General features: G+C 37.7%; 1 protein-coding gene across 2 annotated transcripts; it reads left to right on the forward strand.

Moving 5' to 3' along the window:
* Positions 1 to 22,689: 22,689 nt before the first annotated feature.
* LOC132631035 (uncharacterized) lies at positions 22,690 to 37,502 on the forward strand. Of its 2 annotated transcripts, XM_060346633.1 has the most exons (9): positions 22,690 to 22,940; positions 23,051 to 23,113; positions 23,627 to 23,682; positions 29,534 to 29,627; positions 29,785 to 29,845; positions 31,565 to 31,646; positions 33,723 to 33,778; positions 36,851 to 36,914; positions 37,177 to 37,502. In XM_060346633.1, exons 1-9 carry the CDS (start codon positions 22,812 to 22,814, stop codon positions 37,238 to 37,240), a joined length of 669 nt encoding a protein of 222 aa, XP_060202616.1. In that variant the 5' UTR covers positions 22,690 to 22,811; the 3' UTR covers positions 37,241 to 37,502. The 2 variants fall into 2 exon arrangements, with proteins under 2 accessions (XP_060202616.1, XP_060202617.1); XM_060346634.1 differs by lacking the exon at positions 36,851 to 36,914.
* The last annotated feature ends 34,587 nt before the right edge of the window (positions 37,503 to 72,089 follow it).

The following is a 72,089-nucleotide window of genomic DNA, read 5'->3' on the forward strand; positions in this document are numbered from 1 at the left end:
AATTGGAAATCTTGAAAATAATTAAGACTTGTATGTTATAAGGCAATATTTTGATTTTAGTTAATATGTTGATGTCATTTATGGAAGTGTTGGTGCAAAGACGTCGGGGAAGTCCAAGGGCAAAATTTGGAATTTCGGAAATTAGTTTCGGGAATTACAAAATGAGATTTTAACGAATTGGGCCAAGAAAAAATTTAATAAGAATTGAGGCCCAAGACCAAGGGGTGGCCGGCCAAGAGGCCTAGGCCCAAGCCCCATTTAATGGTCATGTGATTTCCATGTGCTCACTTAATCAAGTGTATATATGTATGCTTATCCATAGAGTGTTCAAGAAACACAAAACAAAACAAAAAAAAATAAGAAAGCACCTCAAAGAGCTCTCGGCCGAACCCTATAGGAAAGGAAAAAAAAATTTTAGTCTTTGCTTTGATCATAAAATCGTGTCCTTCTTGTAGTTGTAGCAAGTGCAAGACGCTCTTCAACGTGATACAATTAGTTTGGCGAAAGAATCACGTTTGCGGCAAGTCGGAATTTCAAGAAAAAGGTGAGAATTCTATGTTTTTATGTTATGAAATGGGAGTATATGTTATAGTGATTAATGTTGCATGAAGATTTGAAATGGTGTTGTGTTTGTGAGAGGTCGTATGTGTGTGTGGAGTGGTGAGTGGCCGTGTGATGTAACATAGAGTAAGGGAAGTGAATTTGATTTTGTTTAGTTGTTAATTGCGTCATTGTGGCATTTATGGCGTAAATGAATGTTTAACGAGTTGAATTGGCATTGGAAGATGGTTGCGGGTTCTTATGGGAATTTATATGATTGTTGTATATTCTTATATAATTGTGAAAGTAAGACTTTAAATGTTGATTATGGTTGTTGTTAATGAATTTGGAATGAAACAATGCGAGTTAGTACGTTCGTCGTAGTTGTTGACGTTTCGGATGGAATATGGAAAGTGACGAATCATTCGAACTTGTGTATATTGCTCGGAATATTATTGGGATGTGTTTGAATAACCTTGAATGAGTAAATTAATACATTAATGTGGACATTAGTTTGGTATTGTGAAGTTTGAATGAAAGTTGTCGATTTATGTAGAAAGAAAGAATATTGACGTTAGACTTATTTTGTTACGACTTATGATGTTTGTGATATTGTGGGTTGTTGTGTTGATGTATATTGAGCCGAGCTAAGTCTCGGGGATGTTATATATATAGGGGAAATGCTGCCGAAATTTCGGTAGACAAAAATGAAGTTAAGTGAATTCTTAAGCCTTACAATCCTTAATTGGTAACTTTGACCATTTGCAGATTCTGAGCAAAACGGGAACTGAGTTTTGGGCGAGCGTAAGACGCCTATAAGGTATGTAAGGCTACCCACTCCTTCTTTTGGCATGTCTTAGGTATGCTAGGTCAATATCGGAACCCCGGGAGCAATTTTGTTCCTCGAAATCCGAATTAGAAAATGTCTACTATTCATTCAATCGAATTGAATCTTAAAGACCTTATCTTGGCTGGAAAGTAACCAAACGTCTGAAACTTATGCAAACGTAGTCGGATCACTTCGAAACCTTTCTGTATGGTTCCATAGACCCCCAAATGTCTGTGATTTATGTCAGCCACCTCGACTTGACCCGAGGTGGGTCCGCTAACCCCGAGATGCCTTCGTTTGCTCTATTAGGCTCTTTTTTTGTAAAATTGTGATAAGGAACTTTTGTTATGAAATTTCCTATTGTAAAATAATGTTTCGATTAACACAAAATGCTAAACTATATTTTGGGGCTATAAATACCATTTCGGGAACACTTTTGTGAAATGAACTCCGTACTAGTTAATTGTTCGACTACTTTGACTAATGAATTGACGTATGACCTTATCAAGTTTCAAATAATATTTTGATCTACAAATTGCATTATTTGCTCACGACTCCACTCGTGCCCTTATTATGACTTCGTTCACCGGTTCCCGGGCCGGTTATGATTCGTGCGCACTATGATAAATTCGGCCGTATGCTGTGTTACGGTTCCCGAGACCTCGCCATAGGGCCGGGTTCCGTTTGGTGTTGTGCTGTGATATGGCTGGTGATATGTTATGATGATATGTGTGCTCGGGGATGTACGGAGATTTGAACCTTCTGGTGTTATGCTGTGTGTGGCACCAGTGTCGGAGTGGTGACCACGTTCCTGAGCTTTGCATGATTTTGTTTGCATTATGTATATATGATTTTGATATAGATTCTGATATACTGTTCAGTATTCCCCCTTTTGTATCCTGTTTATTTTCAGTTGTGGCTCATATTTCTGTACTCTATGCTTTACATACTCAGTACATCTTTCGTACTGACTCCCTTTCTTCGGGGGCTGCGTTTCATGCCCGCAGGTACAGACACAGGTGATCCACCACTGTAGGCTCCACTTTCTGCTATTTCGGAGTACTCCCTTTTGATCCGGAGTCCACTTTTGGTACATACATCTTTTGTTATGTATATATATTTCTGTATATCTGACTATTTGGGTACGGCGGGGCCCTGTCCCGTCATATGATTCTGTCGGTCTGTTTAGAGGTCTGTGGACATGTTTGTGGGTTGGGTCTTTCTGTTCGGATGTGTGTATATGATGTGTTTGGGGCGATCCCATTCGTCGCGGCGGCCGGTCCGCATATGTTTACATGTTGCCTTGTTGGCCGGTGTGGCCTTTGTTGGTATTTTCTGTGCGCAGGGTTATTTTGGATAGTCTGTAAAACAAAGGAAACTCTGCCGAAATTTTTCTGGAAATTATCTAAATTTGGAATATAGCCTCGTCGGCTTCTGCTATATACTTGAATGCATTTGATAGATGGGTTTGGGTGCCCAGATCGGGCACTAGTCACGGCCTACTGGGTTGGGTCGTGACATCCATAGACACCAAAATTGCCCAAATCCAAGCTCGCAAACTTGTGAGAAAAAAGTGCCTAAATTTCGGAACAAAGTGAAGAACGCAACAGTTGTCCAGGCCAGAATCAGATGCTAAATAATCACTAGCTTTACTTTGACAAGCCCAACATGATCCTTGCGAAATTTCACCCAAAATAGCATTTTGAATCACCCAATTTAGCCTTAAAATGAGAGAGATATGATGTTTTCAAGTTTTGAAGGAATGCAAAAATTTAAGGGCGAACTTAGGAGCAAAATCTCACCAGAAAATCAGCCAAGCAAAATTTAGAAAAAATGCCATTCTCACTCATACGATGGCGAAATGCAACGATTCTTGTTGGTATAGTTCCAAAATTACGATACGGATCTAACGGTTCAATTGAAACACAAAAGAAAGGTCGTTTGCTCAATATGGTACCCTTTTTTCTCAAAATGACGTCGAAACCAAAATTAAACACCATACAACCCAAACACATCCGAAACTTATCGAAATCTAAGCAAAATTTGTGGACAAGTTCAAAATCAACATACGAACCTGCTCGAGCTCTCAAAACATTCAAACAGGACCGTCTTGACCCAATTTTGACCGTGGTAAACTCCAAATCATCTCAAAAGCTAGTATCTCAACCAACCAACTAAATCCCACACGAACCTCTGGGAAACCGAACCAATGACAAGGACGCAGAAGGAATTTACCTTTCAGATCTAAGTCATAAATTACCTTCTAGACCTAATCTAGTCAATGAAACTTCAAAAATGACGAAAACACCCCTGATGTTAACTTTGGTCAAACTTCTTCATTTCTTAACTTAAGGTTTCCCAAATATCTTTTTCCTTACTCAAAACTCATCCGAAAGGCTCGAGAATTACGCAACCCATCCCCGCAAGTCATAAACATCAATATGAAGCTAATAAAACCAACAAGCTTCCAATCCAGGTTGTATTTCTTTCCGTGACCATATTTCCACCATAATTAGGCATATTAAATACTAAAACCGACTTAATTATCAAAAACCAGCCAAACGAACTCTAAAATTAGTTTCGTAAATTCCTACAGGTCATAAATAATATTTCAAATCTATCGGAATCTTCATATCACCAATCAAAGCACGTTTTCCCAAAATAAACAATTTATCCAAATAATTGAATACCGGGATTTCCAAAATGAAACCTTCTCCCAAAAGTGAACCAAATGACATCCGTTTGATTTCAATTTTTGCAAGTAGGTCAAAATAATTATGATGGAGCTTCTGGAATAGACGATATACAAAATAGAGCATCGGTTCTCAAAACAACCAAAAGGGTCGTTACATTTGTGGAGACCATCTAAGTATGTTTCCATTAGTTTAAGCCTAAATTTATTTATGAGAGCTGATCCTAAACCATCACAACATTGTTTTCCCCTATCTCTAAATATGTGTTTAAAAAGAGAACATGATGGATTCTATCTTGAATTCTGAATATACTGAGCACGTTAATCACTGATTTTGTCTAAACTTGATAATAGAAAAAGTCTGTTAGCTCATTCAAAAATAAGTATTCTGACCATAGGTTGCATCAGCTGACTCTTTAAATTTGTTGAGTTTGAGTATGTGTGCACATCTAATCCCTTGAGCATGATACGTTTGTACAGTCATTTTGCCTACCTTCTTTGCTTTATCGACATAGTTTCCCTTACTAAGATGTGATGAGTCCTTTGAAGTTTGGAAAAGTGTAGACAGTTCATCATAAAGCATAATTTTGTTGTCTGGGGGCATGTGTGTTGTTTCTTCTTTAAGTTTGAAGATATCTGAAAAAACATGTTTGTTAGTAACTAGTTTTGTGTGTAGTTTTAAGCCACCTTTAAGCTATTTTGATTTGTTAAGGAATATGATTCACATGTGCTATGTCCATGCATCTCTATATACTTCTTTTTCCTTGATCTGTTCGATATGTGACCCTGTATAATTTGGATATGCCACTAAGTACACAAGGGTGTATATGGATTGTATGCCTTGAGTATACACCATGTATATCCATTGTATATCATGGTGTATTCAAAGTATATGAGACTGATTGCATATATTTGATGTATACCTTTGTCCAAATTCTGCTTATTCTCTTCCTTGGGTTGATATGTTGTGATATATCACCAGATATACAAGAGTATACACCCACAGATATGCTCTGATATACAGGGGTGTATATCACGTATATCCATGGTATATCATAACATATTCGGCTGTGACATTGAACTAGTTGCGCTGGAGTGTTTCTCTTCTGTTGTTTCTTCTGTCTAATGATATTTGGGTTTGTTTTAGATCTATGATATTCCTATCTTGTATATCCATGTATTTTTTGCGTATATCCATGTATATCTTGAAGTTTGCGCTTAACTGTGTAAGGTGATATGCGTATTAGAATTTCTTGTTAAATAGTTATTAAGTGTAGATGCTCTCTAACCGCCAATTTCCTTTTCCCCTTCGCATAAACCTCGCATAGGCCCAATTGGGCTCAAAATCTGCATAACCGCCGCTTCCGTTGGGCTAGAGGCATAACACCTATTAGATCTAGTCAAGTGCAGAATTGAGGCTCAGCAATGGGTGAAAATTGGATCATTTAGGCTGATGGGCCTAGTAAACCCATCAGCACATTTCTGTTTTTGTTTTCTTTTACATATACTTGTATTTGTAAAAATACTTGTGTTTGTCACGACCCAATTTGTGAATCGTGATGGCACCTACACTGTCCTCCTAGGTAGGCGAACCATTCCCAAATCATTTTAGTCATTTATAAGAATTATGAGGAATGAGGAAATAAACAATGATTTAGCTAACATATTCAAATTATATAAACGATAAGTGTGGAAGTAATAATAACCCCAAAATTTGGTCTGGACTAGTACAAGAGCCACTATTATATAGATACAAGTCTGATAAGAAGTACAAATCTCAAGTGTCAATACTGTCTCAAGAATAAAAAGTAGATAGTTAAATATAAGAAGAGTCTCCGAGTGAGGATCTAGCCCAAAGCTCACCCTGGAATCGTTGTCACGTAGACTCGGATCACTCTCGATGACGGGAACTGGATCTAGTAACAGACTCTGCACTCAAAAGATGAGTACAACAAGAATAGAATCAGTACAAACAACACGTACTGAGTAAGCATCCTAGGCCGACTAAGATAAGTTCTATCATATAAGCATAAAATCAACAAGATAAGCAGATAGGCACATAATACCCAAACCAAGGTCACTGAATATCCCAAAATCGAATCACAACCTAAGATGAAGCTTCTAAACCACAAGTCTGTTGAGTGTCAATAATCTCAACCGATAATCACAAATCCAAGTTCTTAACCTAGGAAGAGTCACTACTCCGCAATCTGACCCATTCCATAATCCGATCTATGCCACCACAATGATACGAATAGACCATACCAAATCAGACGTGAAGAGCCATATGATGATACAGAATAAAATGTAATGATGTGCAATGCAATGCAATGAACTGGCCAAATACCTCAAACTTGTACACACATGCTAAAGGCATTGTTCGCACAATAGTCATGACCCATGGGGGACCCGCGAAGTCCATATGCCCCTCGCTCCGGAACATACCTCGGATCACGAGTCCACTCGCTCTAAAACAGACCTTGGATCACGACTTCACAAATAGGCTACATCCTCACCCCCTGTCAAATGTGTCTTTTATACATATATATATATATATATATAGGCCACATCCTCACCCCCTGTCAGATGTGCCTTTTGTACATATATTGTATGCAAGATGCGTATTCAAAATATGGTTCAAGTCTAGAACCCCAAGACGAAACATCAACTCAAAAGTAAGCATAATAAATCAATGAAATCAAATGCCAAAGAAAGTGCAGGTCATAATGTCGTAAGCCATATCAGGACTTAGATAAATCAGTTCAACCATGGAATGAATCATACAAACAATCTCAATCAACATAAAGAGTCTATGACACCCTTTACTTCCAAATGTAGCAAGTATACCTCACAACTAAGTCTTATGTCCCAAAGTGCTCCATTTTCTCTTTTATCATTATCAGTACCAAGTCATAGTTCGATATCAATATACATGTGAAATGAGAATGTATGTCATGCATGATATTATCATCAACAATAAATCATAATCAAGGTTTCAACCGTGAATTATCATAATTATACAACATGATTCAGGCTTAATCTCTTTATTTTTCCTTTCTCCGATAATAAATGACACAATGAGAGAGAAGTGAGTACAACACATATCACAACACAACAATTAAGGCAGCAATCCTAATCACAATAACAGGGCAACAAGACACAATCAACCAACCTAATAGAATACCATCCCAAATCACCACAGTATGAATACAAATACACTATCACAATGCGTAAATAACGGCAATAATCCCACATAATCAGAAGTCATACCAACCTAAGTAATATCCAACCAGACATCATGTCCAAATACCTAATCGTGCTTTCTCCTATCAATCCTACAAAATATATACGTTTCGCTAATCAAAGTCTAATTAAGGTAAGCCGTAACTTACCTGGTAGCCGAGCAGGAGCCACGAACAATCAAACTTTTGCCTTGCCCTTTCGTTGCGCCTCCAAATACTCAAAGTCTAATCATATTCGAATTCTAAATCAAAAATAAGGAAGAAAAACACCCATATTGCTATACTTATCTTTCAAATCAAATTCAACCATAGAGAAAGGAGGAAACAGGCCCACAAGGGTAAACCAACCATTTCGAAAGTGAAAATGGTAACTCAACACTATAGATGATCAAACCCATTATTCAATTGCTAAATTATCTCAAGATTAGACCAATTTCATTATATAAGTCAAAACCCCAAATCGGGTATGAACCCTAACTTTCCCAATTCCAATTTCTCACAATAATGGACGATTCAAGCTTATGATAACTATTTCATCCAATTCCATACTTTAAGAAGTTGAATCTACCAACCAAACCCACTTTGAAAGACAGAGATTCAATTAAGAACTCATCCAAACCCACATTCCTCCTTAGATTTCTAGCATGGATTAAGGATTAAGAAAGGTAAATGAAAGATAATTAACGAAGTCTAATGGTTAGGGAACTTACCCACAAGAAGAACTTGCCAAGAACACCTTAATTCACCTCCAAAGTTGCTTAGAATAATGAATGAAGTGATAAAATGAAAAGGATTTTTAACTATGCATTAAATAAGTATTCTATCCCGTCACCTGCTGCAGCCGGCCCGCTACAGCGGTTCCCCATCCGCTATCACGCATCCACCACAGCGGATCCCAGTCTGTTGTGGCGGCTAACCACAACTCTTAATCAACCGCTGCGGCAGCTAGTCCTACGTCGTAGCGGGACCGCCACCGCGAGTCTGGTGTCGCTACAGCGGACACCAGACACTAGAAAATCCTGGTTTTTCACAATTTCAACCCCGACTTCCGACAATCTCCCGAGATATCCCAGATACAAAACAAACATGCAAACATACATAAAAAAGTGTTACGGACTAACTCGTGGTCTGGGAATTCCCAACGGAGGTCTAATTGGCCGGGTCAACACCCAACGGCCAGTGACCAACTTTTCAACCAACAACCTAAAATGCGCCCGACTACCTTGGGGACCGCACCACCTATCCCCGCAGGTTAAAATATTACTAACAGAGCTCGGGGAAGGGTCAACGAGGGTAAATAGGTCAAAATTGCAATAACAACCAAACGAGTCGTTACAGTGTTATTATTGGAACCCTTTAGGACCTAGTTGACACTCCGTATAGGCAAACGATGTTAAGATCGTTAGAAATGGTAGAAGATCCTTTTTCGCGACCTAATCTAACTTTTCAAAACAAACTAGTTTTCCAAAGTTGAATGATTTTTGGGATCTAATAATGAAGGATTTGAGTTTTTTTTAGAAACTTATCTATACATATTTGAGGTCAAAATCGAAGGATTTTTCAAAGGGTAAAAATGGCTCCTTTTCATTTTTAAACAGTTAAAATTTCGGGCTTTTCCACAAGGAAATTTCAAGTACAAAAATTACTCTTCAAATGATAGACGCACAAAAACCAAAGTTAAGATTTGTGACAAGAGAAGATATTGGTTAAGGTTCCTATTTGCAAAACCATGGCCTTTTAAACAAACGAGATACATTAAAGTATTTTCTTCGAATTAATCCACGAAAAATAAGCAACTTACATTACCTTTGGATCAAATTATGGTAGAACTCTACTTGAAGGAAACTTCGAGTGTGTTTTGGGTCGGAAAGGTGACGTAAGTTATCTGGCTCTTTTGGATAAAGTTCAAATCCCATTTTATTTATATCAAATGGATTCTTCACAAGTCTCTTTCAAAACATGTCATAATTAAAAAAATAAGGGCAAGACCTTACTAAATTTCTCATTTTTATACATATCCCTTTAAACACATTTTAAAGCAAATATATACTTTTCAGCCTCAAAATTTAAACCTGTAGGTCAACCGCATTTTACGGATTTCTTCCAAGGTGCCTAACACCTTCCTCAGAGAATCACCAGAATCCTTACCCGAACTCTGATACTCTTTTAAAAGGTTTTCATAAAACAAATGTTAAACAAATGGTTTCCTAATTCCCATAATTAATTAGGTGGCGACTCTATTAAAGTAACATAGAAGTCAAGTTATGAAATAGATTTTACGCCTGCATAAAAATAAACTGTAACAGTGACTGTGGTTGTGGTTAAGCTCCAAAGCTTCTTGACGTGTTGTTTATATAGGAGCGGATTCAAGTATTAGTTTCATAATTTGTCCCAAAACCAATCCTTATTTGACATGGATTTCCTTCTTTTCTTGTTTGAGCGTATAACTTCTCATTCTCCTACTTCAGTGTTAATTTCATGTGTTCCCCTTATGGTAATATTTTCATAACTTGAAATCCAAATTTTCATAGAATAGGAATGAGTCAATAATTCAAATTCTCCCAGTCTGCACGAAATAACTTTCCTTCAACAATCTCCAGTGTTCCTTTTAAGGACCAGTTCCTTTGAGTAGTTCCTCTTCTGTTGCGACTACTTCATTGATTTCTTTGAAGATCTGTTTGGACTTCTGGTTCTTCAATGTCTTCCTTCAATCTTCTTTGTACTTGATTGTCTCTGGATACATAGTTTGTCAATCATAAAAACTTCAATTTCAAGCTTAGCACTATTAGCGAGACAACAACATCTCAACAGAAATATCTTAATTCTACATCAGTTGTACTTTGAGGTCATTCATATCTTTACCATTAGAAAATTTTATCAAATTATCTCATATTTTTCATTGACTTTAACATAGTTCCAAGATGGACTAAGTGAATTCCCATATCAAATACTTTATGGAAAAGGTTTATATTTGTCTTCTATTTTCTGATGATAGTTTAAGATTATCAATTGTTTGGAGCTCCTTAGGGTTAATATCAAGTGTGAAATTATTTGTTAATTACAAGGATATGAATGAATGTTTAAATTAGCATATTTTTTGTAGGAGAGACACTATGTAGATTTAAGGAGATTCAATTGAATCCCTTATCTCAAAGAATTATATTGTATCCTCTTTAGATTATTCTATAATAGTGTGGATGTGTTAAATGAATATTAATATTACATTTTAGCCATATGAAGTCCTATCGGGATGAGTTTGGGTGGAAATAGTTGTTTTAAGATCAAGACGACTAGTAAGGTGCCTAAGATTCGATAGAATCGACTAAGTTTACGATGGGTCTGACTTTCATCCGGTTTACATGAAAATCCATTGGGAATTTGAGAAACTTAAAACAAGAAAGTTGTATCTTTGATATACCTTTCCAACCATATATGACCCAGCTCGAACGGAGCTCTGTGCTAGGAGTTATGCCCGTTCTACTGAACGTTGTCTACAGATGCAAGGGTTGCGCGAGTTTTTCACCTCTCTGAATAATTCTTTTCTTTGTGCACCCCCTCTACGATGCAATGGAGGTATCTTGTGATGGCCTTGTGACTCAAGGGTGGCGCGATGCCCCGGTTTTCTTGTTTCGAACTATATAAGCTCCTAACTTCGTGAAAACCCTTCCCCACTTCGTTTTTAGCCGACTTTTTGAGAGAAAACAACCCTAAGGCTTTCCCCAAAACATCTAAAGTAAGTTATTGATATTTATATCATTACTACATCAATATAACATCAAATAACACTAGTTGATCCTTCAAAACCATAGATTCTTGAAAAGCAAAGAAAGAGAAATTGAAGGAAACTTTGGGAAATCTCTTGAAGGTGTGATATTAGATCTTTATTGATTTTATTTAAAGGAATTAGACTAGTGTGGGGTATTAGAACCTATGAGAATCCATGGGTGATTCATTGGGGGGGTGATTTTCAAAAACACATTTTTGGGCACGAAAAAGCCCTAGTTTTTCGATAAGGATAGGAACTCTTAGAATTTTGTCAAAGTTTTGAAATTTATCATTAATAATCATTGTAGAACAATATTTTGAACTTGGCTGAATACGTTTGAGCGGGTATTGAGGTACGTCTATGTTTTCGAAATCTTCTTTTGAAGTATGTCTACATTTTTTAAAACATTTTCATATACATGTACTTTAAAAACATTGTTTGAACCATGTCTACTTTTAAGAATGTTTGTAAGCAGGTTTTGTTATGGGAATTCTCTCTTTCTTGTTTGTACACGTTGAACCCCAGTTTTGTGGTTGAGCTATGTTGAACTTATTTTTGAATTAAGGGTGATATTTGAACAAGGTCATGCACGTATAGGATCAAGCCTGCATCGAACCTTTTACGGAATATACTAATTCTTTGAATTTGTTTTGCCCCATCATGGGATGATTGAACTTATTTTCTAAAGATTAAAGCTTTAAGCGTGTTTTGCCTTTGAATGGATTTTCTTGAACTTGAAATTGAACAAGTGATTTGAATAAGGTTTTTAAATTGATTATGACTAGATATACCTCTATTGTGAGAAGATGACTTAAGAAGTGAATTCAGTTATAAGCCATAATTGATGATTCGTTTAATATGCCATAACATGTATTTGTTTTTGTTTGGGCCTGTATGGAAAAGTTGTGCTAGTCCAGAGGACTATTAGTCATTATGGATCCTAGCGTATCGCTTTTGAGCATTGTTGTGTCAGTCCAGAGGACGATTGACCTCCGTGGCGAGTATCCTGGTGTATCTATTGTTGTGTTAGTCTAGAGGAAGATTGACCTTTGTGGCAGGTAGCTTGGTGTATCTATTGTTATGTCAGTCTAGAGGATGATTGACCTCTGAGGAGTATAGTCCCGTGCATCTGTTGTTGTGCTAGTCCAAAAGACGATTAACCTTCGTGGGTTAATAGCCCCGGTGTATCAAATGATTGTGTGTCTGTGACTTGGCAGGTGTTTATCTTTTGGTTGCATTTGAGTGGCTGTGGTGATCTTGAGTTTGTAAGTGAAAGATTTAATAAGATGAACAGTATAATAAGTTAAAATTGATATATTCCTGTGGCTTGGCTTTTACTGATGATTTTGCTAAGCTTACTGACTTACTCTATCTATGGATTTCGAACTGTTTTTCATTGACATTGTTTTACTGATGTTCCTATATTATTTTGACAAGTTAACTGTTGCCCCTTAAACACTCATTGAGTACCCAGTACTTAGGCATACCATTGTTGTTTTTGAAGATATGTTAGGTAACGAAGAAGAGCAAGTTCGTGACGCGCGTACGGAATGGGTGATTTGCTTCTTTTCGGACTTATTGGTGAGCCCACATACTTGTTCATGGGACACTTCTCTACTTTAATTTATTGCTTTGAGCTACTAGACTGCGTCCCGAAGTTAGACTATTCATTTATTCTTCTTAGAAGCTCCATAGATAGATGTTATTACTGTGGGTAGTTATGAAGTCATTGTCTGACTCGTTGGATGTTTTGCCATGTTTCATGATTACTGGTTTATATAAGACTTCCGCTGATTATTATTATTGATATTGTTGTCATGCTTACGACCAGGTCCTTCTAGTCTTGATTAGTTAATGAATAATGAAGCATTAAATGATATTATTGGTTGTTTAACTTTAATAAGGTACTTCTTATGTGGTTCGTTAACATCGGATGCCTGCTACGCCAGGGTGGGTTTCAAGGCGTGACAAAAATGGGGAAAAATAATTTATTATTATTAGATATACATTGTTGAATTGCATTATCATAAGAAATATTTAGTGTTGTGAACACGTGATTCCCCAAATTATTCGAAGTCAAAAGTTCGTATTCCAAGTATGCATTTTAGTATTTCTCAAAATTTCCTCATATAAATTTCTGACTTTGCCACTAATTTTATATTGTAGTTTTAACTCTTTTCCAAGAATAAGAAGTGTGTAGAGTTGAGGGGTTTTATTATATCTTGATTAGTTTTTTTGTTTGAATTACTAAGTCAAAACACAAAATCGTCATAGCACTGAAATTTAGAAAGAAAAAGACTAATAGATCTAAAATAGTCCCTTAAACATATTCTCTAGCAATTTGGTCCCTTAAATTTGTCAAAAGTGAATATTTTAGGTTTTCACCTAATATTTAACAAACTCTTATCGTTAGATTTAATGGAAACTCACATTTGAAGGTGTAATTTCAGCAGTTTCTGCCATTTGGTCTTTTTTTTAGTGCTTGTTGCAGTTTTTATTATATTTGATTCATTTTTGACATAGTTGTTGATGTTATAATTTTTAAGTTTTGAGGGGACTTTCTTGGGCCAATTAATTAAGGGTGACAAAAAAGTCTCAAAATTGAGTTGGGTAACTTTAGTTTGTTTTTATTGAGTAGGGGCGAGAAACTTTGGATTAGTGATTAGGGAGTTTTAAACTTGCCCCAAAATTATATTTTTAACACTTTCACCCCAAGCTTTGTTTTTTAAACTTTGCTCCCAAGTTTTGTTTTTAACACTTTGACCCAACCTATATAAACCCTACAATACCCAAATTGAAAGAAAGAAAAAAACGCGCCAAATTGCTTTTTGCTTGCGCCGTTTTCACCATTTTTGCCTCTTTTTTTTTTTGCTTCTTTTCTTCTTCTTCTTCTTCTTCTTGCTTCATGTTCTTACTTCTTCTTATTCTGCTGCTTTCTTCTTCTTCGTCTGCCATTGTTGCTCAAGAAAGAAAACAACAAGACCACCTGATTTTCCAAATTTTTTATTGGATTTCGTTCGTGTAGCAATGAGAATTACTTCATAAGTGTTTTCCTCTCATTCCATTGTTCTGCTTTCTTCTTCTTCTTCGTCCGCCATTGTTACTCAAGAAAGAAAAAAGCGATACCACCCAATTTTGCATTTTTTTGACTGGATTTTTTTCGTGTAGCACTGGGAATTACTTCATAAGTGTTTTCCGCTCATTTGGTAAGTAAAACAATGTTGTTTTATTTCAATTTTTCATCTGGGCATTAATCTACTTATTTTCCAACAACTTACAGTAGTTGTTGTAGTTGTTGCAACAGATAATGTGATTGTTGGAACTTCTACAACAGATTATGTGTTGTTGTAATTGTTGCAACCATTGCTAAATACGTTATTGAATAAATAACCTGCAACAACTGATTGAAGCTGCTTCCAACAGATTATTGACTTAGTGCAACAAGTGGAATACTTGTTGCAACAGGTAATTCACTTATTGCAATAACTCACTAATCTGTTGGACATCTTCAACAGTTTGAAACAGAACCCAAAAAACTGAAGTTGCTTCCAACAGATTATTGACTTGTTGGAACAAGTGGACTATTTGTTGCAACAGGTAATACACCTGTTGCAACAACTCACTAATCTTTTGGACATCTTCAATAGAACCCAAAACAGTAGCTGCTTCCAACAGATTATTGACTTGTTGGAACAAGTGGACTACTTGTTGCAACATGCAATACACTTGTTGCAACAACTTACTAATTTGTTGGACATCTTCAACAGTATCCCAAAAAACTGAAGCTGACTCCAACAGATTAGTAACTTGTTGCAACAGGTGGATTACTTGTTGCAACAAGTAGTCCACTTGTTCCAACAAGTCAATAATCTGTTGGAACAACTACCGCAACTATTTTATTTTGTTATAGTTTGGTATGTACTCTCATGACCATTTTTTTGTTAAATAAAATATCTTCAGGTACCTCGAACACCACTAATGGGGGACTCAATAACAATAGGGGTTGATTTCCATGGTGAATGGATCGAGAAGAACAATCAATATATTTGGCGATGGAAGGGTAGTGTCATATTAGAGATGATAGCGATAACTGTCCAAAGATATGTTGGGTTTTATGATTTTGTGAACCTAATCATCACCTATTGCGAATTAACTTGTGAACCAAAAGATCCTGCCATCACCGACATGCACAGCTCTTTTGAAAATCAGAAGGTCTTGCGCTTTAAGATAACTGAACAGGTTCGTTTGCGTGCTTATTTGAATGATGTAGCTAGGCCCATTTTAAAGGTATACGTTGTTGGAAGCCCGGTAGAGAACCACAATTTATCTCAAGACCAACAAGATGTGTTAAATAATGAATTGGATGAGGTGGATGTGGATATCCCAGATAATGGAAGTGGGGCCGACCAGATTCCTATACCCGAAGTTGCGAGCAATACAGTTGGCACTACACAATTAACACAGACTAGCCATGTTCAAGATGATGAAATAGGTTTCTTATAAAGGAATGTCATTCAAGAACAAGGAAGCACTAGCAACTTCGTTGAAACTTGCTTGCTTGAAGAAAGATTTTAGAATCAAGAAGGTAATTAATTCACGTACTATATATTGCTTCAGATGTGAACATCTGGAGTGCAAGTAGTGGCTGAGGGCTGTGAAGCTTTTAAGTTCTGATAGATTTTGTATCAAAACCTACATAAAGCATCACACATGTGGTTCTGAGCACATTACGAGCCATAATCCACACTCTACAGTGAAAGTCATTGGTGAATACTTCAAAGATAGGTTGTAAGGAAAGTTATTGGAAGGTCTGTAAAGGCATGGAGATTGCAAAGGCTTTGACAAGGGGGACATATGAGCACAGGTATGCGGTGTTTGATGCATACCGTTATATGTTTCGTTCTGCAAATCCAGCAAGTAAGACAGCATTGAAGGTTGATGGAAATGGGAAGTTCAAGTACTTTTTTTTAGCCTATAAGGCTTGGATGCTTGGTTTTGCACAAATGAAAAAATTCATAGCTATCGATGGGACATTCTTGAGGAGCAAGTATGAAGAAGTGTTGTTGTCAGTAGTCGCACAAGATGCGGAGAATCATATTTCTTCAATGGCATTTTGTGCAGTGGACAAGGAGTGTGATGCTTCGTATAAATATTTTTTTTGAAAAAATGAGAAGTTATATAGGGGATACCCCTGAGTTGTGCATAATTTTCGATAGATATCCAGGTATCAAAAAGGCAGTTTCAATTGTCTTCCCTACATGTCATTATGGTTTTTGCATGAGGCACCTTGGGGAAAATCTGAGAACCACCATTCACAATGGGGAGGTCGTATCTCCATTTTATAAAGCAGCAAGAGCGTACAATATTGATGTCTTCAATGACCATTTCAATCAAATCAGAGATTTGGTTCCTGGGGCCATCGAACAACTTGAATGTGCTGGATTCCACAGATGGAGCAGGGCGTTTTGCCCCGGAAATAGGTATTCTATTTCCAACAAGTAACACATCTGCTGCAACTAATAGGCTACTTGTTGCAACAGATATTCTACTTATTGTGATTTTTCCAACAGCTGAGCCACCTGTTCCAACACTAATATGTTTGTTTTCTCAGGTATAATTTTATGAACAAACGCTGCTGAGTTGGTGAACTCAATGTTCAATGTTGAAAGAGAATTTTCCATTACTGCTCTATTTGATTCCATAAACAGGAGATTTGCTGAGAAATTTCATGAGAGGCATATGGAGTTTATCGACTCAAAAACCATCTTTGTTCCCTCAATGGAAAAAAAAATCAAAATTTGTCAACTTGGGGAATAATTTATTGGCCCATCAAATTACCAACTACAAGTTCAGCGTTATCAGTCACGGTTCAGTTGCAACAGTCGATCTGCAAAGAAGATCTTGTACTTGTAGAGTTTTTGACCTAGACAAAATACCTTGTCCACATGCTATGGCAGCGCTTCAAGTCCAATATGGTCAAGACTTTGGAAGGCGTATTTATGACTACTTATCTCCATATTATAGGGTGGAGAATTACATAATTGCATACTATGAGAAAATGAATCCCGTGCCTTGGGAAGAATCTTGAGAAGTTCCTATGGAGATTTTAGAGAGAGAAATGCCTCCTCCACACGTTGATCCTAGCAAGCCCGGAAGAAGACGGACAAAGAGAAGGCGTGGAATCGGGAAATCATTTGCAACGAGGAAAAACAAATGCTCCATATGCAAAAGAGCTGGCCATAAAAAAACTACACGCCCAAACCGAATTGGTCCATAGTTGTTAATCTTGCAATGTCTTATAATAATAATTACTATTGTTGGTGTTTGTGGAATTGGATTTTATGACATTTTTATGTTATTCTTTCTTATAATGGAAAATTATGTTGTTTGTGTTTGTGAACTTGGTTTATGTGATATGTTGATCTTGCTCAAATCACCAATGTATGTTCTGTGGTTTTGCAGTTTCTGAACAGTTTCGAACAAGTAATAATTCTGTTGCAACAGCTCTGTAACTTGTTGGGATTTTCCCAACCAGCAATGGGACTTGTTGAAGCAACTAAGTTACTTAACTTGGTTTTCCAACAAGTGACATGACTTGTTACAGCAAGTTATTTGGTGTTTTGAGTTTTTACAACAAATGGAATGTGTTGTTGCAGAAACTCCATAACTTGTAGTGTTTTATCAAACAAGTGATATGACTTGTTTAACAGCTATGTTACCTACTACAACATATTATGCAATTGCTGCAACAGATACTTCAATTGCTGCAACAGATACTTCAATTGTTGCAACAGATACTGCAATTGCTGCAACAGCTATGATATGAGTCACATATATTTAGTGATCAAAAAAGAGAATCGGTGATATTTAGTGTTTAAAAAAAAGATTCAATGATATTAAGTGATCAATATATTTATCTACTAACATCCTTAATGGATTAAACTGTAATTTCATTGATTAGATGGGTAATTCTAAGTGTATGCTTTCCAAATCGAGCGATCGTTGGAGTAATTTGATGAGAACTATTTGATTCACCCATATTTAGATCTAAACAAAGAAAACCAATGATATTTATTGTTCAGTATATGTACCTAACCAATTTGATGGTATTCTGAGTCAGGACATATGATCAACTAAGTGTATTCTTCCCAAATTGAGCGATCGTTGGAGTAATTTGATGAAAACTACGTGATTCACCCATATTTAGATCTAAACAAAGAAAACCAATTATATTTATTGTTCAGTATATGTACCTAACCAATTTGATGCTATTCTTAGTCAGGACATATGATCAACTAAGTGTATTCTTCTCAAATCGAGCGATCGTTGGAGTGATTTGATGAGAACTACTTGATTCACCCATATTTAGATCTAAACAAAGAAAACCGATGATATTTATTGTTTAGTATATGTACCTAACCAATTTGATGGTATTTTGAGTCAGGACATATGATCAACGAAGTGTATTCTTCCCAAATCGAGCGATCGTTGGAGTAATTTGATGAGAACTACTTGATTCACCCATATTTAGATCTAAACAAAGAAAACCAATGATATTTACCGTTCAGTATATATACCTAACCAATTTGATGGTATTCTGAGTCAGGACATATGATCAACCACTTGTTGCAACAAATTATCAACTTGTTGCAATAGCTGACCCATCTGTTGCAACAGATTATCAACTTGTTGCAACAGATAATCAACTTGTTGCAACTTCTTCAACAACTGTTAGATTTGTTGCAACAACTGACCCATCTGTTGCAACAGATCATCAACTTGTTGCAACTTCTTCAACAGCTGTTAGATTTGTTGCAACAACTGACGCAGCTGTTGCAACAGATTATCAACTTGTTGCAACTTCTTCAACAGCTGTTAGAGTTGTTGCAACAGATTAGAAACTTGTTGCAACAGATTATCAACTTGTTGAAACTTATTCAACAGCTATGAGATTTATTGCAACAACTGATGCATCTGTTGCAACAGATTAGCAACTTATTGCAACAGATTATCAACTTGTTGCAACAACTGGCGCATCTGTTGCAACAGATTAGCAACTTGTTGCAACAAATTATCAACTTGTTGCAACTTCTTCAATAGCTGTTAGATTTTATGACTTGTTGCAGCAGGTCTCTCATCTGTTGGACATTTTCCAACAGATGGGTAGCTTGTTGCAGCAGATTATTGTACTTGTTGTAAAAACTTACTGTAACATATTCAGAAGTTATCAGATTAGCAAATAAAGTGATCTGTTGCAACAACTGTGGTACTTGTTGGACATCTTTCAACAGATGAGTAACTCGTTGCAACAGGTTACTTATCTGTTGTAAAAACTAGTTGCATGTTATAACAGATTCATCTGTTGGGTAACTTATTGCAACAGGTTACTCATCTGTTGGACATTGTCCAACAAATTCATAACTTGTTGCAACAGATGCATGTTTTGTTGCAGCAAATTACAAAAGTTGTTGCAACAACTAGTTATCTGTTGTAAATTATTTAAGCTTATAGAAGTTAAGTTTATTCTATATGAATGTGTTCTAATGCTTACAGCTTCCTTAGGGGGGTTGAAAAGGTCAACACTCAATTTTGTGTTGTTCCTGGCAGTCAGCCATCTAAGAATTCTTGGAAAGGTAACTTCTTCAGAGTATCCCTTGACTTGATGCCGGAGGTGAGGAATGGCTTCAAATGCCCAAGCCTAGAAAAAAAGATGTCATCAAAAATCAAAATAGTGATTGAAATACAAAAAAAAAAAATTAAAAAAAAAAAAAAGATAAAACATTGAAGAAAGTTTACCATAAAAGCCCAAGGGAAGCCATATATGTTGAGTGTCTTCCCTGTTGGCTTCAATTCTCTCAACAAATATTCAACAGTCAACCTAAAGCAATCAAGACCCCAGGAATAGTTGTTGAAGGCATCATAGTCCTCCGCAAGTTTAATCAATCCAAGCGGTATGTTGTTGTTATGTCTCTTGCCCAAAGAACACTGTGCACAAACCAAACTAAGCACAGTGCCTCCTTGTGATTTTTCAAGAAAGTTTTGGACTTCAAATCTTCCAACAATTTCTTCTGAATGTAGCTCTTTCCCACTAAGTCTACCAAAGAGACATCATTCTTAGCTTTGGAACCCTTTGATTTCTTGGCTACCTTAGCTGCCTTCGGAGTCCGGGCTGGCTTGGTTAATACAACAGTAGGAAGAGACTCACAAGGATGACATCTCAATCCGGTAACTATAGCAAACTCCTTCATGCCAAAGCAAACCGGCATGCCACAATAATTAATTCAAACCTCATCCTTTCTATCATAAATAATCCTATGCTTCAAAAGCCCAGACACCATTGTCATTTGAAACCGCGCACCGATTTCTTCAGGCAAATCTAAATAAAGCCTAAAGCAGCTAGCCCTAAAGAAATTCTCCAACCCATGCTGCCAAAGAATGCCCCTAAATTTGTCAAAGCCCTTGCCCATGCTTGATTTGACCACAATATCACCGGACAAATCATTATTTTCATTCAGCGGCATCCTCACTCCGTACTTTTCAATGCTAAAACTCTTGACGACCTCGTCAATAGAAGGTGTATTGGGATCTGTGGCAATACTAGAAGACTCAAGAATATTGGCATCCACATTATGTTTCCTTTTTTTTCTTAACTCGACCAAGGTCATTGACATGTGATCTGTAGATTCTTCTTCTTCTTCATTACCCTTTTCAGTTTCTTCATCTTCTTCACCTTCTTCATCCCTTTCATCTCATTCTTCTTCATCTCCTTCATCATTTTCTTCATCTCCTTCAGCAGATTTTTCATTATCTTCTTCAGTTTCTTCTCTAGTTTCTTCATCTTTGTCTACTTCATCATCTCCTTCATCTTCTTTATCTTCTTGTTGTTCTTCACTTTGTTCATTTTTATCTCTTTCTTCTTCATGCCCAACAGAAACTTTTACTTGAGAGGATTCGTGGGTTTCCTCTCTTTTGAAGCCTCAGTTTCACTACTCTTTCCTCTAGATTTGTTGATTGACAAATAACACTCACAAGTTCATCTAATGGTGTTTGCACCTTGGCTCTTTTACTTTCTCTCTCAATTGGTTTCTCTCATTTTCTTTTAACTGGACCCATTTTATCTACACACAGGAGATAAAAAAATAGTTTTAATTGATTAGTGCAACATTCAAAGTAAAAAGGGAAAAGGAATATGTTGCAACAAGTAATCAGTTGTTGCAACAGATTAAGAATTTGTTGCAACAAAATATCAAGTTATTGCAACAACTTATTACTTGTTGCAGCAGATTCTTAAGCTGTTGGAAATAAAAAAAACAGTAGCAACACCTTAGCAACTGTTTTGATTTTTTACAATAGCTTGTTAATATGCTGCAACAGCTGCTTTAGTTGCTGCAAAAACCTCAACAATTGTTTTGATTTTATCCAACAGCTGTTGGATAAAATCAAAACTTTTCCTAAACCATACCATGACAGCAAAAACATCTAATTTTAATTACAAAATATCTATATTTCACTACAAACACACAACCATCACAAATCTCACTCACAACTTAAACAAAATACACCAAATATGAGTTTTTTAACCATGCAACCTCAGCAGATGTTTGCAACTATCAAACAAGTGCTGAATTTGCTGCAACAGGTAGCCTCAGTTGTTGGAAAACATCAACAAATAAAGAGAACAACAACAAAAAAAAAGCACCAAAAATCATAATTTCACAACCACAACCACTATTTACAAACTCACAAACCCCAACAAGTGCAACAATTACCCCAAACTACAACAAAACAAACAACATTCAAGACAAACCCATGTTCTTCTTCATCTTCTCTAACCAAAATCATCATTTTCACACTTTGATTTTAAAACTCTAACATTTGAACCAAGTGAAAGAAAAACTTTACCTGAGAATGAATAGACAAGCAACAACAATGGAGAGAGAGAGAAACGAGCAGCAACAGCGACGAGGAAGAACAAATTGCTTGATTTTGAAGAGGAAAAATGAGATGAAGGCAGTGACGATGGTGGGGGTGGTCGCCGGTTTACTTTGCCGCCTAGAGGGATTGTTTTTTTTTTTTTTTGTTGAAATAATGAAGTTAGGGTCGTGGGGGTGGGGGTGGGTTGGAAGATTTTGTATAATGTGTGTGGGCTTTTGTGTATTTTGTAAAAGATTAATAAGTTTTAAAAATTATAATTCAGTCTCATTTTAACTTAATCACATTTTTAAGACAAGTTTAACCTTGGCTGGTCAAACTTGTCACCATTTCTAATTAGTGAACTTTTTTGTCACCTTTAGTTTATTTTTCCGACTTTCTTGATATTTATGATTTAACTTTTTTCTTCTTATAATTTTTGTTAAATTTGATACTCCTTCAGTTCCAATTTAAATGTCTTACTTTTCTTTTTAGTATGTCCAAAAAGACTGATTCTTTCTATATTTTGTAAGTTTTTCAATTTCAACATTCTACATGGAAAATTTAACACCATAAGATTTAAAGTACACCACATTTTTAATTTAAGACCACAAAATTAAGTATTTTTTTATTTTTTAAATTTCGTGCTCAGTCAAATTAAAACGAGTATATTTGAGTGGATTATTTTATATTTAAAACCTTGGGACCAGTTCAGTCATTTTGTCGAAACTTAGAACAGTTGCGGACTGGGGTAAATCGCTCTTCTGAATTTCAGCAATCCTTCTCAGAATCATATACAAGAAAATTGGGTCCTCCAGGAAACTCATCAAGATGGGGATTGACCATGGAGTTGACTCCCTTCTTATTGTTGTATTTTTGCTGATGATTTCAACCAATTGTGTAATTGCCTACCGCCCAGGTGACATCGTTCCCATGAGTAAAATGGGTCAATACCACTCTGTACGTACCCCCCCCCCCCCCTAACTCTCTTTATATATCTATGTTATATGTACAAAGAAACGGTCTTTAGTGTTTAATTTGCCATGTTTATGTGGTTGATTCACTTGCAGTCGAGGACTGTTTGGCATGATATGATTGGAAAACACTGCCCCATTTTTGGGGTTAATCGCGAGGTAATTTTGCCTTTTCTCCTCACATGTGTGATTTTTGGGGTTGTAAGTTCTCGGGGATAATAGCATTTTTGGTCCCTAAATTATAGGTTATTCTGATTTTGGTCCTTGTGAATTGTGATATCTGCACGAAGAACATTTAACTTTTGACTATAATCGAAATGTGTGTTTTTAGTCCTTTTATGTAAGAAGTATGTTATACTTTTAAACTACCTTTAGAACTATATTGCTGTTAAATATGGAGTAACAGTACAAGCTTTACATAATAAATGGGTAATTAAGTGGCAGAGTGACTAATATTATGGTAAATTTGTGAATATTCACAATCAAAGGGATCAAAAGTGCATATTTCTATTAATTGAAGGTTATATGTGCTTAGTCAAATATTAGAAGGATCAAAGTTAGAATTTATCAATAATTGAGGGACCAAAAGTGCTATTAATCCTTAACTTTTTGGGATTTTGCCGCTGATTTCTTTAGTTTGTGCTTATGGGGTTTTTGAATTTGTCGGTGTAGGTGTTGATACCGATTCCAAAACCAACTGGTTACACTGGAGCTGATCCTTACAAGATGTGAGCTTCATGAATAGACAAAACTTTATGCTTTTTCTTATTTTCTTGTATATTCAATGTATTATGTCATGCCATAGATTTATTATGGTGAAATGCAACTTGCACATTCATGTTAACAGGGGTGGATCCACCGTTTTTTTTTATCAAGTAAAGAATCTCTTAATAATAACAAGGCTGAGATGGCCATATACAAGAGATCTACCCAAAAACGGAGAAACCTATAAACTATGGTTCTTTCCAAAAGACACCCAATCCCTATACAACTAGAAACTACAAGGGTGCACCAAAAGAAAATAAGGAAATGAAGGCTACTCCTCAGTTGAGCAAAGCTCATTTCTGTCCCTTCAAAAGCCCTCCTACTTCTCTCTCTCCAAATGACCCACATTAAAGAAAGAGGAGTAACAGTCCAAGCCTTTTGCCTTCTTCTCCTAGCTCCAGTCATCCAACTGAACATCAACTCAATTCACGGATCTTGGCATCACCCATGAAATGCCGAACCATCTAAAGATATCCCATCATAACCTTGTTTCTAGATTGTAATGCAACAAAATGTGATTTATGTCCTCACCTACCTCTTTACAAAAGAAACACCAACTAATGCAGACAACCTTCCGTTTATTAAGATTCTATGTCGTCAAAATGACCCCTCTAGTAGCTAACCAAGTGAAGAAGCACATCTTCTTACGCACCCTGGGAATCCACACCGAATCAAAAGGAACATTATTTTCCGACCTAGCCAACAACTTTTCGTACAAGGACTTGACAGAGAACTGTGGATGGAGCCAAGACCCGGCTTAGAACAGTGGGGGGTGACTCAGATCACTTTTGGTCATGTTAGGGCTGCACTATGGATCAGCCCTTAGCCCGTTCCTACTCGCATTAGTGATGGATGAATTAACATGACATATTTAAGGAGATGTACCGTGGTGTATGTTATTCGCAGATGACATAGTACTGATCGACGAGATGCGCGATGGAGTTAATGATAGGTTGGAAGTTTGGCGACAGACCCTAGAGTCTAAAGGTTTCATGTTAAGCAGGACTAAGGTAGAGTATCTAGAGTGCAAGTTCAATTCGTGAAGATCGATGCACTCCTACCCAAGAAACTAGTTTCAAGTATCTTGGGTCCATAATAATAGGAGATGGGAGATTGATGATGATGTTACTCGTCGTATTGGGGTGGGTTGGGTAAAATGGAGGCTCGCACTCGGATTACTGTGTGATAAGAATGTGTCGCCAAAGCTTAAAGGTAAATTCTACAGAGTGGTAGTTAGACCGACCTTGTCGTATGGGGTAAAGTGCTGGCCTGTACCAGAAGATGAGGATGCTCAGATGTATGTGTGGACATACTAGGGGATATGGTCAGGAACAAAGTTATATGTGGCAAGGTGGAAGTGACCCCCATGGCAGACAAGATGCGGGAAGCGAGACTGAGATGGTTCGGGTATGTGAAGAGGAGGTGTGTGGATGCGGCAGTAAGGAGGTGTGAGAGGTTGGCTATAACAAGAGTTAGGATAGGTAGAGGAAGGCCGAAAAAGAACTGGGGGAGGTGATTAGACAGGACATGGCATAACTTCAGCTTACCGAGGACATGACCCTAGATAGGAAGGATGTGGAGGTCAAGGATTAGGCTAGAAGGGTAGTAGGTAGCCGAGTGGTCTCCGTATTATTAGTATTAGGTAGTAATCGCGTAGTTTCTTTTCTTCAATGTGTATTACTATCTGTTGCCTCGTTTGCTTTTAATCTTGCTATTTTGTTGTCTTATTTTTCTTGATACCATATTTTTTACCTTGCTATTTGTTGTGACATCCCTGTCTTTTCTTTTGAGCCGAGAGTATCGGAAACAACCTCTCTACCCCATAAAGGTAGGGGTAAGGTCTGCGTACATCCTACCATCCCGGCCTCCCCTGACCCCACTTGTGGAACTACGCTGAGTATGTTGTTTTTGTTGTTGTTTGTTGTTGACTTGACTGAGAACATTCTGTTACTCCCCACCTCGCAGAACAAAGCATCGGGTCTATCAACTGGCTCGCATTGCTTATGACGTAAGGCTAGCAATCTCTGAAACTAAGCCACCTCCCATTCCTGGAAATCCCTCCTTAATCTCAAATCCCAAAAAGTTCCATCCCCTTATGTCCCCCTAACTTGCTGAACGGACATCTCCCTTTGACAAGAGTCTGTCTATACAACACCCGGGAATTCATCTTTAGCACCAAATCCCCGCACCACTTTGCCCCCATATTCTAACTCTACTCCCATCCCCAACCTTAAAATAACGTTATCGATAAAAGCATCCCACCCCTTCATTATATTCCTCCACACACCACACCCGAAAGGGAAGGGTGAATATCAAAAGATGGCTAGAAATACCACAATAGAGGAGTGGAGATTGTGATGCCGTATAGACTAAGAAACTTTGTTATAGATCAATTTTGTTGTCGCCTTTTCTCAAAAAAAGTAGTAGTAGTTATAAAGCAATTTTAATTGAAGTTACTTCTCATGCAGATTGTCTTCTGTCTCTCAAAACTTTACATGGTTTATTCCAGGAGTGTGTGATTCTAACAGTATAAGGAGAGATAAGATCTATGGTGGGAATTAGTAGCTTCTAGGGGGTGGTGTAGGGGGTACATGGGTGGTATGTGGTGATTTTAGTATAATAAGGTCCAACAATGAAAGAAGGAGTGGGGAAAGGTATAATAGATCTATGCAGCAGTTCTCTGATTCCATGGAGGATCTTGATTTGATTAATTTTCCATTGGGTGGAGGGATTTACACATGGTATAGAGGAAACAATCATATTGTTGCATCAAGACTGGACATATTCTTAGTTTCGACTTAATGGAATGAAGAATACAACAATATCAAAGTCACTAATGCCAAGTTAAAATCTGATCACTTACCCATATTACTGCAATGAGGTGAGTGGGAAAAAAGAAATCAATATTGACAATTGGTGGACGGAGACCACTCAGATGATTAAAGGGTAGTGGAATCCTTTTGAAGTCAGAGGTATGTCTAACTACATCTTAGCAGTCGAGCTGACTGGAATCATGAAAATGATGGTGATCCGGATAACAAAAACTCGAAATTGCTGGAGGAGGTGCAAAAATTAGACAAGATACAACAACAAAGAAACCTCACTGACGAGGAACTTGTACCCAAAGCAGGTTAGAGATGGAATTTGAGGAAGTGACCAAGTCTGAAGAGATAGCTTGGAGGCAAAGATCCAGCTTGTTGTGGTTGAAGGAGGGAATAATGCAATTATTTTTCCACAGAGTGGTTAACTCACAAAAGAGTCAATAATTTGGATAAACTTAAGATCAATGGACAGCAGGTTTCTAAGCGAGAGGTCATCAAAGATGAGATTTCAGTTTTATAAGGACCTTAATTACTGAAACATGGAAACCTGAATTTAATTATTCTTAATGTCCAAGACTGAATAAAAAAATAAATGTCCAAGACTGTCTGGGAAGGAGGCTGAATGGATGTAAAGGCTTTTTGAGGAAGAGGAAGTGTTGACTACTATCAGATTATGTGGTGCTGACAAGGCACCGAGGCCAGATGGTTACTTTATAAGGCTTCTTTACAAGTTTTGGGAAGTAGTGAAGGATATCATGAAAATCATAGTGAATTACCAACAACAACCTATGTTGCTCGGACCCGGCACTTTTGCCGCCGTACCCGTGTCGACACGACACCGACACGGGTTTGGGTACGGAATTCGTGTCAGATCCGGTCAATGGAGATTGGATACTTTGACCAAAATTCATGACCAAATTAGAGAAAAATTTTGAGATTATGATTTCTCAAGATAACAAAAAGTAGAGATTTGAAGACATGGAATGGCATACCTTCAATATTATGTAGAAAATTTAACTAGTCTCTTTATCTCTGTTTCAGATGTCTTCAACATTGTTTGCTTCATATAGCAGGCCAAATCGAAAAAAACAGAGAGTTAAACCAATTGCAGAGTGATGGACTTGCCTTGCGTATATGCAGCAGTTGGGAAGGGCTTGAATAGGTCCATAATTCTTCCTATTTCGATTTTCATGGTTATTGGGAAGAAGAAAGAGTTTAAAGAAATTGGGGAAGATGACTAGGTCAACCAATTGGGGAAGACGACTTGAGTTTCTTTTTGTTCTATAAGTGCAAAACGAGTTTTTTTTTTTTTTTTTGGTATCAATTCTGAAACACTTGGTATATGGATAGTCCACGTGCACATTAATTAGTACAATATTACTTCATCCGAATTTTGTCCCTTATTTTATAAAAAAAAGTAAAAACACACACTAATGACCTGCATATACCCAATGAACTTTTAAATTAAAAAATTATCATAAGAGTTTTGAATTATTTTTTGCATATTATTGTAGCTATATTATTAGAATTTTGAATTATTTTTTGCCGAATCCCCGCACCCATATCCATACTCGGATCCATACCCACGAATCTTAAAATTTAGATCATGCCGAATCCGACCTCTCGATCCGTAACCGTATCCGATACCCGCACCCGAGTCCGAGCAACATAGACGACAACAACAACATACCTAGTGTAATCTCACAAAGTGGGTAAGTGGGGTCTGGGGAGGGTAGAGTGTACGCATACCTTACCCCTACCATGGGAGGTAGAGAGGCTGTTTCCGTTAGAGTGCACACATATCTTTGAGAATGACCATTTTTATTAGGCAGTTATGTTTGAGAGGCTTTATCTTTCTGTTTCTAAAAGGATCATAATGACACAATGATGAGACATGTTTTTGTATGTAGATTCCCAGGGTGAGTCAAATCTTACTAGTATAGAAGAGCTCCCTTTATATAGAAGGAAAACGATCCTATAGGAAAGACTACAAACTCCGAGAGGATATGTTCTCGTAAGGTCTCCATCTGCACACTAGATATTTATTAAGACAACTCAACGACGATATTGCTTAGGGTTGTTATATCATTGACTATTCATAACTAGATCCTCAAGTAGCTGTCACAACTAGTACGAGATGGAAATAAATTAGTTGGATACCTGCACTTGTTATGATGCAAGTATAACTTATTGATATTTAGGTGATGTGATGGTAAGTTGAGTTTTTGCCGCTGAAGATTTAGATGGTAATGTAAGCAGGAGGTGGTCAAGGCAGTGAGAACCTTAACTTAGCATGACAAATGCTCTTGCTCTTAGGAGATTTTGCCCTGTATTTGTACCATAATGAGGGAATCAATGTTGATCCTCATACCACATACATGAACGCCTCATAGGATTAGGATCACATCTTGAAGCTCTTATCATTGTTATATGAGCCCAGATTCCTTTACAAAGCTATGCGTCATACACTTTCCACTATGGACTTCATTGATGTCCTTTATTGGTTTTGCCAGAATGACAGGTTTGTGCTGGCTTTTAGTGTGAGTTGGTATTTAGGCTCCATCTCTTATCATATTCACACTTGACAATGAACAAATATGACGTTTTTGCTATCTTTACATGGTTTCTTTTACTGGTAAAAGGTTAACCCCTTTCTTTCTTATCCCACTTCCCATCCCCCCCCCGGCAGTACTATATTGTAGAGGTCATGAAATTTTCATAGCTCTAATAGCACTTGGGGATTTTTTTTTTACTGTCTTTTATAGAATAGTCAACTGAATCACTGATTTCTTATTCCAATGAATGTGGCGTCAGTTTCGACTCTGTGTGGTCTAATGTTTCTTCTGGTGCGGTCACTGACTATCTATTATGTAATATGGAGATTCTTCTCTCCTGCTTAATTTCTGCGTTTTTCCATTTACCTGTCCTGATTCACTAACAACTCCCGGAAGTGCGTGATTACTTACTATTATTATCAATAATTCATCTGCAGATCATTCCAAGTTGGAAGAGAAAAATATCACGTGCCATGGCTGTTTGTGATCAATCGGAAGAGCTCTGAAGTTCCAATGATTGATGTGCATTTGGTAAGGCCTGAATTTGAGGGGAAAAGTAGGCCTTAGCTTATATATGTTGTCTCACAATTATCCTGACCTTTTATTTACCCCTTTACCCCCTTTTCATATTTACTTCCATGTTTCCCCTAGTATTGTCTGAACTGAGTGGATCTTCCATTTATTACAGAGGTATTCTGGAGGTGATTTGCTTGGTGTTACTGCTAAGGTCATTGATATGCCTCATCACTGTATGTGTTCTGTCCTCTCAAGTTCTTTGTAGCATGCCAATAGAAAGGTGCAATACAATTTGCAAGTAATATAAGTAAATGCAGTCTCTTTCTCTCCCCAGCTCCGTCCCCAAGGACAACGATGCGTACTAAACACGTGGAAGATAATTATTAAAAAGGGGATGAAAAAGACAGACTTCTCTGTTATGCTTGACGGAAATGTCTTACATAATATGATTTTTGATCAACTGGTTTCTTGACACTTGTGTGTTATTCTTGTTCATAGTAAAAATACCACATATACTAGATGAGATTGTTTTTTGTTTAAGAAATAAACAAGCTGAAAATTTTTAAAAAGAGTTGGTCCTATAACACTCGAGTATATTGTGGGGAGCTTAAGTTACTCTTTGTTGACAATGCAAATGCTATCATTTCTTATCATTTGACAATGCAAATGTTATACTCCTTTTCATACACCCAACATAATAACGTACATTGTTTCATCATAGCATTTGGTGGCTCCATAAGTAAGCAGAAATTTGACCTTCAAGAGTTCCTTTATCGTGTGAAATGTTTTGGCTTGTATGTCCTACTTGCACACTGGTTGAGTTGTTTAAGATTGCTAAGAATTAGGAAATAATTAATAAGGAAAGATTCATTCCGTATATATAAAAAAGAAAGGCTTAGAGTCCTTACAATTGTGTAATTAGAAATATGAATTATTTTCGTTTCCTTTTTAAGATTACTTGTGAACGCTAATTAAATCCCAACATGCTTGAGGGAATAATCAAGCAACTCATCCCCAACATCTCTTCTTTTTGTCATTCTTTTACCTGGTATCAGCTGCAAGACACATTGCTTTGAATCCAGTGTTTCATGAAAGAACAAAGATTGTCATTTAATTCGACAAAAGATCGAAACGAGGTGCATTGTGACAGGTTTTGTCAACTCAAATGATCGATTAGCAGATATTTTAAAAAAATTACTTCATGGCTCCAGAATTGATTATATTTGTGGCAAATTAGGAGCATACAATATGTTAGCTCTTACTTCAGGAGGAGTGTTAAGAATGAGGAAAATTATTAATACGGCAAGAACCCAGTCCTTGTATATATAGGAAAGTTTCAGAATCCTTATAATTGTGTATATAGAAATAGGAATTATTATGAAGTAATTTCCATTCCTTTTTTGGATTACTTGCACACTTCCCTTTCTTTTTTGAGATTACTTTTGTACACGCTATATAAACCCCAACATGCTTGAGGGAATAATTAAGCAATTTATTCTCGAATCTCTCCCCCCCCCCCCCCCCCCCCCCCCTTTTTTTTTTTTAATAAAGATTATGATAAATACTGTCTAGCTTCAAGACAAAAAGTGTGTTATTTATTGACACTATCTTTTCACTATGTTTTTCATCCTAGTCATGAGCCATTTTTTTAGAGAATCTTAGTTGACCAAAATGGAAACCTGTTGCTTAAATAAGAACATGTCGACTTAGGTCCAAGAGAAATGAAAAGTTTTTTTTTTTTTTTTTTTAATTTAAATTTCCCACATAAGGATACTAAGTGCAAGCTGCAGAACTTCTCTAGTAGCCTTCAACTAGTTAATTGACTGAGGACAGGCTGAATAACTTATTTTCACTTCCTCATATTCTCTTTTATTGATTGATTGGTTTAGGACTTTTGTCCCCTTCTCAATGATTATTTTTACTGATATTAGTTCTAATGTATTTATGAACAGATATTGAACTTCATCCTGATATACGTAAACAATTTTGGGATCCACAGCACTGGCCGAAGCATGTGCTTGCTAGATACACATGGTAACTTTCTCTTAAGTTAATCTTCCTAGCAAAGCTTGCCTTTTTGGTAACAAGTGTGAATAGTGATTCAACTCTGTGATTGTTCTATGTTGTTCAACAAGTATTGGAGGAATTTCGTATATTCTATTACTCAACAATAAGTGGTATAATTACATGAGAAGAGCATTCTAACCAAGGTAATAAATCCTACAAATTCCTACAAAACCGCAGCTTATAAATGTACCTATATACAATATCCGATTAGGTACAATATTCTGTAAAACTGCCCCCTCATGTTGGAGCATAGACGTTAACCATTGGGGTGTAGGTGTTAATTATGCCCAACTTGTTACAGAGATATTTAACTCAATTCCCATTTAAGGCCTTTGTAAATATATCACCCAGTTGTTCTCTTGTCTTAACATTGCCGGTGGAAACCAGTGGAAAACAGATTCTCCTGAATTTTCTCGCGAATAAAGTGACAATCAACTTCAATATCTCTAGTTTTTTTCGTGATACACTGAATTTGAGGCAATATACAGAGCAACCTGATTATTGCGCCAAAGTTTTGCTAGTGATAAAGGTTTCAAACCAACTTCATTTAAAAGGTGATGTATCCATATTTTCCATATGTAGACCGAGCCATAGCTCTGTACTTGGAGTCTGCACTGGATTGAAATACAACTTTGCTTCTTACTCCTTGATACCAGGTGCCTTCCAACAAAAACACAATAGACTGTAGTGGATCTTCTATCAATTTTGGATCCAAACCTATCAGGAAGACGTCTCACGAATATTTTCATATCTTGGTTCAATCAATAATTCAAGAAGCTCTTTCGTTTACTTAGAAGAATCACTAATTAAAACCAAAAAATTTCACTAAAATGTTCCTCTTTCAATTAAATAAAATAATGGATAACTCCGTAATTCCGTTCGTAGCTCCATTAATGAATATAAGCAATTAAACAAGAGTCCAATCCACAAATAGATTTCAAAACACCATTTCTTTCAAAACTCAAAACCCTAAGGGAAAACTATTCCTTAGATGAAGAGGAATTCATCGTCTTAAAGGTATGAAAACTAGAAAACATTACAACCAATTTTCGACCCGAATTCACGTATTAAATCCATTGTTGATGACTAAAAGCAATAAATCCTTATGCCTCCAAGCCTTAGCCGCTCTCTCAATCTTCCCTCTGTCAAAATTTCCTTCTAAATCGTGCTCTTGATGTAATTATACTGTGTACCAACTACCAACGGCGTTGGACCAAAATACTCTTAACGAGGCGATGAAGAAATAAGGACCAACAATGAACTGTCGCGTCGCGGCAAGGGGTATTTTCAGAGACTTGTGCAAACCAATTTCAGCCATCACAGTGCCTGCCCCAAATTTTCCGCTTCTCATTTTTCTTCAATTTCTCATATGTAGACTTGGTCCTTAAATCCCGAACTCGATCCCGGTTGAATTTCTTGAGCTTCTACTCATACTTCGAAGCTGCAAAGTGTCCGTTTTAGCTCCAAATATGCTTCTTAGCTCGGAATCAAGTCCTACACAATATAATTCACTTAATAAGTATAAAATACTCATATTCTAGTTCAAACACAATTGAAGTGTAGCGATTAAGAGGCAAAATGTAGCCAAAACCCCATGTTTTTAGGCTACCATCAGTGCTTCCTGTTCTTGTGCCACTACCTTTCTTTTGGTGGGTTGCTTCCATAAAAGTTTGTTTTTTACAAATGCATAAACCACACTGACTGCAAATGCTTCTTGCTTTATAACAGAGATTATAACGGGTTGTCTTGCTTTAGCTGCTAAAGCTTCCCTTTATCTTGATATGAGCAACCGTCATAGGTCAATATTTTGGCTTATTTAGCAACTTCTTTTATGCTAAGAAACTTAAGCTTATTGGTATTGATTGCATCATTAACTGTATTATATTATATATTTAATGATCCCTTTGGCAAATTTTCTTGCTCATAAGTCATCTTATTGATCTTTTAACTTTCTCCTAACAATTTATCTTTGGACTTTCGGTTTTACTTTTACTTTATTCTGATTATTATTTTTCGCTTATAATAAGTTTTCATTAATTTTAGGGAAGAGCAGTCGGAGATAGATGTGGCGTCGGGATTTTATGTTCTCTTTGGGTCAGGTAAATTCATGCTAAGCTGAAGGGCTTATCTTACTTTCATAAGCTTCAATTTAATTCTATTGAATGTAGCACTGTGCAGTGTTGTCAAAGGCGCACTTAAAGCGCGCTTAAGCCCTGAAGCGAGGCTCAAAACATGTTGAGCGCTTCGCCTCGCTTTATGTGCGCTGTAATTTCATCATCAAGGCTCTAAGACATACTTTTCCTTGCCAATGAGCCTCTTTTGAAGAGATAACACTAGATAATTGATATTTCGCTTTATCGTAATGTTTTTACAATTTCTTTGTCCGCATATTTGTTATTCATACGCATTATTATTAGTCTTGGACTAAACATATATATATATTTGTATTTTTGCTCCATTGCGTCTTTTTAAATTAAAGGTCCCGCTTTATTTGCGCTTTGCGCTTAAAGCCCCAGCTGACCATAGAGCTTTTTTGCGCTTTTCACTTTTGATAGCACTGGCACTGTGTCGATGCTGGTTTTGTTAGTAGTATTATGTTTCCTGACTTAATTGGTCAGGCATTGTTTGGGAGCCATGGTTTATATGTACTAGTTGTTAATCTTTAATGAGATATGTAGAAGTTAATAACACCTTTTATATATTCAATTGGCTTTGGTCTAATGCATGCCGGTGTGGGCAAAAGACACCGGCGGATCTTGAAGTAAAGATTCTTCATCACCTAAATTCCTTATTGAAAAAAAAAAGCTATAATAATTACATTATTGTCATAATAATAATAATAATTACATTTTTGGTAAAACACTTCATAGTTTATTCATAAGTTATCTTGTATAGTGGCCAGTCAAGAACTCTCATGTCCAGAAGATGAAAGTTGCGGAAATGAAAATGTTGAGATGGATGTGTGGGCTTACTAGAAGAGATATGGTTAGGAATGAAGATATCCGGGATTAAGTGGGAGTGGCCTCCGTGGAGGATAAGATGCGGGAGGCGAGGCTGAGATGGTTCGGCCATGTCCAGCGAAGAGACACAGAGGCTCCGGTGAGGTGGTGTGAGAGGCTGGCGATGCAGGGCTAGAGGAGAGGTAGAGGTAGGCCGAAAAAGTATTGGAGAGAGGTGATCAGGCAGGACATGGCAAGTCTTCGGCTTTTCGAGGACATGACCCTAGATAGGAGGGTGTGGAGATCGAGGATTAGGGTAGAAGGCTAGTAGTGAGTAGATTCACTTTTTGCTTTTCCTTACCGGTAGGATTAGTATCGGTTTCATCATTTTTGTTATTTTATTATTCTAGCATTCCTTTTCCTTTTATTACTAGTTACAAATCTTTTCATGCCTTCATAATGCTTATCTATAGTATTTTGCCATGCCTTCACTACTTTCATTGATCCTTGTCTGACATTTTCTGTCATGCTTTCTCTTAAGCCGAGGGTCTTTCGAAAACAGCCTCTCTACTTGCAAGGTAGATGTAAGATCTGCGTACACTCTACCCTCTCCAGACCCCACTTGTGGGATTACACTGGGTATGTTGTTGTTATATATATATATACAAAAATCAAACCAAATACCCAATCAACCTATATTTCTCGACCATAGGTGTAGTCAAAGCACTCAACTTAGGTTGACCAAATCCAGTGTGGATCCCCCACCCACATAAGGGTAGACTGAACGAAATTAATTTGGTTCATTGGTCTGGTTTCAGTTTTAGTTTTTTAGAAGTTCGGTCTTCGATTCGATTTACGGTTTTAAAGTCTTAATCGAAATACCGAACTATTTTACTACATTAATTAAATATTATACATGTTATGACTTACGAGCCCAAACCAGCAAACCCAATATATGCATCACAGTTTTCCAGTTAGTGCTGCTGTCGCTAGTTATTACATGAGTTTGCGATGGCTGAACTTGTTGGCCTTTAGCTGCTGTTTTAGGCCATCCAGGCCTTGTAAAGCAGCAGCCAGCTGCTTTCAAAAGATTGGAGATAATTAGTTTGCATAAAAAAAAAAAAGTGGGATGCAATGCTATGCTGAATGTGTTCGTTCGTTAATACTATTAGACGTGAACATAAATAAATCTTCTCGAAGAACTAGGAAAGAACGATGTGACTAATATGTGCCTTGAAAACAAAATCATCAGAATTGTCGGATATATTTCAAGTAGAAATCCAGATGTTACTAGTTTGAACCTTTGTTCTTCAGAGTATTTTATATGAATTGAACTTGTATAAGTTATTTAGTCACTTTCAAGCTATGTTGCTCGGACTCGGGTGCGGGTGTCGGATACGGGTATGGATCTAGAGGTCGGACTCGGCATGATCTAAATTTTAAGATTCGTGGGTACGGATACGGGTGCGGGGATTCGGCAAAAATAATTCAAAATTCTAATAATATAGCTACAAGAATATGCCTAGATTATGAGAGCTTTTTGTGGAAGCACCTACATGTATTTTGTACCAGACATGTGATTCAATCTTCCATTCTACTAGGTGCTAGACTGCGTGCTCCGAGAAACTAGTTAAATTTTCTACATAATATTGAAGGTGTGCCATCTCATGTCTTCAAATCTCTACTTTTTGTTATCTTGAGAAATCATAATCTCAAATTTTTTCTTTAATTTGGTCATGAATTTCGGTCAAAGTATCCGATCTCTATTGACCGGATCCGACACGAATTCCGTACCCAAACCCGTGTCGTGTCGTGTCGGACACGGGTACGGCGGCAAAAGTGAAGGGTCCGAGCAACATAGCTTTCAAGTCAATTACAGAAAATAGCCCCTTTTTAAGAAGAAAGATAGCCCAGTATACCAGGCCTATATCGAGCACCGAACCGAAACCAAACAAAGAATTTGGTATATACCATTGAGAAACCAAAAATCAAGATACCAAACCGAAGTTTCCCGCCCCTACACCCACAGCCATATTCAGTGCACTCAAGCTAGGTTGACCCATCGGATCGACACTGGTACGATAAGAATTTTGAAGGATCTGAGCAACATATGTCTAATGTGTTATCAGGGAATGTTCAGTGGGACCTCCCCTCAATACTTCATAGAACAGCAATACTTTCAGTTGGGTTTGTTATTATATTTAATTAATCTATTGCTATGGTTGCAAGCAGGGGTCATGCTTTCCTTCATCCTGGCTGTCTACACTTTGCAATCATCTCGAGATAAGTTGGAAAAGTATTCTCCTCTTCCTCTTAATAGCTTGTGTCTTCCTATCCACAGAGTTTAGTGTTAATTCTTGTAGCTACTGCTCTTTTTTCCTATTTGACCTGCTTTGTTATTGCTTTATTATGAGCTGAGGGTCTATCGGAAACCTCTCTACCTTCCAAGGTAGGGGCAAGGTCTGCGTACACTCTACCCTCCTCAGACCTCACTTGTGGGATTTCACTGGATATGTTGTTGGAGGGAGACTTGGTATAACTTTTTTTTTCCCTTGCAGGTTTGTAAGGGAGACTGTTGCCGAGACCAGCGTCCCTGGCGTAGTAGTGGCAAAAGTTGAATAGTTTTATTTGTTATAGAGAAGTAAGGTTCTGAATTGAATTAGATGATGGAAGGGTTAGGTGTACAAGTTTACAACATTTTGTTAGGGGAAAATTATGTAGAAGTTAGATTCCGGAAGAAGAAATAGAAGCTGCTGCTTGAGTTTCCCTGTAATATTTTTGTTATGAACCTTTTTCTTTCCAGAGTTCTGATACACGTTTCGTCACCAATAGGGTGAAAAAACATTTGATATATTTAATTTTATTTTCCAAGTTTTCCCCTTTTTGAACGCTTCGCCAAACCTCGAAATGTATTTACGATTTATTAATACACATATATGTCTTCTTTAGTATAATGGAATGAGTATTATTATTATAAGAAAGAAATGAACTTTATCCAAAGGGACGTAACAAGTTTTATAGAGCTCGGTTTCAAACAGAAAAATAAAAATGGCTGCTCCTCCTGGACGCCTTATGTCAATACATGAGAGTACAACAAATGGAGAGGAGAATACAGTAGCTGGGAATCTAACAACAAAAGTCATTTCCACATATCATAAAGGGGGAATATGCATATAGATAATACTATGGATTATGGTGTTTATATGTTAGCCCAACCAATGACTTTTCATGATTTCATAATTGAATCAATTCTATACCGGTTCTTAGAGGAATGTTATGGTAAAACTTCGTGTCACATGCTACTCGGATCAGAGCATAAGCTAGTGATACTTTCGGCTACTGGGCTTTTACCATCTAAGTTGCAACATTCAGGCTGCTTCGCCTAACAGCACGACGCTTGTATTGCTCTCTCACTTAGGATGTGTGCTGAGCTTGAAGTATAGATATCTCTCTCGTTTCCGTAGTAGTCAATGATTTTTCTTTCCTCTTATCTTTTTCATCCTTCACCCAACACACATCCAGTCTTCTTTTTTTTTCCTTTTTCCTTGTCTGTTTGGTGCTTAAAACACTAATATTGTTCGTCAAGTTTCCTGCTACTACCCTAAATATGCATTTGGATCAACCTAACAACTATGTATTTGGACAACAGTTTTGTTTTCAACTATTAGATGGTAAGATCAATTCATTCAACATCCCTTCGAGGTACTCTGTATTGGATTTTCCCAAGCTAACATATTCGATGTCCCGTGTCCGCAACTACTTGACAAAGATTATCTTAGTTGGTTATTCGCACAAATGTCCTTATTTGGGTGATTTTTAATTTTTGGCCTTCAGCACTTTTGGCGCGGCATAACTTAGATTTCACTCCGCAAAGTTTATGTTTAGCTTCGGCATATGTATCATAACATTCCAAAAGTTATGCCGGGAAAGATAAGACTTGCAACAATCAATATAATCTGAAAAACGACATAAGTTTAAATTTCACTCGGCAAAGTTTATATTTAGCTTCCGCATATGTATCATAACATCCACACAAGTTATGCCGGAAAAGACAAAACTTTCAACATTCAATATAATCTGAAAAATACTACAAAACTTATGCCGCATAACTTAATCCCTACAGAACTTATGCCGAGCGAGGCAATAGCTCAGTTTCTGAAAGATAAAAATGTTACAGAACTTATGCCGAGCGAATTGAATATTTTACTAAAAGCGGGAGGGATAAAAATTAAAGACCACAGGACAAAAATTAAAGACAAGTGCGTTTGAAGGGAAATCCGTGCAAAAACTTCAAATGTACCTCATGATTTTTGGTCTGGCCCTAGCTCCGTTCATGATTTCGAGTACACAACTAATAAACCTAATGCTATAATATTATACATAGTTTGTTCAATTTGTTCTAGTCCTTTAATTAATTTCTTATGAGTTTTAGGGTGTGTACAGTATGAAGGAAAATACTTTTCAGAAAACATTTCTCAAATTTTTGATGTTTGGTTGATCAATTTATTTAACGAAACATTTTCTCTAGCAAAACAAGCTCCTTAAAAATGTGGAAAATAACTTTCTTAGTAGGAGATATGGAAATTAAGTTCCACAAGTGGCATTCCACATTGATTGTGTCCTCCTCACCCCTCCAACACACTTTATCTTCACGCCTACCTCGTAGCAGTCATCCGCACCACCCCACACTCCTACCCCCACCTCCCATAATATTTGTCTAGATTATGTACAAATGCTTTTAGATAATATATATATTTTTCTTACGCACCGAACACACACACACACAAAAAAAAAAAAAAAACCACTTATTTTCTTGAAAATATTTCCCTTCCTACTGCACGCACTTAGCCATTTCATTTTCCCTGCTACCATTTCAACATGTTTATTTCTGTGTAACAAGTGAGCACACCATAGAAGCTCCTACTTCATCTTTCAAAAGTACGTGTAACTATTAAACAGCTCAACTAGAGTACCTGCATATATGAATGCCAACTATGTTATAGGGCATATTCCTCTAAGGCTAAAGATGCTGCCAAAATAAAGGACTTTGTTTCTCTTTTCTTGTATCTTATCTTGATTTAGTTAAGGTTTCTTTTCTCTTTAATACTCTGTTAAATTTGTAGCCTCAACTTTTAAACAGCCCAAGAAAAGCAAAAAACAAAAGTTCATGGGTATAAAGTCAACCATAGTGCCCCCAAATTTATGGGTCTCATATGATCCGAAGATACTCTACAGTCTGTCACAAAAGAAGCAATAATATTTTTCTTCGTTGTTTAATTGGCAGAATAGCTTGGAACCCCCCTGAACTTGTCGATTTTTATTCAGTGTACACCTAAACTATGCGTTGGCTTAATTACCCCCTGAACTTGGTAATATGATAGTCTTGACCCCCCTAGACGCTGACAACCCATGGTCGTGTGACACACGCGCTGCCACATGGATTTTTTTGTCCATGTGGCATTTTTTAAGGATAAAATATATATTTTTTACCTTTTTAAGTTCACCAATTATTTAGATCATCTTTTTTGGGCTAAATCTGTAAAAAGAGAACTTGAAACAACAATATTTTGACCATAATTTTTTTTTATTTGGCTAAAGATAATGATATTCTAATCAAGTTATTTATATATATTTGGCCAGAAAAAGAAGAAATACATAGTTAAAGCAAATAATCATTGTATCTAAAACGAAATAAATAAAATATCAACCAAATATTTTAAGAATTTGACCCGAAAAAATAATGTAAAGTTGAAATAAATAGTAATTGCATGAAAAGAAAAATACACAATTTTTTTTTTTGTAGAAAATACACCGTCTAAACTTCATTACTTTTGCTAAACCTTCTTTTTATTTGGCTAGAATAAATAGAGTTTCAACTAAGTTATTTAGATTTTGATCCAAAAAAAGGAAAAAAAACACATAGTTGAAATAAATAATCATTATATCTAAAAAGAAAAAAATACAATTGGGATAAAATATGCAATGAATATTAAGAAAAAACAAAAAGAAACACAATTGGAAAAAATAAATCATTATATTGATTATATGGCGATTAATAGTTGAAAAATACTCTACTTGGAAGCTGATTTTTCGATTTTTGACCCTTCCACGCGCCTAAAAGAGAGTGTGTTCATGCTCTTTGCCACATCAGCGTCTAGGGGGTTCGAGACTATCATATTACCAAGTTCAGGGGGGTAATTAAGCCAACGCATAGTTTAGGTGTACACTAAATAAAAATCGACAAGTTCATGGGGGTCCCAAGCTATTCTGCCTTGTTTAATTAGTTCTTGTTTATCCCGAATTTAGATAATCAATTGAATTTATAGGTGAGGTATAAAATATGTGGATAAACTTTAATCTATTTTGGGTTGATGTGGAATATGTATGATCTCGTATGCGATAATATGTATATATGAGTATATGTGGTAATGCCTTGAAATAATATGTAGATATTGATGATTAAATTAACTAATGTTGAATGAATAAGCAAGATCAAAATGCCACTGATTTGGACCAAAGAGAGAGAGAGAGAGAGAGAGAGAGAGAGCTTCAATAAATATTTTCTATTACAATGTTCTAGATCTCAAAGAACTAACCCCTAAAAGTAGGGAAATGTTCATTATTTATAGTTTTGCCTCATGGGCCTTACATACAACACAAAGTCTTTTTAGAATAAAGAAACCCCAAAAGGATAAAGTTGGACCGTACGGTCTGACACCTGTACGGTTGTCAGTACAAAATGGCCGAACTGTTTTGAGGCGTGGCGGTTCTGCAACAAATTAACCGGACCAACGGCCACGATCAATTCGGACATGGAGAAAACCGGACTAACGGCCATGAGAACTTGACTTGGAGAAACCGGACTAACGGCAACGCCGAGTTTGGTCCGGAGATGCCAGACCAACTGATTTACTTATCTTTTCTCGGATCAATCACATCTGGCGCAATCCCCTGGTCTGAAGAAAAGACTGATCATACTCGTGCGCATCTGGTCTTACCCTCGGCCCTGGTGTCACCGGTCTTGCATATATCCGGTTTTTACCGTATATAGATAGTCCCCACACTTTCCGGACCGTAGTTTTACCGGAGTAACGGGAAGTGGATAAGTCACAAAACTGGTGATTTCATAAGCCCGTCCTTATATTTTAGTTTTGGCGGGAACAGTTATGTCACGTCCCTCTGATATCGGCCATGTGTCTTGTCCCGAATGGCCGACCTCGGGAACCGTCGTAACGCACGTTACCTCGTATCACGTCTCATTAATTATGGGACACGTGGCGGCCCCCGGTTGGCTGGCCTCTGTAACCGCTATAGTTACCATGCCTATATAAGGCCTTTAACCCTTCATTTCACCACTTTCACTTCTTCACTTCTGATCATTTTCATCTCATATTTTCTTGCACTTTCGATCGTTTCCATCTCCTTTTCTTGCTTGTTTTGATCGTTCTCATCTCCTTTTCTTGCTTGTTTTGATCATAAGAAAAGCCAACGCTGCCAACTTCTCCATTGTTGTTCTTTGATCGAAAGTGTTGCTGTGTTTCTTCTTTCGTTCGTCATTTTGAATTTTTCAACTGCCCTTTCAATATTTTCTTATGTTACCTGTTTCGTTTCCTACTTCAAATTCACAAATCTTCCTTTTTTACATCTCCCAAATGTCTGCCAACACCGAAACTACATCCCAGGACGTTCCCTCGGTTTCTTCTCAGGGAGCCGAGCCAACCTCACAACCCAAGGGAAAAACCTTCATTGAACCTACCGCTTCGGACATAGTACCATCCAAACCCAACTATAACAAAGAATTTGAAGTCGAAAAGCCTTCTCCAATTGCGGATAGAGGGTTCGATGTATGGTGATATCATTCGTCTATTACCGAGGATAAACTTGACTAGGTCCGGGCTGACTGCGGATGGGATAACCGTCCGATGCAAGTGTTCGCCCCGGGCCCGACTATCTCTTGTATGTTTACACCTATCCCTTTACACTCAAGCTCGTCCCTGCAATTAACCCGGTTATTTTGGAGATATGCCAGACGCATAATGTGACCCTGGCCCATATTGGTCCGACCATCTAGAGGACTGTGGCCTGCCTCCGGTTATTGGCCAACAACGTCAATGAGATATTCACGATGGCGCACTTCATCCTGTTGTATTCCCCGAGGCTATTCCGAGGGGGTGTGATAAAGCTCGCCAAGCGAGGTCTGAACCCGATCTTTTCAAAGATAGATGAAGACAGGGATCGAGGTTGGTTAGAACGCTATGTCCGGGTGAGGACCGCAGACATTATTCCGGCTGACTACATGCCTTTTCCGGAGAGGTGGAACGATAGACGTAAGTTTCTCAGTTCTCCCTTCAGTAATTATTCTCCCAGGTTTTGTCAACACTTATTCCCTTGTATTCATACAATTTCTCCCTTTCTTTTTATCAGTTGTGGCATGGATACCTTCAGCCGTTCGGAACATGACTGAATGGGTTGGAGCATTTCTCGGTCAACACACCCATGAAAAACGGACATGGGGGGACCTGTCGCGTGGCCGATGGGTTGCCCAAAATCACAGTAATACTCTGCTTGAGTTGGAATATATTGTATCTTCTACTTTTTCCTTTTGTTTTTTATAACCTCTTCGGTATTCAGGTTTACCCAAGGGCTCGGTGGAGCCAAGACCGGAGCCAACAACCGATCCTGCTGCGTCGGTTCCTGAATTTGATTCAGCAGGGACATCTCGGCTTATTGCTGCTGCCAATACGAGGCGGAGAAAACCCTCGGACAAAGGACAGAAACCGAAGAAAAGGGCAAGGAGCGTTGTTCGGACTCTGAGGGATGAAGGGTCGGTGTGGCCCCCTCCGTCGCCTCTGTTCCAAAGGAGGAAGCCACCACTCCGCCATTTCCTTCAGCCGAGGAAGGACCTTCAGCTCCGGCTTTGCACACGGGTGGGGAAGAAGTTCTTTATCCGACTCCTCTAAAGTCAATTGAATACATTGACATTTCAGGTGATGCTTCATCTGAAGAGACTTCCCTGCAAAGGACTAGAAGATCCGGGCTTGCTTCGACTGCTGAAGCCGAACAAAGAGCTGAGTCGATCCCTAATACCAAGGCTCCAATGGATAACGGCCCACTGCCCGGTGGCGACCCAGCTGCAACATCCGAGGCACCTGCCTCTACCGAGACCGCTGGGGCTGCTCCAACTTCCCCTGCGCCGAGGTTGGATAACCTCGATGACATGTTCTCGGATACACCACCTGCAACCGGGGAAGCAGCCAGTTTCGGACATCTCCCTATCCCTCGGGTCACTAGGGCGGCTAGCCGAGCCACCGAAACTGGTTCAAGGGAAAGCTTAGTACGTGTCTTCCCGGCCCCGAGCGTGGAATCGAGGAGGATAAGGTCGGCCACGGTTACCGTCCCCGAGGATTGCAGCTTCTTGTCCCGTCCTGTGGGGATAGCAAGCTATCTGAGGCCCCTCATTTCGGATTTAGATAAGAGAAAGATGGCCGAAGTCCCCTAGCAGAGCCTCATTAATGAGGGCATGTACGCGGGTAAACGGGTAAGCTTATCATCCAATATTTCCATAATTCAATGTGAACCTTAGCTCCAATTTTATCCAACTTCTTGTTTCTTTTACAGAGTGTGGTGCTCGTCAATGAGGCCTTTATCCATGCTCAGCAAGAGATTGATGACCTTAAGGGCCAGCTCGATGCCCAGGGTCGGGAAACGGAGAAGTTCCAGCACCTTTTGCGAGAAAAAGAAGATCAATTGAACCGGGCAGCTGCCCTCTCCAACCTTCAACCCGAGCTCGAAGCAGCGAAGGCCGAAAATCTTAGTTTGAAGGCTGAGTTGGCTGGAATAGTTGAAAAGAATCAGCTCCTGGAAGCGGATAAGGTTGGCCTTAGCCAAGACAATGCCCGTTTTTCTTCGAGGCTTGGTGAACTCGAGGCCACTATCTCCCAACTCCGAAGTGAGATTGATTCGGTTAAGACTGATGCCGTGAAGTTGGCCAAGAGGCATAGGATACTTGAATCCGAGAATGCTGAGTATAAGGATAAGTTGAGGTTATTTGAACAGAAAGCCGAGGATAGGGCTCGCATATGCGACGAGCTCAAAACCAAATTCGAGGAGACAGCCGAGGCCAATGACATTCTGAAGGCCGAGCTTGAGTCGGCTACTCAAGTTCAAAGAATTCTCGACGAAGAGAGGTCGCAATTAGTGGCTAAATTGGCCAAACCCGAGGCTGACTTGGAGGAGTCTCTTAAGAATGTGGAGGCTGCCGAGGCTTATACCACGATTGCGGTTGCATATGAACGGTGGAAGTCCCGGAGGGCCACCCTTGAACAGGCTCAACAAGGATTTGAGTACCTCCCGACTCTGATACTCGAAGCCAGAACAATCGAGGAGAAAGCTAAGAAAGCCATTGACACCGATTCTGAGGATTCTAAGAGAGCGGTATCTGAGCACTTCGGCTCCAGCTGCACTGGGTAGATCAAGGCCTACACTAGCCTTTATTTTTCTTTTGCCTTTTTGGCTTGTTTTTGTTTTAGAAGTTTCGGATGTAAAAACCCTTCGTATATGGAATGTACATTTTTCCTTCTGATTCTCTTTATTCTTTTATCGGAATGCTTGTTATGACTTTCGCCCTAATCGCTAATCCCGTTAAAGAACAATCAAAGGCTCGGAGTAATTTTTTCCAGGCTGTGCTTAAAAGTTGGCTTTTCTCTTCGTCCGGTACATTTTTTCGGGTATTTGATCGAGTGGTTTGCCCGTGGGACTTATTTATGCTCTGTGAATTCAGACGTCTCCGAATCACGTTAGGCATTTTAGGACCGATGTTTTTCGACCGCTTACTTGTCATAGATTGGGTTCGGACACCTGAATCCCTGCCTTGTCAAATTTTGATATAGCAGTCCCCATTCGAGGGTGTTAAAATTGTTTTGGCTTGGTTCAATGTGACCTTGATGCCTTTGTCGAGTTTCGACTATAGTCCCCGGTGTAGGGTATTTATATAAAATGATGCCGAATTTCGGCGGTAATCACCGGTGTAGGGTGTTTAACAATAAGACACATCCGAAATGAATTTTTAATAATCTTTATATTGCAAGTATTTGCACGTACATATGAAGACTTCGTCCGTTTCCTTCTGTTTTTGCCGGAGCAAATACTAAGTGGACACGATTCGTACTGATCATTTGGTCCTTACATCGAAACCTAATACAGAAGGTCCGGTTTTGGACGAAGGTGAGAAATACAAAATTTCGAGGACTTCTCCGGGGTAGTACCTAACAACATTCACTTGCTTTGTTGAGCTGCTTCGTTTTCTATTTACCGGGGTAAGCCTCCTCGATGTGGGTATAATAGTCCCCTAGTGTTTATCCGAGCTGCATGTTCGGGTAAGCACTATTATGTCCCCACTCGTAGGATGTACCCCCGAGTTTCCGAATATTTATCCTCGTTTTTATCAAGTAACACGTTGTACTTGTTGCCTCATTAAAAACCTTGTCGGAAAACCCACTTCGGGACAAAATCGTACTAAGGAAAAGAGTGCAACACGTGTTTTCAGACCTAACTTCATCTGGTATTCGACTTCCTGCAAAAAAGGAAAGATTAACAAAAAATAATCACAAGGGTAGGCGTCTATACCTTAGCAGTAGTATCTCTTCAAATGAGCCACATTCCAGTTGTTGCGCAACCGTTGTCCGTCCATGGATTCCAGCTGGTACGACCCTTTACCCGTTATTCCCGTTATCCTGTACGGCCCTTTCCAGTTCGGACCCAAATTTCTGTCGTTGGGATTCTTGGTGTTCAAAGTAACTTTCCGAAGCACCAAGTCCCCAACTTGGAAATGTCGAAAATTGGTCCTCCGATTGTAGTACCTTTCCATTCTCTGTTTCTGGGCTGCAATACGGACCAACGCATTTTCGCGAAGTTCGTCCGTGAGGTCGAGTTTTATGGCCATGACCTCCTCGTTTGACCCACCGGTGGCATATCTGAATCGGAGGCTCGATTCACCGACTTCTACCGGGATGAGGGCTTCGGCCCCGTAGACCAACGAGAAAGGCGTTTCTCCCGTACTTGATTTTGATGTGGTTCTGTAAGCCCACAATCCGGCAGAACTTCGCTCCAGTGATGTTTCGACGTTTCAAGTCTTTTCCTTAAATTTTGAATTATTGTTTTATTGGTGGATTCCGCCTGCCCGTTTGCACTTGGGTGATACGGAGTTGATACAATCTTCTTGATCTTCGACCCTCCGAGGAAATTATTAACCTTGCTACCAACGAACTGAGGACCGTTATCACAAGTTATTTCGGCCGGGATGCCGAAACGACAAATAATGTGGTCCTATATGAAGTCGATAACCTCTTTTTCTCTAATATTTTCAAAAGCCTGCGCTCCAACCCATTTGGAGAAATAGTGTCACGACCCGACTAGGGGGCCACGACGAGCACCCGGTGCTACCCCACCCGGGCACCCCCTTATCATGCATATCATAACATCTAGGTGAACCATAATTCATTTCATGCATTTTAAATCATTAATCAAGCTAGTCCCATTGGACGACCATCATCAATTAACATATCATGGGCATCTATGCCATGTCAAATATACAAGGCCGACGAGGCCAACAAAAGATATACAAAACATAGGCCGACATGGCCAAACATCTCTACCCACATACACATGACTACGAGCCTCTAAGAGTATGACATATCATGAGCGGGACAGGACCCCGCTATGCCCATAATTATATACACAAAAGAATGAGTACCCAAAAGATATGGCTCCGAAGGAAATTGAGCTCTCTATGAAATCTTCAAATAGGCAGCTATGGGTCAAGTCTGTCTCCCTGTGCACCTGCGGGCATGACGCAGCGTCCACAAACAAAAGGACGTCAGTACGAAGAATGTACTGAGTATGTAAAGCATGATTAACATTGATATACAACATAATGAACAATATATGGAATAGCATAGGAGGGGAGACAATAATATCATCATCATCATGTCGCTTACTTACTCACATCGTCATTCGTGCCCATAATAAAACTCGTACCATACTTGTGCTCATATTAGTATACATGTCCTTATTCGTATTCTTATACATAGTCTCATCACATTCTTTTACATAATATATACATACATAGTCATTTCGTATACATGGCATTTACATAGCGTACCCGACCTCATTGGATCAGTATTTCATATACATACTTGGCCAACCAAGGCTCAATGTTACTCATACCTGGCCCTACCAAGGCTTCAGGGTTATCCGTACCATCTACAGATGTGTGCGCGCGTTTCGTAATCGTATACATATTCTATACATATTCATACACATATATTCTACCCGGCGTTATAAACTCGGGGTTTCATTATAGCCCTTCATAGGCATGTACGAGTATAACAGCCCGTAGGCACCTTTAGCATCATTATAATCATCATCATCATTACGATCATTATCGTTATCGTTACTTCTATATCGTAGTCTTACTCGTCACTTGAGGTGCGTAGCGCATTCGTAGTACCAATCAAGGATACTGAGCTTATGAGCTCGGAATGTGAAACATTTGTAGTCAACATGCTCATATAGAGGGATTAGGAGTTTGGCCAAAGAACCATGCCTTATGAAAGAAGGGTTATCCTTACATACCTCTTTGTCGAATTATTCTACACTTGCACGTACTCCTTCGATGCTCACGTTTCTACCTTCATTAAGGTCATACTATCATTAGTATCGATAACTAGTGCACGTGGCTAGAACTAGAGAAAATTGGACAGCATCTCCTTTATCTATACAACATATGTCCATATCATAATTCAACCCCCAAACGTCAACAACACATTTATAATATCATTTCCATGGCATTTAATCATCTACATTATCCACATTCTCAATTCACTTCCATTTGTCCCTATTTATGGTCACAACACCCAACTTCGTTCATCCATATACAATGTCTATTTCATGATCTTAACGTCATTTATAACACACTCATATCACAATACAACAACAATCATGATTCAATTCAAACTATGTCTAAAAAATGTCACTATTCATCATTCATGCCCTAGTGGACCATGTTTTCTACAATCCATGCATTTTAATTCTCCAATACCGTAAACATCATATAAAAATCATGAATCTTACCTTAGAAGTTGTAGGGACAAGCTTTTGTTGATAATACTCCACTTTGAGTAAAACCCTAGTTTTTCTCCATTTGGGTTTCTTGACTTTAGATGATCCTTGATGGGTTTCTACCTTGGATTTACTTGTTTAATGTGGTTGATGGATTAATACCCTTGAAAACTTGTACAAAAGTTGTAGAGAGATGTTTTAGAGAGAGAGAGGAAATGTGGAAATGATTTTCATGAACTTGGTCTTTATTTATTAAATCATCACTGAACTGTCGGGTTCCATTATACGGTCCATTATACGGTCCGTATAATGGTTATATGGTCCGTATAATAGACCGTGAAATGGGTCTGCCCAGCACCCCTTCACTGTGACTACTTGACGGTCCGTATAACTGACCGTAAAACGTTACCAGTGAGCAACCTTTCACTGTGACCATTCGACGGTTCGTTATACGGTCCGTATAACTGACCGTAAAATTCCACCAGCAACCAACCTTCACTGTGATGGTTTTACGGTCCACTATACGGTCCGTATAACATTATACGGTCCGTATAATGAGCCGTAGAACTTATCAGTCACTGAACTTAGTTTCGCCACTTCGTTTGATCTCCGATCCTCATGGAACCTTCTTAACACTTGTTTAACACTTCAATACCAATCTAAGAGACGTTATAACTCTTTCCCAAAATGCCCTTAAGTCATCATTAACCCGATACTCGTATTTCGCTAGTTCATTCACTTGCGTACCAACGGAAGATTTTTCCGAGGTGTAACAAATAGTCAGTCATAAATAAAATAAAACGGGCTTTACCTGGTGCCCATGACAAAGCACCAACAATGTCCATCCCCCACTTCATGAAAGGCCATGGTGATATCACCGGGTGTAGCAACTCCCCGGGTTGATGGATCATCGGGGCATGCCTTTGACACCCATTACATTTCCAGACAAAATTCTTCGAGTCCTCCTCCATCCGGTTCCAGTAATAACCGGCTCTGATAATTTTTTGAACTAAGGCATCTGCACCGGAGTGATTACCACAGGTACCCTCATGGACCTCTATCATCACATAATCCGTTTCTCCGGGACCCAAACACTTAGCCAGGGGTCCAAAGAAAGATCATCGATACAATTGACCGTCTATTAAACAGAACCGTGCTGCTTTTGTCCTTAGTGACCGGGATTCTTTTTGGTCATTCGGGAGCTTTCCATCTTGCAAGTAGTTGATGTATTTGTTGCGCCAATCCCAAGTTAGACCCATCGTGTTTATTTCAGCATGCCCGTTTTCTACCGCTGAATTCATCAACTGCACTATGGTTCCGGGGTTGATTTCCTCCCCTTCGACCGAAGAGCCCAAATTGGCCAATACGTCGGCTTATTTGTTCTACTTCCTGGGTACATGCTGCACTGTCCACTCTTTAAACCGGTGTAGTATTACTTGGGTTTTCTCCAGATACGTTTGCATTCGTTCATCCTTAACCTCGAAGACGCTATTTACTTGGTTAACGACCAAGAGAGAGTCGCACTTTACTTCGATTATTTTGGTCCCCATACTCCGAGCTAATTCTAAAACTGCAATCATAGCCTCATACTCGGCTTCATTGTTAATCAATTTAATAGTTCTAATCGACTGTCTAATCGCATCTCCGGCGGGGGTTTTAAGGACGATGCCTAACCCGGAACCTTTTAGGTTGGAGGCTCTGTCCGTGTGTAAAGACCAAATACCCGAAGCCTTTCCCGAGGTGAGAAGAAGCTCTTTCTCAACCTTGGGGATCATAGCGGGGGTAAAATCTGCCATAAAATCGGCCAAGATTCGAGACTTAATGGTCGTTCGCGATTTATATTCGATATCATATCCGCTAATTTATACGGCCCATTTGGGCAGTCTACCAGACAATTCCGGCTTATGCATGATATTCTTTAGAGGATAAGTAGTCACTATGCATATCTGATGTCATTGAAAGTAAGGTTTGAGCTTCCTTGAAGCACTTACCAATGCCAAAGCCAACTTTTCAAGGTGGGGATAACGGGTCTCCGCATCCCCTAAAGTCCTACTCACATAATATATAGGAAATTACGTACCTAATTCTTCTCAGACCAAAACACCACTTACCACTACCTCGGATACGACAAGGTAGAGAAACAACTGCTCATCTGCCTTCGGTGTGTGCAGCAGAGGCGGGCTGGACAAATATCTTTTTAATTCCTGCAAGGCCCTTTGGCATTTCGGTGTCAAAACGAAGTCATTATTCTTCCTTAATAAGGAGAAGAAATGGTGACTTTTATCCGAAGACCTCTAAATTAAACGACTTAGCGCTGCTATTCTTCCGGTGAGCCTCTGCACTCCTTTGACGTTATTCACCACCTCAATATCCTCGATGGCTTTGATCTTGTCTGGGTTGATTTCAATCCCCCGGTTGGATACCATGAAACCCAAGAACTTGCCAGATCAGACACCGAAGGCACATTTCTCCGGGTTAAGCTTCATGTTGTATTTACGAAGTACGTCAAAGGTTTTCTGTAAATGTTTTAAATGGTCATCTATTTCCAGGGACTTGACTGCCATTTCATCAATATAAACTTCTATTATTTTCCCTATCTGTTCTTCGAACATCTCATTAACTAGAGGTTGGTAAGTTGCACCGGCATTTTTTAACCCGAAGGGCATGCCATTGTAACAGTAAGTCCCATACCGGGTAATAAAGGATATTTTCTCTTGATCCTCCGGGTGCATCCGGATTTGGTTATACCCGACGTAAGCATTGAGAAAACTTAACATCTCATGCCCGACCGTCGCATCGATCATTCTATTGATGTGAGGCATCGGAAATGAATCCTTCGGGCATGCTTTGTTTAAATCCTTATTATCAATGCACATTCTAAATTTATTACCTTTCTTCGGCACCATCACTACGTTAGCTAGCCAATCCGGGTATTTTACCTCCCGGATAGAGCCTATTTTCAAAAGCTTCGTTACCTCATCTTTTACGAAGGCATGTTTTGGCTCTGCCATGGGCCTCTTTTTCTGCTTCACCAGGGGAAATCTCCCGTCAAGGTTGAGCTTGTGAGTTGTCACTTCTGGTGGCACACCTGTCATATCTATATGGGACCATGCGAAACAATCGACATTAGCTTGAAGAAATTTAATTAACTTTTTCCTGAGCTCCGAGGTTAACCCTGTGCCCTGGTATACCTTTCTATGCGGTAGATATAAGAACAATATGACTTGCTCCAGCTCCTCTACGGTAGGTTTGGTTGCATCCGAGTCATCCGGTAAGACGAACGATCTGGGTATGCTGAAATCATCCTCTTCATTCCTCGGGTCCGACCCCTTCTGCTCCGCTATCGAACCCGTACCCTTTAATTGTTATTGAGCGTCCTTGCCTCCGACTGATTCATCATCCTTCAGATCCGATTTTTTGGGAAAGAGTGGCGTTTCCTCGACCGCGAACATCTCCCTGGCAGCGGGTTGTTCACCTCGGATGGTTTTTATCCCCTCCGGGGTCGGGAATTTCAGCAGCTAATGTAGTGTAGATGGCACCGCCCTCATGCTATGAATCCATGGTCTTCCAAGCAAAGCATTATACTTCATATTCCCTTTGGTGACATAGAACACCGTCTGCTGAATGGTGTCGTCAATGTTGTCCGGCAAAGAAATCTCCCCCTTCGTGGTTTCACTTGCCATATTGAACCCACTGAGTACTCGGGTAACCGGTACAATTTGATCGAGTAGCCTTAGTTGTTCAACCACTATCCAACGGATGATGTTGGCTGAGCTACTTGGGTCAATCAAAATACGTTTAACTTGTGACTTAAAAATAAGAATAGAAATTACCAATGCATCGTTGTGCGGTTGAATGATGCCTTCTGCATCCTCATTGTTGAAAGAGATGGAACCCTCGGGTACGTAATCCCGGCTGCGCTTCTCCCGCACAATGGAAACCTTTGTTCGTTTCATCACCGGTTCTCGAGGAGCATCTGTGCCTCTGATTATCATATTGATTATATGCTGAGGTTCCACCGGTTCGGCCTGTTTGTGAGATTCCCTTTCCTTGTAGTGGCTTTTAGCTCGTTCACTCAGGAATTCTCGAAGGTGGCCATTCTTCAGTAACCGAGCCACCTCCTCTCTTACCTTCTGTTTGGATGGTTGTTTCCCGTGGTTCATTAATGTACAGTATGGTATGGTACAATATGGTGTTGTATTGTATTGTACTGTATTAATGAACACAATGTTTGGATAGACTGTATCGTTTGTTGTGGTTTAAAAACATTTGTGTTATTTGGTTTGACTGTATGGTACTGTATAATAACTTGTAAGTTTACTAAAATACCCTTAACTCTTAATTAGAAATTACTTTATATATATTAATAAAACTCAGGTAAAGAATAAAATAGAAACTTTAAAAAATAAGTAGGTAGTGAGTGGGGGTGGTGGAGGGGTGGGTGGGATGATGGTGGGGGTAGTGGGTGGTTGTGGGATGAGGATGGGGGTAGTGGGTGGTAGGGTGGGGTTGGGTGTTGGTGAGGGGTAATGGGTGGTGGAGGGGTAGGTGGGGTGACATGGGTGGTTATGGGATAAGGGTGGGGGTTGGTGGTAGGGTGGGGGTGGGGTGGATGGTGGAGAGTGGGAGTGGGGGTGAGTGGTAGGGTGGGGGTGGGTGGGGTGGATGGTGGAGGGTAGGGTATAATGGGGAAATGAAGTATGTAACCACGAAAAAACCACCAAATCCGTGGTTACAAAAATTGGGAATTTTCATGGTTATATAACCATGGGATGAACCACGAGTTTACAACATCATACCACATAATTTTAAGAACAATGGAAACAAACATGGTTTCATACAAAACCATACATTAATGAACCATGGGAAACCACCATCCAAACAGGGGGTTAGTTGGCGACAGTCCTCAGTTCTGTGCCCATGGGTTGCATGATATTCACACATCACGCTCGGGTCCTGTTAACCCGGGTCTGATCTTAGTGGTCTCGGCCATCTTGCTTCTGTGATACGGCCAATAGCCGAGACGAGGTCCGAACTGTTGACATTGAAGTTGTACTCCGATATCCTTGGCAAGTCTTTGTTGCTACCCGAGCTTCCAGCATCACTCCTAAATGAGAGGCCTCGACTGTTTGTCGGGCGTTCGGCCCGTTTATCGCCCCTACTCGAGAAGTGACTGGGACCAACCCTTGATTTTTCCTACCTGAAGCTTGGCTTTTCCAAATGAGAGTATGGCCGATACCTTTCCCTCGATGGTCTTGACTCTGGCTCGTAATTTTTCCTCGATCTCTCAGAGCTTTTGCTCATATTTATGGGCCCCGGGGAAGTTCGAGTTGGTCATCCTCTACCCGAATCTTTGATTCGTATCTGTTATGGACATCTGCCCAGGTCACAGCCTCGTATTCCAGCAAGTTTTCTTTTAGTTTGAACGAGGCCGTCGAGCTCCGAGGATTAAGCCTTTTGGTAAAAGTTTGTGCAGCCCATTCCTCCAGAACCGGAGGAAGCTCCATCTGTTCCCTTTGGAATCGGTTGACAAATTCACGTAACAACTCATCATCCCTTTGGGCTACGGAAAGTATCCGCCTTCCGGGCCTACACCTTTTTAGCTCCAGCATAGGCTTTTATGAACGCATCCGCGAGCATCTCGAAAGAAGTGATTGAATTCTCGGGCAGATGGTCGTACCAAGTCAATGCTCCCTTCGATAGAGTTTCCCAAACTTTTTCAACAACACGGACTCAATTTCATCCTCTTCGACGTCATTACCTTTTATGGCATAGGTGTATAAAGTCACATGCTCCTGTGGGTCCGTTGTGCCGTCATATGTTTGGATATCCGGCATTTTGAACCTCTTCGAGATCAATTTCGGAGCCACACTTGGAGGAAAAGTCCTTTGAATGTACCTCTTTGAATCCGGCCCTTTTAGAATAGGCGGAGCCCCCGGGATTTGATCCACCCGAGAGTTATACATTTCCACCCTCTTCTTTGTTGAATCTACCCGCTTTGCCAAGGTCTCGAGCATCTTCAGAACTTCGATGGATGAACCGGCTCCCAATCCCTTACTTTCGACTCTCCGTGTTTCATCCCTCCTCGGTTCGGCGACCCTTTTTGACTTCTCCGGAGCTGCCTTATCATTTTTGCTCTGTAGCTGAGCTATTGCAATTCCCTGCTCGGCTATAGCAGTCAACTGTTCCTGCAATATTTCAAAAATTAAATGTAAGTTAATCTCATCCGGAGCATCGGGTACTTTCCGGCCTTGAGCCTGAGATGAAGTAATTGAGTTGTGAGTATTCAAGGGATCAGTGGCTGGTAAGGTGGCGTTCTCCTGGTTCACGGTGTTCTGCCGGTTGAGGCCTTCGCTCGAATCAACAGAGTTTGGGTCGACCGGATCTGTTGGTAAGCCTCGTAACCCACTGTTCTCGTTTTCGGCCACAATCTCGTTGTTGTTGACATGACCAGACTGTCCGCTGCTTGCCATTTGTCCCTTTTTTTGGTAGAAATTAGTAGACGATCCCTTAGTCAAACGGGTAAAAGGAGGTAGAGGCTAAGATTAAAAAACCACTATTATTCTAGCCCCACGGTGGGCACCAAACTGTTTACCCCGAATTTAGGTGATCAAATGAATTTATAGGTGAGGTATAGGATATGTGGACAAACTTTAATCTATTTTGGGTTGATGTGGAATATATATGAACTCGTATGTGATAATATGTATATATGAGTATATGTGGTAATGCCTTGAAATAATATGTAGATATTGATGATTAAATTAACTAATGTTGAATGAATAAGCAAGATCAAAATGCCACTAATTTGGACCAAAAGAGAGAGATAGAGCGCTTCAATAAATATTTTCTATTACAATGTTCTAAATCTCAAAGAGCTAACCCCTAAAAGTAGGGAAATGTCCACTATTTATAGTTTTGCCTCATGGGCCTTACATACAAAACAAAGCCTTTTTAGAATAAAGAAACCCTAAAAGGATAAAGTTGGACTGTACGGTCTGACACCCGTACGGTTGTCAGTACAAAATGGCAGAACGGTTTTGACGCGTGGCGGTTCTGCAACTGATTAACCGGACCAACGGCCACGATCAATTCGGACACGGAGAAAACTGGACTAACGGCCATGAGAACTTGACTTGGAGAAACCGGACAAACGGCAACGCCGAGTTTGGTCCGGAGACGCCGGACCAACTGATTTACTTATCTTTCTCGGATCAGCCACATCTGGTGCAATCCCCCGGTTTGAAGAAAAGACTGATCATACTCGTGCTCATCTGGTCTTACCCTCGGCCACGGTGTCACCGGTCATGCATATATCCGGTTTTTACCGTATACAGTTCCATAACTAAGTTCATAACCCATACCTAAGTTCTGTCACTTCTAAGTGACTATGGAAAGTAGGTACTGCTAGCTGCTCATCACTTTAAGATATTTTCATTAAAAAAACCTTCATTCTTATATACTCTAGTTCTTAGTTTTCTACGTACTTTTCTTGGAGCTATATATAGCTAGATGGTCTATAATCACGGGTAAAGGTGTCAACCGGTTCATTGTAACCGGTTTTAACCGGTAACCGGACCGGTTAAACCGGAACCGAAACCGGTATAACCGGTCCGGTTCCAAAAAAATTTTAACCGGAACCGGTTAAAATAAAAAAAAAAAAAAAAAAAAGAAAGGAAAGAGCCGTTGGGCCTCGGTAATGGACCGTTGGCAACGGTCCATTTGCAAAAATGGTCGTTGCCAAACGATCATTTTCTTAATTTTTGGCCCCCAAATTTTTTTTTAACACTTTAACCCCTCCCCCACCCCTATATAAACCCTTCTTCATTTTCATTTCAATTCACTCTTCTTCATCTTTCTCTCAAATCTCAATCTCTCAATTATAGTTACTTTGCAATAATTAGCCACAAAGTCTTATTATAGTTTCAACTTTCAATTATTAATTTTGCAATTATAATATTGTTGGTGGAGTTGGTGATTTTGCAACAATCCGAAGTAGCTTTGGTGGATTTGCAATTCTAGCCGCCTTCGCTTTGTTGGAAATTAATTCGGCAATTTGGTACCTTCGTTCTAACTCTATCTTTAATTTTCGCAATTTAATTCTAGCAATTTATTTTTCGAAATTTAATTTACGCAATTTAATTCTAGCAAATTTAATTTGTTGTAATTTATTTTCTTGTGATTTATTTGATTGTGATTTAAATTATTTCTATTTAATAATGTCAAAGAGATTAAGACGTGGTGCCGGTAGTAGTAGTCGTACTGTTAGGGGTGCGCTTAATGAGGAAACATTTGTGGAAGAAACACCTAATTTAGGTATTGATGTTGGTGGAAATAATCCACTTTTAGGTCATGAGGCAATGCAACAACATTTTACCGACACTTTTAATGAAGACTTAGATGATGATGATGATGAAACACAACCCCCCAAAAATCCCATAGGAGATACAGGTCCTGCACAATCACATACACAAGACAAACCGCCTAGAACTCGTAAGCCAACAGCTAAAGTTTGGAAATTTATGACTAAGGATAGGGAAAACCAATCAGTTACATGTACCCTATGTGCACAAGTATTTAGTTTTAAGCAAGGAACTGGTAAGGATGGTGGAACGGGTACACTAAATGCTCATATGAGAACCAAACATATGGATATTTGGGGAGAACAAACGGGTTCAAATGTGGGGGGGGGGGGGGGGGGGGGATTCAAATGACGATAGACCCACGAACCGGTAGAAATTTTAAGTATGACAAGAAAAAAGAACGCGTAGAAATAGCTAAAATGGTAGCTTATGATTGTTTACCATTTTCCTTTCCCTCGGGTTTGGGGTTTGTTACTTACATTCAACGTTGTTATAACCCGTTATTTGAGGGTATTCCTAGAAGTACTTGTAGAGCCGATGTTATAGATTTGTTTAAAAATTATAGATTTTATTTGCGCCATGTATTTAATTCTTTAAATTGTAATGTTTGTCTTACCGCTGATTTGGGTCTTAGTATTAACCATTTAATTTTTTTTGCTATTACATGTCATTGGGTTGATGACAACTGGGTTATGCAAAAAAGAATTATAGCTTTTTTATACGACGAAGGAAAAGGTCGTCACGATGGAAAATTTTTAGCTGATTCAATGTCTACTATAATGAGATTTTTTAACATTTATAGAAAAACACTTTGTATTGCTTTAGATAATGCTTCTAATAATACAAAGACAATTGGTCTTTTAAAAAGAGAAATAAACCCTCCTCTAAGAAATATTTTTCATGTAAGATGTAGTTGTCACATTTTAAATTTAATTGTTAAAGATGGTCTTATGCATTTTGATGATTCTGTTCAAAAAGTTAGAAATGCTGTTGCGTTTCTTTTTTGTAATGCTAATAGGGGAAGAATTAGAGATTTTTAGAATGCTTGTGTGGAAAATAACCTTAGACCTAGGAAAATTCAAGTAGAAATTAAGACTAGGTGGAACTACACTTACATTATGCTACAACAAGCATATGAGTATAGAATTCCCATACAACAAGTTCACAACAAGTATAATATTGATAGTGAGGATTGGTTAACTTTTAGGCATTGGGAAGATGTTAAAGAATGTATTGAACTCTTAGAAATTTTTTATAATGCAACTCTTGCTTTTTCTAGACAATTCTATCCCACGGTAACCGGAATTTTAGCCTACTTAGCGGAAATAGCTAGAGTTTTACAAGAGTATAAATATAAACCCGATTATCAAGTGGCTATTTTTGAAATGATAATCAAATTTAAGAAGTATTTTTTTCCCATCCCAACTTTATTTATATTGGGTTCCCTTTTAAATCCTTGTTTAAAAGTGTCTTATACTAAAAATTTGGTTAGTCAAATTTATACATTTTTAGAAATTGAAGAGGGAGTTCAACCATCTTTAGCTGAAGCCGATCTCGCTATTGATGATGAGTTTAGAAGAGTTTTTACTCATTATTCTAGTTTGGAAGAACGTGCTACACCCGTTGCTCCACGCCCTACTACTTCTCAGAGTAGCAAAAAGGGCTTGTCGGGTTTAAAAGTTTTACATTCACAGCTAACTTCTTCTTCTACTGCAAACTTTGATGAATTTAACTTTTATTTGATGCAGCCAAATGTGGATATCAAGGATGACTTGGACGTCTTAGCATGGTGGAAGAAGTACAAGGCAAGCTATCCGGTACTTGCAAAAAAAAAATACAACTTGCAAATAAATGTTATCCAAGAATGAATAAAATATATGGCTCATTGAGCTTTCTTCTATTTACTTGTGTTCATATTTTTACTTTTATTAAGTTAGGAATATAAGTATATATAGTATATAAGTAAGTATATATAGTATATAGTACATATATACAAGTATATATAAGTAAGTATATATACTATATATATTAAGTTATACACATATATAAGTATATATAGTATATAAGTATATATAGTATATATAGTATATAAGTAAGTATAAGTAAGTGTATATAGTATATAAGTAAGTATATATAGTATATAGTACATATATATAAGTATATATAGTATATATACTATATATATTAAGTTATACACATATATAAGTATATATAGTATATAAGTATATATATTATATAAATATATATAGTATATATATTAAGTATATATAGTATATAAGTATATATATTATATAAATATATATAGTATATATATTAAGTATATATTGTATATATAGTAGATATGTATATATAGTATATATATTAAGTTATACCTATATATAGATATTAAGCTATAACTATATAAGTATATAGAGTATAGTATGTAAGTTATACATATATATGTGTACGAAAAACACTATTCTGTATTGCTGACTTGCTGTTAGGCTGTTAGTCAGTAAATATTTAAACTTTAATTATAAAGTTGTATAACATATGTAAATATATCTATAATATACAAATAAATACTATAATATATATATATATAATACAAAAAACAAACAAAAAAATATTTTAATCAATCCAAACCGGACCGGTTCCGGTTTGAACTTTAAAACCGGTTAACCGGAACCGGCCGGTTTCCTAACCGGTTCCCGGTCCGGTTCCGGTTGGAACCGGTTGACAGGTCTAATCACGGGTTGATTCCATAATTGCTTAATGAATTTCAAAAACTAACACCATTGCTACCATATTTTTAGAAATAGTTTAGCACTATTATATGGTTAATTAATTTTCATATCAGTATGGTCTAGTAAATACTTTTTATAAAATAATTAGATAAAAATAGTTTTATGAGATCTTTATTTCCTTTTGACTACAGAAAAAAGTATGTTATCCGATGTATGATACACACGACTAGAGCTGGAGAATAATACTAAAATGAGAAATATCTTTTACAGAAATAGCAAAAGCACCTAACTTATGTTCTATCAAGCACTGACGACGTTATTGTACCCACAAAAAAAAAAAAAAAAGGTAAAGTAATGTGGTTTTACGAGTAATTAATTGAATCAACAAATATAAATTTCTTAATCATACTTTATGGACATTGGAAGATCGCCAGATTGGTTGGCCCCCACTATGTAAAGGAGGTTCGTGCTAAATTAATTTAATTGATCAAATTCAAAATAAAATTCATGACTAAATGGTATTAGGAAGATATAATGATCAAAAATACCTGAAATATCATATTTTTTGCGAGTCTTTTACCTGAACTATTAAGTGTTTGTGTTTCCTACGTGAACTATGACCAACTATTTATATATCAAAACACACCTCCACTAGTATCTGATGGTGTGTGGTGTACTCTTTTTTTTTGTGGTTGTTTAAAAGTGGTGCCAAATGACACTACATGCGAATAATTAAAGGAATCAATTGAAAAATTAAAAAATAAATCAGAGATAATGGTTGAAAACACACATGAAATATCACATTTTTTGCTAGTTTCCCACATGAACTATCAGGTGTTTGCGTTTTCTACCTGAACTATCACTAACTATTTATCAAAACACACTACGATATTAAAGTCAGCTGCCATGTGGATGAATTTCTTTGGGCAAATGAATCTGTCACGTTCATTTTGGTGATTGTATTCAAATACTTGGTCTAGTCAACTTCGACGTGCGATTTGATAAATAGTTGGTGATAGTTCTGGTAGAAAACACAAACACCGAATAGTTCATGTGGAAAACTCGCAAAAAAGTGATACTTCATGTGTGTTTTTCACGACCATTATCTCTGTTAGGAATAATAATTAAGAAGCCATTAGAGAACACTTAATATTCTTGTTAGCAGTAAATTAAAACTTGTTAGAATTGTCTAGGTTAAGGATACTTGCCTGATGATTGCTAGTAGTGGGGTTAGGGGAGACAATAGGCGCATTAGGAGGCATTTATTTTCTAAAAGTAATTATAATTAATTAATTACTAAAACCTTTTGGACGACGCCTATGATAATTTTTTTAACTCAAAGATTCCTTCAAAAACTCAAACAAGATTCGAATTAGTTTTATAGTATAGTTTTTATTTTCATCAATTTATGTTTTGTCGAGACTAAAACTCAGTGATTTGCTCGTTATAATTATTCTTCTTTTGAATTAATAACTTTATCAAGATCTCGTCATGCTTTTAAGGAAAATACATTTTTAATAAATCACTTTAGCCCAGAAAGAGGACAAAACTAGTGTGTCGGAAAGAGTTTGAATCACTTCATGGAGTGTGCTTCGTTAATTAATTGTTAATAATCTGATAATCATTCATATTAAGAATGGATCTAAGTTATATACACCATAATGTAATGAACATTTTATATCATCAGTGTAATTAAATTTATCTTAACATGTTACTTAACATGTTACTTACCATTTAATTTACTTTACCAGTCAATGCTATTAAATAAAGTTTCTTGTAATTATCAGTTAAGTGACACTATGAGTAATATTTTTTATCCTGTCAGTACATATATAGAACTTACGCTATATTAAAATGTTAACTAAAACTACATTGAGAAGCCATCCGATGAGTTGCAGAGGCAACAGCTGCCCATAAAAAAAGTGATGCTATAGTACCAATTTTATTACAAGACAAACAGTAAGTTATCTATTATTGATACTATGTTATATTTGTTGTTAAGTAAGGTCCCCCCAAATAAGAAAGGAATTGAGGAATGTGATATGTACGATTTTTTCTTTGGGCACATGTGAAGAAACTCTAATTGGTTTGCAGCAGCATCTTTGCACCATGTATGTAACATGCCCAACTCTCAACTGATCAATGTGATTTTCCAAGTAATTTTTATGATGTTCTGACCAAGTCATCTGATGATCTTTTGGTAATCTAAACTTCATTTATGTACTTGTTTTTGGCAGTGAACATGCACTCCTCGTCCTTTGGAGCATTTAAGTGGGCACATAACGTTATTACATTGCATATATATGCTGCTCAATTTTAATTTGTTTGTCTTAGTTTGATTCGGCGCCGAGTTTAAGAAAATAAGAAATATTTTAAATATTATGGTCTTAAAATAAAGATGTGTATAATGTATCAAAATATCCTTTGTATCCTGTGCTCTTAAATACGTCATGGATGATGTTGGGTGTAGAGAGCTAATAAATATGAAAAATAACGTTCTTTTTTAAACAGGCTAAAAAAATAAATAAAACAAATAAATTAAACGGAGGAAGTAATATGCAATTGAAGGGAACCCTTGTAGTAAACGTATTTAATTAAAATTATCTTCGAGTGACTTATAGGCTGCCGACATTATCCTCACTGCAGTTCAGAGGCGAATCTAGAATGTCTAGAACATGGGTGCACTAAAAAGGAGAAAAAAAATGTATTAAGTGAGAATTGATCCTTGTTCCTCTGGTAATATATGTAAGCTTTTAACCAAGTGCACCACTAAGCTTTTTTCCTCTCCCCCTTAATTAGGAACATTCGTCCTCGAATGTAGGGGTATACATGAGGGAACTAACTCTTATAGACTTTTCTGAGAATTTCGACAGAGTCTCCTCTGTAATACTAACTATCCCAAACCTGCACGCAACCCAAGAAAACACACTCTATATGGCCCACATATTAGATCAATTTTAGAAAATAAGTACATAAAATATTTAATTTGCGGAATTACCATGGGTTCACGTGCCCCAAAATGTATACCTAAATTCGCCCTTGCATTCGGCCCTTCCTCAAACCCTGCATGAATGCGAAATATTCCGTGTACCGAATTACTATTGCAATAAATACCCTTAAGAAGTTTGAAAAAGGAATTCACTAATGCATATATGGTGGAACCACTTTCTATTTGTAGCCACCATATATGATAATTAGTATCTAAAGCAATTGCATATTTAGTTTGTGACGAATAAATTGATCGATAAGATTAAACCCCTCATTCATTCAATGTAGTTTTATATTTAAATAGACAGTCTGTGTATACTAGCTATACTTCGAATAACTAAAAGGCAAATGGTGCAACACCTGCTGCCTATATAAAAGCTTCTACATTCAGCACCCACTGCTTATATAAAAGTTATTTGCACAAGCGAATTTAGAATTTTAAATTAGTGAACCTAGAGTATTACGTAGTATATATACTACCACCTCTATGAGTAGTTAAGACTTAGTAAATGAACATAAGTTTTCAAAATTATATTTAAGTTTGAATCGAAGACAGTTAGTAAGGCCAAAATGTTATACGTTAAACTCACCGAATTTTGAACAATCCAAATGATTTTCCTGCATTTCAAGGATCCCACAAATTATGCCAATTATTAATACATATCTGTACTTAAACTTAAAAGTGAAGCAACTTAAGTAAAACAGCTGGTCCTTGCAATGCAAGCTAAAGTGTAGTGCCTAACCTTTGACTAAACTACTAACAGAAAAAACATAAGCTATAGTATTATAATACAGAGTTGAATATATATAAACATTTAGTACTTGGTAATGACGATGTAGATCATTGTTCAGAATTACATTTAATTACTGACAGATCTGTTTGCCAATTACATGCTGATGTGAACATCCGATGGTGATCATGATTAATCTTCTCTAATAGATTCAGAACCAAAATAAAGTTATATTAACATGAAGATTCAAGTGGCCAACTATTTAGTGTTCTACTAAGTTATAGTAGTAAAATAATCACTTCTAAAAGAAACATGGTACGTAACAGGGCATATATAGGTGTGTTTGCCCTCGAGGAAAATGTTTTTTTACTTTTTATACTTGGTTGGTGAAAAATTTTAAAAATATTTTCTCTAAGACAACAAATTTCTTAAAATAAGAAAAATGACTTCTTTAGTGAAAGTAGAGAAAACAAATTCCATCCCTACCCCCATAGCCTTCATTCCCACCACCTCCACACCCCTACTTCCTTCCCCACCCCCAAAAAACCCACTTTTTTTAGCAAAATATTTTCCGCAGAAAACATTTTCCTTCATACCAAACACATCCACAGTATAATCTATAGAACAGAGAATGTACTGATAGAGCTTTAATTCCTGGAATTCATCACATTTCTCCAGCTGAGATGGATCCCTTTGTACGTTTTGAACAGCTAAGCTATGACTTGTGGAGCAGTAACTCAAGTCTTAACCTATGAAGCAATCCAAGAGCCACTGAAAAAGAAAAAGAAAAAAAATACAGAGAGAGAGAGAAATGAAAAGAATTAATTTAACAATTCTTAATGTTAGTATTACTATTATTAATTTGTAGTATTAATTTAGGGAAAAGAACATTGAGAATGCCTACCTTTTGACGAGGCAAAAAGAGTTACAAACTTGCAAATGGCTAAGTTCAATCTTGTTGATTCTTTCCTGATATTCTGCCAGGGACCAATGCGGTTGCAATCATGATGTTGGCTAGCTTGCCTCCTTGTTATCTAATTAGACTATGAGGGTGTGTTCGGCATTAAGGAAAATTTTAGTACTTATTTTCTTGTGTTTGTACGTAAACAAGAATTATTATCCCAAAAATATTTGTGCATAATCTTGACAAACTCTATGAGAGTTGGAGGTAGCAGTAGGAGTGTGGGGGTGGGAATAGGGGCTATGGGGGTGGGATGGGAGGTAAAATGTGTTTAAGAGTAGGGGGAGACAATCAATGTGGGATGCCACTTATGGAACTTGTTTTTTCTGCTTCTATTGGGAAAGTTATTTTTCTTATTTTCATAAAAAAAAATTGACCAACCAAATATGAAAAAATTGAATGCCAAACACACCCTTAATTACAAATGTTTTAGACAAATGTTATTGCTATTTCATGGGGCAATACATGTTTGTTAGGTTCAGGCTACTCCTATGCACTCTAAGAATCATATTCTTAGAGCAACCATGCAACATGCAGCAGAAATATAAATCAACACAAGTATTTTCACGTGGAAAAATCCTTGCTTGAGGGAGGCAAAAACCACAACCTATCTCTATAGGACTTTTCTCAATCTTCACTAAACACGAGCACTTTAAAGGTTTACAAACTTCTTTGTAACACCTAAAGGAACTATCCCTTAACAGTCCCGACTCTACCCACTTATACAATATATGTCTAAGACGACCTAGTCAAGAGATCCCTTACAACTCGATAATCAACGAAACACCGTACACAATACGTGCAAAGGTAAATAGATAGAATCACAATAGAACCTAACTATTACAACTAAATAACTTAAAGATGAATCTTGACATGCTCCAGTTTTTTGTTGATATGAAGTTGGCTCTTAAGGTGATGACTACGCTCACTCTAGCCTCTCATTGGAATAATTGTTGTTGTGGTTAAGCTCTAAAGCTTGTTCGTGTTGTGTATATATAGCAGTAGTTCCCGCCCTTGAATGTTGAATCCAACCAAGTTTTGATTTCATTAATTGTACCTGAAAACCAAACCTTGTTTGACTTGGATATTCATTCTTTCCTTCTATGTGCGTCATCTATGTTTTCCTACTTCAATGCTACTTCTCGGTTGATCATCTTATGATAATATTTCCATAACTTGAAATCTAACCTTTATAGAAAAGCAATCAATCAATATTCTGTTTCTCCTAGTTGGCATGAAATAACTTTTCAGTGTCCAGTATTGCGTGATACTAAGGATTGTTGACATCTAATTTTGGCTCGTCGTGCTTAAAATTAACATTTCGGGGAGCCCTGATTGTTAAAAGAGCACGAAGTACACTTTTTACACATTTTTTACATTTTTGATGATTTATTGATAATTTTCCTCATTTTAGGAGTTTTATCAATTTATTGTCATTTTTCAAGAATCATTATTTTCGCACATGTACAACGAATACTACAATTTTTTGTGCAATTAATAATTGTTTCTTAATTTTATAGCAGTACATTTTTATACCTTATACATTAATATTTATATTTTATACTTACATTATTATTTATACATGTATTAGTTAACTATATTTTACAGTCCGTCAGTGTAGAGAAAATCGAAGCAGTTAATTTTAAACGCGGAGAAAAACATTTCGATCAAGTCGAGGTCTCGTCACCTTTTAAAAAGTTGACATTTGAAGTGATGGATTGGGTTCTTCATCCACTGGTTAATATATCTTTTACACATGAGTTAAAAGGGGTAAAGGGGATAAGAGGGGGAAGACCATTATTCTTTGGACCATACGATGGATCATTTTGTTTTATAAAAGAAGTTGAGGAGTTCAATTTTATTTACACAACCTTCCACACACAAGACACACAAACATTTTCAGATTTTTATGCTAAACAAAAGCCATAGCTATCATTTTCTTCTCAAAACTCCTTTTCAGCCGTCGCCACCTCGTCACTGTCGGAGCTCCGATCACCGGGCTCCGACGAACCATCGCAACACCACCACGAACTCCACTCCCCTTACCCCGCTGCCCCACCACTTCATCTTTCTTTCTCTCCATCAACACCACAAACCAAACGACACCCCAAACAACCCCCCTTTTTTCTTCATTGCTCCGATAAACCGGAGCAGCCAACCACGACCCCTACAACAGTCACGCTTCTTCTCCCCCTTCGTTCTCCTCCCTCCAATGCTCCAGTGAGGAGCTTCTAGCTCAGGGGAATCAGAGTAGCCAGCAACCAAACGACACCACCACCAGTCGCTGCTACCTCCCTTCCTCCTCTAACGATTTTTGTGTGTGTGCGTGTGCTTTTTTTTTTTTTCAGTTCAGATCTGGACGGAGTTGTTGTGCTCCGGTAACTAGGTGTTTTCCGATGTCTACCATGGCTGTCTTCAATATTCCTATCTTATTTTCGTTTCAAATGCCCAGTTATGCTTGTCTCTGTTTGCGCGGCCATTGATGTTTATTTTGTGGTTGTTTTCATATCTTGACTGTTGTGGTTGTTTTGGTGTATGATTTTGGCCGAAAAACGCTGTCTCCCTTTGCCCTCTTTTGTTTATCGTTACTGCTTTGCCCGGAGTTTCGCCGGAGATTGTTTTCTAATAACCATGGCTGCCCTGTTTTTGCCTACTTACGCTACCACTGCGATGTTACATTAAACCATTTCTATATTCATAATTGTCTTTTAAAATTTTTTAGTTGCCTTAACTGTTTCGGAGAATCTCTAGCGCTGTGATTGCATTTTTCCGGCATATTCTGCGAGTTCGTTGTTTTATTTAGTTATTGCTGTTGTTGTAATCTAGCTAGCTAATCTTGCTACTGGTTTTGTACTACATTCATCACTGTTACACTGCATTCAGACTGATTTTACATTTCTTTTACTAAATACAAGTTTGTTTGTGCCCGCAAAATACTTTTGGCGGCCAATGACACTTTTACCCTTTTTACCATTTACTTAAACTCATTTGGGCGAATACTAAACCCAAATGGCCGATGAAGAAATTTCCGTCGATTTCTAAGGCCTATACATCCCGAAGACGACACTCGGAAGGAACCCGAAGACTTCATCGAATCACTGTTTGTATTTAATTTCCGCGTTCTTTAAACTTGTACATAACATAAACTCGTACTATAGTGGAAATATTATTTTTTGAACGTCCGTCGGAGATATTTATTTACTTGTCATCTTGCATGCTTTATTTAAAGCTTGTCGTTCGCTTTAGGCAAGACTTAGGCCGTCAATACTTTCATAAATAGATTAAATTGACTTGGTGTTGACACCCAATTTCGCCCCTCCTTTTTCCAATTAATAAATCGATATCTTACTTTCACCCTTACTTTATTATAATTTCTACTATTATATTAATATTATTAAGTATTAATATGTCGTACATCGCTACTTATTTATTGATCATAAGAGATAACTCAAGTAATATTTTACTCTATTGTTACTTTACTTATATTTTATACACTAATGATAAGATTACTAGATTAACGCTAATTATGGAATTTTGTTGTTATTGTTATTATTATTGTCATTACTACATAAGATATTTGATCTAATTTAGAAGCCCAAAATATTAAGTTAGTCCGTAATTAACTTTAAGAAACGTTTGGGCTAAAGCCTAAATTGGCCAGCCCAATTAAAAAAAAAAAGCAGCCCATATTCCCCAACTCACCCGTCCACACCAGGCGAGACCAGCCCATACCCGCGTTATACCCGACCCGGTCCATCTATTCTAACCAGTTGAAACCTAAACAAAACCTAATCCTATCTTCTTCAACAAAGGAAGCCGCAACTCCTTCTCTCTCTTATCTCTTTCATTTTTAGCAAAAGGTTCAGTTCCCTTCAGCAATGGCAGACCGTGCCACTCCTATTTCGTGCAATACTCTGCACTCTCATCTTCCCCATTTCGTTGTCGCCTACCCTTTTCAACCACGGCAGAGCAAAGCACCCCATTTTCGTGCAATCTGCTCACCCTTCTTCCTTTCCTCTCCATTCCCATTTTTAGCAAAACCCTAATCGCATTTCGCCATTCCAGGTCTGTTCGCCCACTTTTGTGCAAGCTTTGTTTTGTACCCTTATGTGAATGCCGATACCAGCACGAATCTCCATTTTTTCAGCCATGTCTGAGCCGAATCACGTGACTACCTGCTCAAAACACTTTCAACGTTCAATTTGAACGGTCCATTTTGATTCGATTCAGATCTTATACCAGAAAATCTCCACCCGTGACTTTTCTTTTTCTATGAAATTTTGAATTCAAAAGTCTGAAAAACCCTAGCCTTTAACCTATAAATATGATCTTAAATCCATAGCCGAGGGGGGTTCTTTTTTTTTAGCAACGGGAATTCTCTGAAAATACCAAAAAACATTCTTGAGTTTTTTTTTTTTTTTTTTTTAAATCTGGTTTTGAACTTTAAAAATCAGAAAAACATTTTTTGTTGAAATACGAGAATTGTGACGAAAGATTAAATTCTTGACGAAAGATTAAATACGACAGAAGCACTTTAATTTTGACTCGAGTATCGAATCTGTCAATACGAGAGTAGATTCGAGGCTTTGACGTCCCACTTCACTGCACCACAAACAGGTGAAATCCGACTCTATTTCGACTTATTGTTCCGTTAGAATTCCGTTAGTATAGAAAATCATGTTATGATGCCTTGTTGTTACCATTTTCCTCAAATCTGTGCTTACTGTTGCTGTTAGATTGGTTTAGATATCAGCATATGTTATGATTGTTATTGTTGTGATCTTGTTCTAGCATGTGTTTGCATACTTTTGATGTTTTAGATTAAATTCTAAGTATGGAGTCATATGTTTGTCATTCTTGTTTCGGCTAATTAGTTTAGCATGTATCTATAAATTTGTTTGGTTTCAGTTGGTCAGTTGGTATTCAAGCGCATTGTTTATGCTTAGGACTAATCAATTGGGTCTGTTTAAGTCTAACTGTTAGTATGAATGCTGTGTTTAAAGGTATAAAGCAGAACACCACGTCTTCCTTCAAATGCTAATGTCACTAGTTGAAACTGTATATGTTCCGTTGCTGCTTAATAACTCCAATTAATTTTTCAATTCTACGTTTCTGCTTTATTTAGAGTTTAACATGGCTTAACTGATTTTGTAAGCATCGAAGCTTTACTTTGTTTTGGACTATGAATTGTGAAGTATGAATCGCTTACGATTTTAGTGCTCTTTATCTGTTCAAAAAATGACTTAGTATGGTCTGTTAGATTGTATGATTTAGCCTTCAAATGCGTATGTATTTAGTCTGCAACCCTGTTTTCATTTTAGTCTGTTCTCGTCATCAGTTAAATAATCAGCCTTTAGTCTTTTTTGTCGTAGTTCAAAAGGTATATTTCCCTGAAGTTGTAGTTGCATAATTACTGGTTTAGCGTGTCTGTTCGTAGATCATCTAGGATAAAATCTTACCTGTGTGTATGTTGAGATGATTGGGAAGGGACTGTTTTCTTAAACGAAGGTGAAGCATTAATGGTAGGATTATATTAAGGACAGTCCCATTAAGGTCCTGTTTCATGGCTTTGGACATTATGATGCATTGCAATGCACAAGCTTTTGAGATTATATATTATAGAGACTTTAACTGTAGATTGAATGTGAGTATACAACAGATGGATTCCAAATCATGAATTCTTCACTATGTTTTCCCTTCGCTGATCTGTTAAATTGAATTCTGGAACATTTGTTTGATTGACGATTGTGAGATTGAATGTTAGGATGAGATCTTTCATTAAGTTTATACTTCATTACATTATGTATTGACCTTCTCCCTCTTTGGTTCAAAACACTACATTTGCAAAAAATCATGCGTAGGCTCTTTTTTTTTGGTTTGTTCATCTGTAAATGAACCTGTGTACAGAAATCCCATAACCAAGAATTGTGTTGACGTTACATCTTTGTGGTTTCGTACGGGGCGGTTTTCCTATTTTCCATTTTGACACTTCACTTTGCCTATTTTCCGTGAGATACATGCCACATGTAGGTGAAATGTTTTCTTTTTAGTAACAAAATGCTACAAGATCGTATAGGGAAATGTTTGTTTTCAGCTAGTGTGAGCCTTTAAAGAATCTGCCAGGTCCAAGACATGGGTCCATATTGATAGTTAGTCATTAAAGGATCATACTTAATTCTTTTTTCTTACCTGTTGTACTTAGGGATCTTTTATAAAAGACGACATCATTTATTAAAATCAAAAGCAATTTCCAAAGGGCATAGAATATGTGACCATTCGTTTGTCATGTTTGGGTGGAAAATCAAACTGATTGTGCTCGTTCTAATCATGTGCATCTGTGCAGTTTCTTCCTTGGGTTTATTTGTGGCTATGAATTGAAGGATCAAGTTACTTTACTTTGTTTATTAGCTTTTTGGTGTTATAAAATGATTCATATCACTGTACTAACCTTTCGTTACCTTTATTTGTTTACATGAACACTGGAGCCGAAGAGTTTCCCTTGGGACTCGACGCCATCGCAAGACCTGAACGTACATCTACTCTCTCAAAGCTCATCTGAACGAAAACCGAAAAGGGGCGAGTCGAAATGACAAGCAATCAAATGTTTCTTCCATTTGATTACTATACTTGATAGTGTTTATTTTTCCTCTTCAAAGATTATCGTAGATGTTTGTTGCTTTGTTTGTTTCTGTGATCTGGCCGAATTTTAAGGCATTAGAAATTAACCGAAATTAGTTCGGATATTTAGAGAACACCTAATATTAATCAAGTTATTTGGCATAAAGAACCAGCACTTCTAGATAGCAGCTATTCATTTTTATCACATGAAATATGGTATCTAGTTGTAAGAACTTTGAATCCGTGATTAAATTATGGTAGGAATATACATAGCCTCACTTCTGCTATCCTAAATTTCGGAAACTCCTTAGGAATATACACTGTCAAGTTGCAAAACCAAGGAATAAAGGATTAATAAAGGAAATTGGAAGTTAAGGAAAGTCCAACCTCGATTAAGTCATATTGGAGAAAATTTAACATTTGGCTATTATTTGTGAGGAATTAGAAGGACCAGCATACCCAATGAAGAAGGAAGTTTTGTCAACAAGAAGCTAAAATCCCACAACACATTTTTAGTCACTGCCTTTCGCTTTTAAACACTAATTCCCATTCTTAGTTTAAACCAATTACCTTATAGGTTAATACATAATTTTTACAACCCACACTTAGCCTAATTAATTATAAGTCCGGTCGGATTAACCATTGTTAATGGAATTTAGAGGATGCCTAATACTTTCCCTCTAGGTTAATTGAACCCGTACCTAGAATCTTTTTGGTTTCGTAGACTTTACAATAAAATCAACTTTAGATAATTACTTTAATAAACTTTAGGTACCCTAATTCACCATAAATAATTAGGTGGCGACTCCTAACTTTAAATAACCCCGGAATTACCCGGATGTTGTAAACTATTTTGACCCCGGTTAAAATAGGGTATAACAGCTGGTATAAATACTTTGTTAATTAATTCACACTTTTGGAGTTTAGGCAAAGATAATAGTTCATCCTTTATTTTATATTTTTTAT

The sequence above is a fragment of the Lycium barbarum genome, chromosome 3 (assembly GCF_019175385.1).
Source record: "Lycium barbarum isolate Lr01 chromosome 3, ASM1917538v2, whole genome shotgun sequence".
Lineage (NCBI taxonomy): Eukaryota > Viridiplantae > Streptophyta > Magnoliopsida > Solanales > Solanaceae > Lycium > Lycium barbarum.

What these genes read in the sequence shown, in the direction of transcription:
- LOC132631035 (XM_060346633.1), top strand. Translation starts at nt 22,812, where the DNA reads ATGGGGATTGACCATGGAGTTGACTCCCTTCTTATTGTTGTATTTTTG. An exon ending in GTGCTTGCTAGATACACATG is followed by an intron (nt 31,647 to 33,722) that starts GTAACTTTCTCT and finishes CATTAATTTTAG; the next exon opens with GGAAGAGCAGTCGGAGATAG. An exon ending in TCTCGAGATAAGTTGGAAAA is followed by an intron (nt 36,915 to 37,176) that starts GTATTCTCCTCT and finishes TTTCCCTTGCAG; the next exon opens with GTTTGTAAGGGAGACTGTTG.